The sequence below is a fragment of the Pongo abelii genome, chromosome 6, assembly GCF_028885655.2.
Source record: "Pongo abelii isolate AG06213 chromosome 6, NHGRI_mPonAbe1-v2.0_pri, whole genome shotgun sequence".
Lineage (NCBI taxonomy): Eukaryota > Metazoa > Chordata > Mammalia > Primates > Hominidae > Pongo > Pongo abelii.
Genome location: NC_071991.2, coordinates 17,567,170 through 17,639,258, shown reverse-complemented (window position 1 = coordinate 17,639,258; position 72,089 = coordinate 17,567,170). Strand labels below are relative to the sequence as shown.

The following is a 72,089-nucleotide window of genomic DNA, read 5'->3' as shown; positions in this document are numbered from 1 at the left end:
ACACTGCCTGCCAACAGAGGCTTCACAGTACAGATGTGAAGCAGCCTTGGACATCTGCCAACACAAATGAATGCAAAGGCTCATCATTGGCCCACTTTGCACTACTGCCCCATGTGTTGAACTGAAGCCAGGTCCGATTTTACTTCCACTAGCCTTCCACTAAATATTAAGTGACTGAGATAGAATTTTATTATACGGGCCGATGTGCTACTCTTTTGCCGTGAACTGGCTGTGGAGCAATGTTCTTTTCATAGACCTGAGGTGTGTTATTAGAACTTTTTTGTTTCTCCCAAATGCATTAAAAATGTTTTAGTCAAAATGAAACTCAGTTTCATTCTGGGCCAAGCAGCAGGCAAGCAGTTTAACATCAGCACACATATGACAGTTTAGGTAGTGGTGGCTTTCTGTGAGGAGATGTTAATGCATGAAGTGCCCTGCTCTAAGGGACTGTGTTAGATGATATTTAACTACTGATTCAGTCAGACCCCTAGAATCCAGAGCCCTAGAATCATAGAAGTCACAAGTCTTAGAACTGGACAGTATCTTAGAGACTACCTCATGTAGCCTCTCTTCCAATGAAAAGTTGTTTCCACTATGACCCTAGGAGATGACCACCCAGAACCTGCCGAAATACTTCTGGTGATGGGGAACACTCTTCTTGCAGAGAGGTCTGTTTCATTGCTAAAAACTTCTGGTCCTTAGAAGTTTCTTCCCTTTGTTGAGCCATACAGAGCATTCTCAGACTTCCTTTTCTTTTCTTTTCTTTTTTTTTTTTTGTGGCAGGGTTTCACTCTGTCGCACAGGCTGGAATGCAGTGGCACAGTCTTGGCTCACTGCAGCCTTCGTCTCCCAGGTTCAAGTGATTCTCCTACCACAGCCTTCTGAGTAGCTGGGACTACAGGCATGGGTTAGCATGCCTGGCTAATTTTTGTATTTTTAGTGGAAACAGGGTTTCACCATGCTGGCCAGGCTAGTGTCAAACTCCTAGCCTCAAGTGATCCTCCTGCCTTGGCCTCCCAAAGTGCTGTGATTACAGGTGTAAGCCATCACGCCTGGCCTATATATGTATTTTAAACCTCAATAGGTTCTAGAAAGTAATTCAATACCCCTTCCTAAATAAGCTATCTTAATTTCTGATAAGAAATTCCTTCTGCCTCTCACTTTTACAACAGTGAAACTGTGTTTAAAATACCTTGTCCAAAGTAGCAATTTTTGTTACATTACTGTGTTTGCATTCTTCTTAATTTTGCCTGTGTTATTGAAAGTTTTGGGGTTACTCTTGGGGGAAGGGCCTTTTGAATCAGACTCCAGTGTTCACAGGGACTTTTTTTTTTTTTTAGAAGGAGTCTCATTCTGTCACCCAGGCTGGAGTGCAGTGTCACGATCTTGGCTCACGGCAACCTCTGCCTCCCGGGCTCAAGTGATTCTCCTGACTCAGCCTCCTGACTTAGCCACCACACCCAGTTAATTTTTTTTTTGTATTTTTAGTAGAGACGGGGGTTTCACCATGTTGGCCAGGCTGGTCTCAGACTCCTGACCTCAAATGATCTGCCAGCCTCAGCCTCCCAAAGTGCTGGGATTACAGGCGTGGGCCGCCATGCCCAGTCCACAGGGATTTTTGAGATGGCATGCCCAGCAGTCCTGGTTTGTCATGCAGTCACCTGCCCAGTTTAACCTGTGTCCTGGCGAAAATGTCTCGGTTTTTCTGATAAATTTTATGATCTCTCTTCTTAAAGCTCAATAGCCTCATCTTAGAGAGGCAACAGTTAAGGTCTAGGGGAATTAAATGACTTTCACAAGGTCTCCCACAGCAAGTTGGTGACTGAGCAGGGACTGGAATTTATGACTCCTGCCTGCAATAATGGAAGTGGTTCTCCTGCCTTCTCCATCAGCGTTGGGTTTCTAGGGGACAGCTTGTGAGTTCCTATGAACCAGATTGCGTGAGCATGTTATAAAATCAATCCTAGCCATGACTTCAATGAGACAAGCTAACAGCATGGGTACTGGTGCTCCTTAACCCTGAAAAAACAATGTTAGATGATGCCTCTGTTCTTCTCTTCTCCCTTGTAGTCCCCCTAAGTCAATTTCTTTCACATGAAAGAAACTTTTGTTTTGGCTGGGTGTGGTGGCTCATGCCTGTAATCCCAGCACTTTGGGAGGCCAAGGCGGGTGGATCATCTGAGGTCAGGAGTTCGAGACCAGCCTGGCCAACATGGTGAAACCTTGTCTCTACTAAAACCACAAAAATTAGTTGGGCATGGTGGTGCATGCCTGTAATGCCAGCTACTTGGAAGGCTGAGACAGGAGAATCTCTTGAACCCGGGAGGCGGAGGTTGCAGTGAGCCGAGATTGTGCCATTGCACTCCAACCTAGGCAACAAGATCAAAACTCTGTCTCAAAAAAAAATAAAATAATAAAATAAAGAAACTTTTGTTTTCTTTAAGACAGCGTACAGGGTCTCAGTATATTGCCCAGGCTGGAGTGCAGTGGCCATAGCTCATTGCAGCCTCAGACTCCTGGGTTCAAGTGATCCTTCTGCCTTAGCCTCCTGAGTAGCTGAGACTACAGGCACACATCACTATGTCTGGTTAATTTTATTATTATTATTATTGTTATTTTGTAGAGAGAGGGTCTCCCTATGTTGCCAGGGTTGGTCTCAAACTCTTGGCCTCAAGCAATCCTCCCACCCTGGCCTCCTGAAGTGCTGGGATTACAGGTATGAGCCATCATGCCCAGCAAAAACAATGTTTTATTTTTTATTTTTTGAGACAGGGTCTCGCTGTGTTGCCCAGGCTGGAGTGCAATGGTACAATCTCAGCTCACTGCAACCTCCACCTCCTGGGCTCAAGCCATCCTCCAGCCTTAGCCTCCTGAGTAGCTGGGACTATAGGCTCGCACCATCACACTCTGCCATTTTTTTTTTTTTTTTCATTTTAGAGACACGGTCTGACTATATTGCTCAGGCTGATTTGAAACTCCTTGGCTAAAGCCATCCTCCCACATTGGCCTCTCAAAGTGTTGGGATTTTAGGTGATTTTATTTTACAGACTTTTAACCACTGCGCAATCTCTATTTGAATAGCTTCCAAGTTCTGCAGTACTCACATAACTCATGTCCCAATGTACGTTTTCTAAAAATGTGCCTGAGTATTTTCTTATGCAAAAGTTAGAAAAGGAAACTGGCTAATGATACTAAGCAGAAGAGATGAATGGCAATGGCTGGAATACAAGGTATGAATGACTAAACAATGGGAACTGAACCAAAAGAAAGGTTAGGCTCTGAGACTCAGTGTTCATGGTTCACTGTGGGAGGTCCCTGGTGTGAAGGGAAAATGTCCTGGTGTCAGGGAAAGGGCAGAAGGTCTCATTTCATTAAACAAATTTTTGTCTTCGGAGTAAAACCCTAAAAAGAAATCACTTATTTTTCCTAATAGCTTCTTCCTCCTTGCCCTGACTTGGATTAATAAGTAGTTTGATCTTTGCTATTTGCACACGTACACGCACACACACAGCCCAATGACTGTTGGCAATTCTTGCAACTAACAGGAAAAGCAGGAAACCTCCTTCAACACATCCTTACTTTGTATTTAGCTAGCAATTTGAAGCTGCTTTCCAAGCCTGCAGGAGAATATGGTACTGGAGCGTAAACCAGAGAGTGCTTTCCCTGTTCCCAAGAATGTGTCTATACCTAGGACTGCAGGTGTCCTACAACGTCACAAGCATGGAGACTAAAAGGAAAGAGTGTTGTGTGAGTTTCACAGGCCTCTTTAAATTTTCAAATCCATTCCAATACAAGACTTGTATATATTTAGGGAACTTGGCTATTTACATGATCACTGAAGACTCTAAGATGTTCGGAGACTGGGCACGGTGACTCACACCTGTCATCAAGGCATTTTGGGAGGCCAAAATGGAAGGATCACTTATGCCTAGGAGTTCAAGACCAGCCTGGGCAACAAAGCAAGACCCCGTCTCTATAAAAAATAAAAAAAATTAGCACATGCTTGTAGTCCCAGCTACTCAGGAGATTGAGGTGGGAGGATCCCTTGAGCCAAGGAGTTTGAAGCTGCAGTGAGCTCCAGCCTGAGTGACAGTGAGACCCTATCTTAAAAAAAAAAAAAAAAGAAAGAAAGACAAAAAGACAAATCTTAATGCTTTGTTGGGCATACAGTAAGTGCCTAGTAAGTATGTATTGAGTAAGTAGATACTAAATAACAAATGCTTAATAATAAGAGTGTGGGATGAATCCTCCTTATTTGAAAAAAAAGTTTTAGGCTGGGCGCAGTGACTCACACCTGTAATCCCAGCACTTTGGAAGGCTGAGGCAGGCAGATCACCTGAGGTCAGGAGTTTGAGGTCAGCCTGGCCAACATGGCGAAACCCTGTCTCTATTAAAAATTTAAAAAAATTAGCCTGGCGTGGTGGTGCACACCTATAGTCCCAGCTACTTGGGAGGCTGAGGCAGGAGAATTGCTTGAACCTGGGAGGCAGAGGTTGCAGTGAGCTGAGATCCTGCCACTGCACTCCACCCTGGGAGACAGAGTGAGACTCTGTTTCAAAAAAAAAAAAATTTTTTTTAAGAGACAGGGTCTTGTTCTGTCACCCAGGCTGGAATGCTGTGGGGTGATCATAGCACACTGCAGCCTCGGCCTCTGGGCTTAAGCGATCCTCCCACCTCAGCCTCCTGAGTAGCCGTTACTATAGGTGTGCACCACCACACCCAGCTAGTTTTAAATTTTTCTTGTAGAGATGGGGTCTCACTATGTTTCCCAGGCTGGTCTCCAACTCCTGGGCTCAAACAGTCCTCACACTCCAGCCTCCCAAAGTGCTGGGATTACAAGCATGAGCCACTGCACCCGGCCGCCAACAAGGAAAGTTTTTAGGCTTGCACTGAAATATTAGCACCTCCCTAATGATGGTGAGCAGCACACATGTTGTTCCCTGTACCTCCAGGCTGCCCCAGCGTTGCGAGCTGCAGGACTGCCCTATCTCTGTGCCTCGTCAGGGGGAATCACCGTAGTATTACCCCACATTATTATAAGATGTTATACCTAATGCCTCAGAAGCCAGACAAGATGTTCAGTCAACTTCCCAACAAAATCTTCAAGAGTTAGAGGACTGTCTTCAAGCCTTACTGCTAATATCACTTTTCTTGCTGTTCTGGAAGGAAATGAAGATGACAACTGTCAGAAAGTAACTGTGGGCTATGACTAAAGCTGCTGACTGATAGAGGATAAAGGAAGAATGCAAATATACTACTGCATCAGCTTTTATTTAATCCTAACAGGAGATGTAGGGAAGGTCTGCGTTTCTATGCCTTGGATTAGTGTTCAGTTGGTGTGTTTTTCTGAAGATTAAAAGTGAGTTTGCATGCAGGGGAAGCATACAATGCCACCTAAAAGTCTCCCAGAAAAAGCTTCATAAAGGGATATTTTGTCATATCAGGAAAATAGGAACTTTATACCCATACCTTGAGTTACAAAGGAAAAAGTTACTTTATTCATTGCATTCTCACTTCTATTGCTCACCAGCCACAAATGTTTCTTTGAGAACCTACTATGTGCCACGTGCTTTCCTGGGTAATAGAAAGGTTTCATCAAGGTAGAGGGCACAGCCTCAGGCCTGAAATTCACAGTATAATTGAAGAGAAACGACAAGAACCTAAAAGATAAAAAACAGTCTGAAGCTGGTTGCGGTGCCTCATGCCTGTAATCCCAGCACTTTGGGAGGCCGAGGTCGGTGGATGGCTGAGCTCAGGAGTTCAAGACCAGCCTGGGGCAACATGGCAAAACCCCATCTCTACAAAAAATACAAAAAAATTAGCTAGGCATCGTGGCACACGCCTGTAGTTCTAGTTACTCAGGAGGCTGAAGTGGGAGGATCATTTGAGCCTCGGAGGCGGAGGGTGCAGTGAGCCATGATTGCGCCACTGCACTCCAACCTGGGTGACAGAGTGAAACCCTGTCTCAAAGAAACAAAAAAACAGAGGCCAGACCCAGTGGTTCACACCTGTAATCCCAGCACTTTGGGAGGCCGAGGCGGGTGAACCACTTGAGGTCAGGAGTTTGAGACCAGCCTGGCCAACATAGTGAAACCCCATCTCTACTAAAAATACACAAAATTAGCTGGGCGTGGTGGCACACGCCTGTAATCCCAGCTACTCAGGAGGCTGAGGTAGGAGAATCACTTGAACCCAGGAGGCGGAGGTTGCAGTGAGCCAAGATTGTGCCACTGCGCTCCAGCCTGGGCAACATAGCGAGACTTCGTCTCAAAAAAACCCAAATCAAACCAACAAACAAACCAGTCTAAATGTGCATATGTTATGCAGTAAATGACAATATGGGTCAATAATATTATCACAAAACTTCACATAGAAACCTCTCCTCCTCTCTTAGGATATTTTATTTCTGGGGGAGTGCAGCAAAGGTAGGAGCTTAATTGCATAGAGTAATTTTGATGTTTGCACAGAAACGCATAATGATATTATTGATCCTGAATGCAAACTCCTAGCAGAAACCGTTGTGAAGCCTGCTGGGAGTTTGCACCTGGCAGCCTGGTTTCCCCATTCATCAAGGAGGAAGGGAAAGAACCCCAAAGCACCTACAGCTCCCAGGATGTGGCAGCGACCCAGAGTGCTTACCAAATGGAATGAATGGTTCTAGAAGATCAAGAAAGTTTGAGTGACAGTAGATAGCAGGATCAAATGGGAAGGAGATTGCTCCTCTTGTCTCCAGTCATCAAAGTGCTTCACAAATCATATTAGATGCTGCATTAAAAAAATTATACCATCATGGGAGATTGTCTGTGAATTGGCATGAAGAACAAAAAATTAGTTTACTTTAAGAATCCTGGCCAGGCGCTGTGGCTCACACCTGTAATCCCAGCACTTTGGGAGGCCGAGGCGGGCGGATCATGAGGTCAGGAGATCGAGACTATCCTGACTAACAGTGAAACCCTGTCTCTACTAAAAATACAAAAAATTAGCCGGGCGTGGTGGCGGGCGCCTGTAGTGCCAGCTACTCGGGAGACTGAGGCAGGAGAATGGAGTGAACCTGGGAGGCGGAGCTTGCAGTGAGCCGAGATCGCGCCATTGCACTCCAGCCTGGGTGACAGAGAGAGACTCCATCTCAAAAAAAAAAAAAAAAAAAAAAAGAATCCTATTCAGCCAAGTGAAGTGGCTCATTCCTGTAATCCCAGCACTTTGGGAGGCTAAGGTGGGAGGATGGCTTGAGGCCAGGAGTTCATGACCAGTCTGGACAATACAGCAAGACCCTGTCTCTACAAAAAAATTAAAAGGTTAGCCAAGTGTGGTGGTACGCACCTGTAGTCCCAGCTATTCGGGAGGCAGAGGTTGAAGAATTCCTTGAACCCAGGAGTTCAAGGCTGCAGTGAGCTATGATCTCGCCATTGCACTCCAGCCTGAGTGACAGAGTGAGACCCCTGTCTAAAAAAGTAGTAAAAGTAAAAGTAAAAAAAATTTAAAAAGAATTCTATTCATTGTGAATTTCAGGAGCTGTTATTTAGTCCTCTAAATAATTATTTACATGAAAGCAATGAATACTCTTTTAGTTACTACTATAAAAACAATGTAATATTTTTTAAAAGTTTTGATTGATTTTTAAAGTTTTGATTAAAGTGTTTTTAAAACACTGAAAATAACAACAATATCTCTCAGAAAATAATGAGTTTCTTCCTGTTAGCTGTTGAATTATTTACTCCCATAACCGAATAGTAACAGCACATCAAAGCCAGCAGTGGTAATTAAATGATTTGTGAACATAGGTTAACAAATTAGTGTATCATGATGTGTAATTGTCTAATTAGGATAAAAAAGCTAGTCCTACCTGAAAGACTGACAAGATAACAAAACAAAATGGAATAGGTAAAAAGCATCATGTGATATATTGGGATGTATATAGTAGTGTAATTTCTCTCCTTAAAACTTGAGAGGGCTACAAGCATCTTTCTGATCTTACCTGTCCAAGTTGCCCAGCATGGTGGCTAGCGCCTGTAATCCCAGCACTTTGGGAGGCTGAGGTGGGCAGATCACTTGAGGTCAGGAGTTAGAGACCAGCCTGGCCAACAAGGCGAAACCCCATCTCTACTGAAGATACAAAAATTAACCGGGCATGATGGCACATGCCTGTAGTCCCGGCTACTTGGGAGGCTGAGGCGGGAGAATTGCTTGAACCTGGGAGGCAGAGGTTGCAGTGAGCCGAGATTGTGCCACTGTACTCCAGCCTGGGCAAAAGAGCAAGTCTCCAGACTCCACCTCAAAAACAAAACAAAACAAAAAAGATCTTACCTGTTCAAGTTATACACACTGGCTCAACTAATTCAGTCAAGAGAAGAACAACTAACCAAATAAGTGGGGGCTTGTTATGTTTTCAGGGTGAGTTGGGTGCTGTCTACGTGACCTCTATTAATTAAAATGATTTGTAGTTTTCATAAGACAACCACCAGCATCCCCAGGCCTGTGAAGGCATCTGAGGGAAAATTTCTTTGAATTCCACTTTAGCCCATGTGGGAATTAGATTTACAAACAAAACAAGCTGGCATGGTGGCTCATGCCTCTAATCCCAGCAGTTTGGGAGGCTGAGACGGGAGGACTGCCAGAGCTTAGGAGTTCGAGACCAGCCTGGGCAATATAGTGAGAACTTGACTCTAAAACAACAACAAACAAACAAAACAAAACAAAATTAGGCATGGCATGGTGGCTCACACCTGTAATTGTAGCATTTTGGGAGGCCTAAGAAGATTGCTTGAGCGTAGGAGTTTGGGACTAGCCTGGGCAATATAGCAAGACCCTATCGCTACAAAAATATAAATTATCTGGGCATGGTGGTGTGTGCCTGTGGTCCCAGCTATTTGGGAGGCTGAGGCAGGAGGATCATTTGAGTCCAGGAGTTTGAGGCTGATGTGAACTATGATTGTGCCACTGCACTCCAGCCTGGGTGACACAGTGAGACCCTGTCTCAAAAACAAAACCCAGCCAGGAGCGGTGGCTCACACCTGTAATCCCAGCACTTTGGGAGGCTGAGGCAGGCAGATCACCTGAGGTCAGGAGCTCGAGATCAGCCTGGCCAACATGGTGAAACCCCATCTGTACTAAAAATACAAAAATTAGCTGGTGTGGTGACGTGCGCCTTTAGTCCCAGCTACTCAGGAAGCTGAGGCAGCAGAATTGCTTGGACCCGGGAGGTGGAGGCTGTAGTGAGCTGAGATTGCACCACTGCACTCCAGCATGGGCGACAGAGTGAGACTCCATCTCAAAAAACAAAACAAAACAAAAAACCAAACCAAAAGACTTTCTTGTTGGGAATAATCCCTAGAATTGCAGCTGGAAATTTAAATGATACTTTAAAAAAAACCCTCATAAGCCATAGCTTACGATAATGGGACACTATATTACTCGCTTTGGTCCACTCACCTGGAGAGGATTGTCTCATTAGACGAACTCAAGAACATTTTCCACTCTGACCTCTCTTACGTCCTCTTCTTCCCCACCAGCTCCTCCTCTCAGAATCCTCATTTGAGAACTAATGATGGTATAACAATGTTTGGCCATGGCCAGGCATGGTGGCTCAGTCTGTAATCCCAGCACTTTGGGAGGCCGAGGCAGGTGGATCTCTTGAAGTCAGGAGTTCGAGACCATCCGTGCCAACATGGTGAAAACCCATCTCTACTAAAAATACAAAAATTAGCCAGGCGTGGTGGCGTATGACTGTAGTCCCAGTTACTTGAGAGGCTGAGGCAGGAGAACCTCTTGAACCCTGGAGGCGGAGGTTGCAGTGAGCAGAGATTGTGCCACTGCACTCCAGCCTGGGCAGCAGAGCAAGATCCTGCCTCAAAAAAAAAAAAAAAAAAATTGGCCATCTCTTTTCCTGGTAAGGAAATATTAAAGCAACACGGGACAATTTTTACCTAACCCCTAAACACTATTAATATCATTGGTTCAACTAAGATCAACTTTTCCTCTCTTTTTCTGTGAAAGATAAATTTCTCATTTGAAAGCAACTAAAAGAATAGATACTAAATATTAATTAATTTAGACAAAATTATTCTGGGTGTTATGAGGTAAGGAACATTTAGGATTCTTTATCCTTATTTATTTATGTAGTAGGGTTTTGACAATATCCTGATTATTACTTTCCATGTCATAAGCTGATTTGTACTTAGGTCTTATGTTTGAAAATGCTTATGTTTGGAAACTTTTCACAGATTAACTGAATTAGCTAGAGAATTTGCTAAATCTCTTGGTCTCAACTCAACTGAAAAATCTGCTTGTCACTGAGGAATTTCAGTCTAATCTACAAATTTGTCTGACAGCGTCAATAGGAAAATTTACTTGGGGCAGAGGGATAGAGGTTGAGTCTGCATATCTGAGTGCTTAGAGAGTGATAATGGTTAAATGCAGAGTCCTGCGCCCCACCCCAAGCATTTTGTGTGTGTGTGTGTGTGTGTGTGTGTGTGTGTGTGACAGGTCTTGCTCTGTCACCCAGGTTGGAATGCAGCTATCATGGCTTACTGCAGCCTTGACCTTCTGGGGCTCAAGTGACCCTTCTGCCTCAGCCTCTTGGACTACGGGTTCATGATACCATGCCCAGCTAATTTTTAAATTTCTTATACAGGCTGGGACCAGTGGCTTACACATGTAATCCCAGCACTTTGGGAGGCCAAGGCAGGAGGATCACGAGGTCAGGAGATCGAGACCATCCTGGCTAACATGGTGAAACCCTGTCTCTACTAAAAATACAAAAAATTAGCCAGGCGTGGTGGTGGGCGCCTGTAGTCCCAGCAACTTGGGAGGCTGAGGCAGGAGAATGGCGTGAACCTGGGAGGCAGAGCTTGCAGTGAGCCAAGATCGCACCACTGTGCTCCAGCCTGGGCGACAGAGCAAGACTCCGTCTCAAAATAATAATAATAATAATAATAATAATAATAAATTTCTTATAGAGATGGGGTCTCATCCTATCACCCAGGATGGAGTGCAGTGGCATGATCATGGCTCATTGCAGTCTCTAACTCCTGGCTCAAGTGATGCTCCTACCTCAGCCTCTTGAGTAGTTGGGACTACAGGTGCACACCACCATGCCTGGCTACTTTTTATTAATTTTCGTAGAGATGGGGTCTCACTACGCTGCCCAGGTTGGTCTCAAACTCCTGGCCTTAAGTGATCCTCCTGCTTTGGCCTCCCAAAGCATTGAGATTACAGGTGTGAGTCACCATGTCTGGCCTGCATTCCAAGTATTTTGAATCAATGTCTTACTTTGGGTTCTGCCGAAGCAGAGGCTTAGACAAGGATTTGAGTGCCGGGAGTTTACTTGAGAGATGATCCCAATAGCTCCCTGAAAGGGGTCTGGAGAAGGGAAGTGGGGAAGAAAGGAAGGAAAAGCAATAAAGGCTATATTAATGAGAAGGTTATTTATCACCATGGCCACCTGAGGGTCAGCCCCGAGGGGACCTCCTGAGAGACCGCAAGGCACCTCAGTAGTGTCTCACTGACAAGCAAGGAAGCTGGAGCTCCTGTTTCTCATTGGTTGAAGGTTGCTGTTGGGGGCGTGGACTCCCTGATACTTCTGGCCTGCCTTGTGTATGCACACAGCATGCTTCTGTGACCAGAGAAAATCCCCAGGCAGAAAGACACAGAGATACGAAGGTAGGAATCTTTAGTGTTCAGGGACTAGTCATGGAAGCTCCCCATAAAGGAGGGGTTATGTAGGAGTTTGAGACTAGCCTGGGCAACACTGTGAGGCCTTGTCTGTACAAAAAATTAAGTAAAATAATTAGCCAGGCATGGTGGTGGCGCATCTGTAGTTTCAGCTACTGGGGAGGCTGGAGGTAGGAGGATCACTTGAGCCCAAGAGTTCAAGATCAGCCTGGGCAACACAGTGAGACCCCATCTCTACCAAAAAAAAGAATTAGCTGGGCATGGTTTCATGTACCTGTAGTCCCAGCTACTTGGGAGGCTGAGGTGGGAAGATGGCTTGAGCCCAGAAGTTCAGTGAGCCATGATCGCACCACTGCAATCCAGTGTGCACAAAAAAAATGGACTCTGTCTCAAAAAAAAAAAAAAAATAGAGGAGAAGTTGGAGGGATATGGGTGTGATTCTTACAGCTACAATCAGAATCTCTGGCTGTGGCTGTGGGGCTTGGGAACTTTATATTTTCAATCCCAGATGATTCTGATCTTTACAAAAGCTTAAGAATCACGGCTGTGAAAGGGAATCTGAACAGGTTTCCCCCAAGCTGTGCTACTTTCAGAGAATTTGAAGTCCCCAGAATAGCAAACATCCTTGCAGGATCTAGCCTCTTCCTACGTCTTTGGCTCTATCTCTTGATTCACATTTTTGTCCCCAGACTCTGGCTGTAGCCATCAAATTGCTTGCAATTACCTGAAAACCAGGTGGTTTTACACTTCCACCTCTGCTCAGAATGTTTCAGCTGCAAGTAATGGAAAACTTGACTAACAGTGGCTAAAACAAATAAGGGTTTATTTTTCTGACACAGCCAACACGTCTGGAGACGGGTAGCTGCTAACATTGGTTTTGTGGCTTAATAAGGCCAGGGAGGGAGTTGGATTCTTTTAGATTTTCCTTTGCAGTTGCAAGGGCTGCTGCAGCTCCAGATACCACGTTCGTATTCAAGTCAGGAAGGGGCAGCAATAACTAAGCGAAAACTTTCCCCAAAAAGCCCAGTAGAGTTCCCTTAATGTCTCACTGACCAGAACCATGCCATGTGTCTACCCCTAGCAGCGAGGGAGGTAAGTAAATATTTAGCTGCCAAGCTTTATAGAGGAGGCAGGAAAAGCAGATGAAGGTTGGGAAGTTTGAAATGGTGTTAGATTAGCCCTTCTTCATTTTGCTTGCCTGGGGAGTACCTATTGAACTTTTTTTTTTTTTGAGACGGAGTCTCCCTCTTTCTCCCAGGCTGGAGTGCAGTGGCATGATCTCGGCTCACTGCAAGCTCTGCCTCCTGGGTTCACACCATTCTCCTGCCTCAGCCTCCCAAGTAGCTAGGACTACAGGCGCCTGCCACCATGTCCAGCTTATTTTGTTTTTGTATTTTTAGTAGAGATGAGGTTTCACCGCATTAGCCAGGATGGTCTCGATCTCCTGACCTTGTGATTCACCCCCCCCTTGGACAAGTACTTATTGAACTTTTAAGATTCACTTTCTCTCATATTTTATTTTGAAAACTTTTAAACTTTCAGAAAAATTGAAAGAGTTGTACAGTATATACCTACATACCCACTACCTAAATTCTATTATCAACATTTTACTATATTTGATTTATTTATATATGTATTTATTGATTATTATTGTTATTTTTAGAGACAGAATCTTGCTCTGTCACCCAGGCTGGAGTGCAGTGGCATGATCTCCGCTTACTGCAACCTCTGCCTGCTGGGTTCAAGTGATTCCCATGCCTCAGCCTCCCCAGCAGCTGGAACTACAGGTGCACGCCACCACACCCAGCTAATTTTTGTATTTTTAGTGGAGATGGGGTTTCACCATGTTGGCCAGGCTGGCCTTGAACTCCTGACCTCAGGTGATCTGCCTGCCTCAGCCTCCCAAAGTGCTGGGATTACAGGACTAAGCCACTGCACCTGGCCTAGTGCTCTTTTCTTAAGTAAAATTTGTATACTTTCAGGCAAGGAACTCTGTGGTGACAATACATGCTCAGGTGTTAACTGATCACTGAGATGGTGCCGGTAAGAGTTCCTGGGGTGGTTTACATTTCAACTGGGAAATCCGTATTTGTCATACACCATGGGTGGAGCCTGCCCTGCTCTGCTTCCAGGCAGTTTGCATTTCTCACCAATCCAGGTGCTATTCTTGGTTGCTCATTAAGAGGGAGTTCCATTCCCCCGTTGCCTCTGAATGCCAGGGCTTGTTTTGGTAGAGCTTCATTTCATCCTCATGTTGTTCACTGCATGGAGAAATAAATCCCAAAGTCAAATGCTTCTTAGAAAAGATAGCTCTCTCCAAAAGGAGAAGAGCCATTTCTTGGCTACTCCCTGTAAGACTGGTTTTCCTTTCCCTAAGCACCATACCTCATCCTGTCCATCTTATTTTATTTTATTATTATTTTTTAGAGATAAGGTCTCCCTCTGTTGCCCAGGTTGGAGTGCAGCCTCGAAATCCCAGTCTCAAGTGATCCTCCCGCCTCAGCTTCCTGAGTAGCTGTGACTACAGGTGTGCACCACCACACCTAGCTATTTTTCTAAAAATCTTTTGTAGAGGCCGGGCACAGTGGCTCACGCCTGTAATCCCAGCACTTTGTGTGGCCAAGGCTGGTGGATCACGAGGTCAGGAGATTGAGACCATCCTGGCTAACACGGTGAAACCCCATCTCTACTAAAAATACAAAAAAAAAAAAAAAAAAATTAGCCAGGCGTGGTGGAGGGTTCCTGTAGTCCCAGCTACTCGGGAGACTGAGGCGAGAGAATGGCGTGAACCCGGGAGGCGGAGCTTGCAGTGAGCTAAAATCACGCCATTGCACTCCAGCCTGGGTGACAGAGTGAGACTCTATCTCAAAAAAAAAAAAAAATTTTCCTCGTAAAAAGGACAAGGTCACACTATTATAATTTGGACCTTGGCTCCCAAAGGGACAGTAAAAAGAATGTTTTACAGACAACATTAGCTCACTGACAAAACCTAGGTTGTGCAGAAGAAAACAGCCCTGCAGTCAGGAATGGTGACCTAGCCCTGGCCCAGGACGGCAACCTGAGCCTCAGATCCATGTCCTAGCCCTAGCTTTGCCATTAACACTCTGTTACTTTAGGCAAGTCACTTTCATGCTGTGAGCCTCAGTTTCCCCATCTAGGCAACATCCTGGATTCCATCTAAAATCACTGCCAGTTCTAAAATTGCATGAGCTATTTGAGATTCAGATTCAATTTGAAATGTCAAATTTAGGTTCCACATAAAAAAGACCTCTGCTGGTGGATCAATAAGGATTGCAAAGAGGTCATTTTTTACCTGTGAGTCCTTCATTCATCATTATCTTCCTTAATCACCTTGTGTCTAGTGCCTGCCCTGGGCCGACAGATCTGTCCAACTGCACAGCTCTTGCTCTTCTGGACGGGCAGCAAACCCAGCTCGGTTTGGTGTGGCACAGAGCGAGACGGAAGTATTAATCAACACAGAAGTGGTTGCTGGCAGGAGATCAGAAGGCTTTGTCCAGGTTCGCAGAGTGAGGAGAGAGGCTGCGGACAGAGGCAGGAAGGGTGCAGAGTATGAAAGCATTTGTTTGGGGACGGCAACCGCAGTACGTTCTATGCAGGGACACGGCGACTGGAACACCTTGTCCGTCCTAATGAAGCATGGAGCACCATGTGTTATGTGTAAATGCAGAAGGCTAACTAATGGATTAACTTAGACAGCTTGTCTTTGTGGAGTGGAGGAAGCGGTGGCTGTAAACGGAGGCCGGAGTGCTAGCCAGCTTTGAGAGGAGAAGCCCGCAAGAACAGAAACACTGAGGTCTGGCCAGGCGCGGTGGCTCATGCCTGTAATCCCAGCGCTTTGGGAGGCCGAGGTGGGTGGATTGCTTGAGGCTAGGAGTTCGAGACTAGCCAGGCCAACATGGCAAAACCCATCTCTATTAAAAATACAAAAATTAGCTGGGTGTGGTGGTACACCCCTGTGATCCCATCCACTTGGGAGGCTGAGACATGAGAATAGCTTGAACCTGGGAGGCAGAGGTTGCAGTGAGCAGAGATCACGCCGCTGCATTCCAGCCTGGGCGACAGAGCGAGACCCTGTCTCAACACACACACACACACACACACACACACACACACACACACACGCAAAACACTGAGGTCTCACATAGCTCGCTGAAATGGCTTTTCCCAAACCAAAGCTCAGACACAAAGTTGCTCATTCGTTACACATTATCCATCCATTTCCAGAAGATGGTTCTTTTTTTTTTTTTTTTGACAAGGTCTCACTCTGTTGCCTAGGCTAGAGTGTAGTAGTGCGATCATAGCTCACTGCAGCCTTGGACTCCTGGCCTCATGCAATCCTCTGGCCTCAGCCTCCCCAGTAGCTGAGACTATAGATGTGTACCACCATGCCTAATTTTTATTTTTATTTTTAAAATATTTATTATTACTATTTTTTGAGACGGAGTTACGCCGTCACCCAGGCTGTAATGCAGTGGTGCAATCTCAGCTCACTGCAACCTCCGCCTCCTGGGTTCAAGCAATCTTGTCTCGGTCTCCCGAATAGCTGGGACCACAGGCATGTACCACCATGTCCAGCTAATTTTTGTATTTTTGGTGGAGACGGGGTTTCACTATGTTGCCCAGGCTGGTCTTGAACTCCTGACCTCATGTGATCTGCCTGCTTCGGTCTCCCAAAGTGCTGGGATCACAAGTGTGAGCCACTGTGCCTGCCCTAATTTTTAAGTTTTAAAATTCTTAGTAGAGACGAGGTCTCACTATGTTGCCCAGGCTGGTCTCGAACTCCTGGGCTCAAGTGATCCCCCTGCCTTGGCCTCCCAAGGTGCTGGGATTACAGACATGAGCCACCGCACCCAGCCAGAAGATGGTTCTTAATTAAAGAAGGTATTTTGGATGCCTATCATACCATGCTTTCGGAAACAGCATATCTTCTGCACTGTCTCCTACATGAAGTGACTTTGTAAGGATGATTTCAGAGGCTGGAGTACAAAGGGAAAAGTACTTTTCAAAGCCAAACGCAAAGAATTCAAAGAGGAAGTCAAGCATTAATCTTTATCAGAGCATCTCAACCATTTCTTTACTACTCATTGTTATTAGGCACAAATGTACCTAGTGCCTTATGGAAACCTGATAGACAAACGTTTAGGCGATTAAAAGAGGATAAATCCAGGGGCATTTATGCCTTCTACAAAAGACCTCCTCACTTTACTGAAGATTGCCTTCAGGAGTTTTTTTTTTTAAAATAGCAGCTTCTAGCACTTAAAATGCGATCTGATTTACACACCTCAATTGATTCTATTCTAGTTCAACCTAACTTTAAACATCTTTCTAGAGGCAAGAGAAATGCCTGTGTTTTTTTTTTCTCTCTCTCTCTCTGCATCCCTCTTCCTTTTGTCCCCCTTCCCAAGGTGCCATGCCATCAAATGGGTCTGAGTCTGCTATAGAGACCTATAATGCCAGGGCTGGAAGGGCCCAGAGCTGTGATTCAACCCCAGACCCTGTTTATTTATTTATTTATTTATTTTTATTTAAGGCAACCTCCACCTTCTGGGTTCCAGTGATACTCATGCCACAGTCTCCCAAGTAGCTGGAATTATAGCCATGTGCCACCACGCCTGGCAAGTTTTTGTATTTTTACTAGAGACGGGTTTTCGCCATGTTGGCCAGGCTGGTCTTGAACTCCTGACCGCAAGTGATCCGCCCGCCTCAGCCTCCCAAAGTGTTGGGATTACAGGCCTGAGCCACCTCGCCCGGCTTTTTTTTTTTTTTTTTTTAAATAGAGACAGGGCCTTGCAATATTGCCCAGGCTGGTCTCGAACTCCTGGGCTCAAGCGATGCGCTCACTTTGGCCTCCCAAAGTGTTGGGATTAGAAGTGTGAGCCACTGTGCCAGGCCAGGAATGTGATTTTTGACAATGTAGTTATCCTCTTTGAGTTTCTTCAACTTTATTTATTTATTTTATTATTATTATTTTTGGAGACAGGGTCTCGTTCTGTTGCCCAGGCTGGAGTGCAGTGGCTTGATCTTGGCTCACTGCAACCTCTGCCTCTCAGGTTCAAGTGATTCTCCTGCCTCAGCCTCCCGAGTAGCTGGGATTACAGGAGCCTGCCACCATGCTCGGCTAATTTTTGCATTGTTAGTAGAGACGGGGTTTCACCACGTTGGTTAGGCTAGTCTCAAACTCCTGACCTCAAGTGATCTGCCTGTCTTGGCCTCCCAAAGTGCTGGGAAGACAGGCATGAGCCACTGCGCCTGACCTGGACCCTGTTTTTTTTTTTTTTTTTTTTCTTTTTCTGAGACAGGGTCTCACTCTGTTGCCCACACTGGAGCAAAGTGGTGCAATCATAGCTCACTACAGCCTCAAACTCCCAGGCTCAAGTGATCCTCCCACCTCTTGAGTAGCTAGGACTACAGGTGTGTGCCACTATGCCTGGCTAATTTTTGTGTTTTTTGCAGAGAAAGAGTTTTGCCATGTTGCCCAAGCTGGTCTCAAACTTCTGGGCTCAAGCAATCCTCCCACCTCAGCCTCTCAAAGCACTGGGATTACAGGTGTGAGCCACTGTGCCTGGCTTCGTACAATGGTTTGATGCAATATGTCAATGAAAGCAGCACCACATTCAGTTAAAATTTTACATTTGTTGGCACAAATATTTGATTATTTCCCACAGCAAACAGTAAGAAATCACAGAAGCAAGATTTCATTTGCCTTTTCTTTTCTTTTCTTTCTTTTTTTTTTTTAACGGAATCTTGCTCTGTCACCAGCTGGAATGCAGTGGTGCAATCTCAGCTCACTGCAACCTCCACCTCCTGGGTTCAAGCGATCCTCCTGCCTCAGCCTCTTGAGTAGCTGAGATTACAGGCTCCTGCCACCACACCCGGCTAATTTTGGTATTTTTTCGTAGAGACGGGGTTTCGCCTTGTTGGCCAGGCTGGTCTCAAACTCCTTACCTCAAGTGATCCACCTGCCTCAGCTTCCCAAAGTGCTGGGATTACAGGTGTGAGACACCGTGCCTGGCGTGTTTTCTGGTTTTTTTTTTTTTTTTTTTTTTTTTTAGCGGAGTCTCATGCTGTTACCCAGGCTGGAGTGCAATGGTGCAATCTCAGCTCACTGCAACCTCTGCCTCCCAGGTTCAAGTGACTCTGCTGCTTCAGCCTCCCAAGTAGCTGGGATTACAGGCACGCACCACCACACCTGGCTAATTTTTTCCATCTTTAGTAGAGATGGGGTTTCATCACATTGGCCAGGCTGGTCTCAAACTCCTGGGCTCAAGTGATCCGCCTACCTTGGCCTCCCAAAGTGCTGGGATTACAGGCGTGAGCCACAGCACCCAGCTTTTTTTTTTTTGAGACAAGGTCTTGCTTTCTTGCCCAGGCTAGTGTGCAGTGGTGTGATCATGGCTCACTGCAACCTTTGTCTTCCAGCCTCATGCAATCCTCCCACCACAGCCTCCTGAGTAACTAGAACTATAGGTGTGCACCACTACATCTGGCTAATTTTTAAAATACACCTGCATTTTCTTTTCATTGTACCCCTAGCACTGTGTGGCACCTGTCACATAGTAGGTGTGCTGTAAATACTTGAATACCTTCTTTTAACTGTACCTTGGTTTTCTTGTCTTAAAAATGGGAACACAGTATTACTAGAACCCATCCTGGCTCACAGGGTCTACAACAGAATCAAATCTTCTAAGCAAATATTCTTTGACAAACTCTCCAAATATTAATGTGAATTATTGACACTGATGAAGGAAATGGGTCACCCACATTCATCACGGGAGGAATACACAAAAACCATGTTATCCCATTACCTAAATGAGCCAAAAATGGTCTGATATGATGTTCTGAAAGTTTGAGGTCGTTTAGCCTCAAAACTGAACCTTATCAGACAATGTCTTGTCTCAAATTGATGACAACTCAATTCGTACTCTTCAGGTAGTATATGTGATGGACAGTTTCTCAGCTGATTTCATCTGCAAGATAGGGAACAGCTGGGCCTTGAGAGCGTTCACTTGACTACATAAATACTCACAGTGTAAAGATAGTTTATGTACTTAAACTCTGGATCTCTGTAGATAAATCATAACTCTTGAGATGATACTCATTCTCCTGCCAATCTAAAGATAAACGCGGCCTGCAAGGCTCTTTCTCTCCAATTACATATTATTCAGAAACTCCTGTGGTTCAATTTTCTTACATATGAAGTCGAAAGACTAAAATGGGAATACTATAATATTAGTCAGTTCTCACATTGCTATAAAGAACTACCTGAAGGCCGTGCACAGTGGCTCACACCTGTAATCCCACCACTTTAGGAGGACAAGGTGAGAGGATCATCTGAGGTCAGGAGTTCAAGACCAGCCTGGCCAACGTGGTGAAACCCGGTCTCTACCAAAAATACAAAAATTAACCTGGCGTGGTGGTGGGCACCTGTAATCCCAGCTACTCGGGAGGCTTAAGCAGGAGAATCACTTGAACCCGGGAGGCAGAGGTTGTAGTAAGCTGAAATTGCTCCATGGCACTCCAACCTGGGTGGCAGAGCAAGACTCCATCTCAAAAAAAAAGGCCGGGCGCAGTGGCTCACGCCTGTAATCCCAGCACTTTGGGAGGCCAAGGCGGGCAGATCATGAGGTCAAGAGATCAAGACCATCCTGGCTAACATAGTGAAATCCCATCTGTACTAAAAAAAATACAAAAAATTAGCTGGGCGTGGTGGCAGGTGCCTGTAGTCCCAGCTACTCAGGAGGCTGAGGCAGGAGAATGGTGTGAACCTGGGAGGCGGAGCTTGCAGTGAGCCAAGATGCGCCACTGTACTCCAGCCTAGGTGACAGAGCAAGACTCCGTCTCAAAAAAAAAAAAAAAGAACTACATGAGATTGGGTAATTTATAAAGAAAAGAGACTTAATTGGCTCACAGTTCCACAGGCTGTACAGGAAGCATGGCTGGGGAGGCCCCAGGAAACTTAACAATCATAGTGGAAAATGAAAAGGAAGGAGACAAGTCTTACATGGCAGTGGCAGGAGAGAGAGCAAAGAGGGAGGTGCTATACACTTTTAAACAACCAGATCTCATGAGAACTCACTATCATGAGAACAGTAAGGGGGAAATCGCCCCTGTGATCCAGTCACCTCCTACCAGGCCCCTCGTCCAACATTGAGGATTACAATTCCACATGAGATTTGGGTGGGGACACAAATTCCAACCATATCACCTATCTTGACTACCTCCTTGGGTTGTTGGAAGAATCTAAAATAAAATTAAATAAGTGAAATTATTTTGTGAGTCATAAAGCTCAATACATGGGCAATTCATTCTTGTTAATAGTCATTGTTGTGATTATTATTAATGTTCTACATGCAAGTCATACCTATAAATAGCCATAATAATTAATTAGGTTATGATGTTCATGGCCTGACATCTGCTATGGAATAAGAAACGTCTCTCAGATGACTTGGGGAAAAAAACAACCATCGGGAACCCAGAATGTTTCTAGATTTAGCATTTTGTTTTCTCCAAATGGCCCTTTTCTGTCTTTCTGAAGAATCCTGCTGTATCGCTACAAGGAATGGGGCTTTCTTGATCAAACAATAGCTATGATGGCTGGGTGCGGTGGCTCATGCCTGTAGTCACACCACTTTGGGAGGCTGAGGCGAGTGGATCACCTGAGGTTAGGAGTTTGAGACCATCCTGAGTAACACAGTGAAACCCCATCTCTACTAAAAAAACAAAAATTAGCTGGGCTTGGTGGCGCATGCCTGTAATCCCAGCTACTCAGCAGGCTGAGGCAGGAGAATCACTTAAATGTGGGAGGCAGAGGTTGCAGTGAGCCAAGATCGTGCCACTGCACTCCAGCTTGGGTGACACAGCAAGACTCCTTCTCAAAAAAAAAAAAAAGCTATAATAACTATAATGGCAAGGTGGGGCTTCACACATAATGGCTGGATGCTCTGAGCATTGTTTCAGCTGGTGATCAGAGTGAGGCTCTGACCTTTAGTCACACATTCCATTAAAACGCTAAGCAAATCATATGTTTTAACCACACCTGTCAGGTTTTAGGGACTAGACATCTCTTTAATTATGAAACAGTTTGCACATTTGCTAGGTGCACATGAGGTGCTATTTTATAAATGTTCAATTATTAGAAAATAAAGCACATTGAGAGATAACTCTGGAGCAAAAAAAGGAAAAAAAACCCCACAAAGTTGTTTGGAGAGAAAGACCTAGAGACCCTTTTGGCTAAATTCTGGTGGTTCTAAGCTTTGTGCCTGTTAATGTCTTTTATTGGCCTCAGTGTAAGATATTTCTTCGGGCATATGGACAACTCTGAAATTGCAAAATATGCATGGAAGCACATTCATGGAAATGTAATGTTGTCTTCTCCGAGACCTACGGGGACCTTGAGTGCCAGAGGCTTCCATGAGCTGTGCAGGGTCTCCACGTGCCAGAGAGATGTAAGATAACTGAGCTGTCAAGAGAAAAGTGACCACAGAGGGGGAGCTTGAACTCAAGGGCCAGAAGTAAAGGAAAAGCATAAGAAGCTCACATTTTTAAGTTACTGGAACAACTGTTAATAGATAAACTGTCTTCAAGGATGTGTAATAATAATTAATCGGCAGCAGATCCAAGCTCCCCAGGCAGCTAAACAGAGGGAAGGTGGCATTCTTCATTAAAATGCAACCAGGGTGCTGTAGGTGAGGTATCAGGAGGAACAAGCTGATGTCAAAGGCTTGTTCCTTTCTGAAAGCATCAGCACCATAGCTTGAGGAATTTTAAACAATGGCATTGAATAGCACTAGGCAGGCCGGGCTTGGTGGCTCATGCCTGTAATCCCAGTACTTTGGGAGGCTGAGGTGGGTGGATCACTTGAGGCCAGGAGTTTGATACCATCCTGGCCAACATAGCGAAACCCGTCTCAACTAAAAATACAAAAATTAGCCAGGTGTGGTTACACGTGCCTGTAGTCCCAGTTACTCAGGAAGCTGAGGCAGGAGAATTGCTTGAACCAAGGAGGCAGAAATTCCAGTGAGCTGAGATAGCACCACTGCACTCCAGCCAGGGCGAGAGAGTGAGACTGCTCAAAAAAAAAAAAAAAAGAATAGCATCAGGCTAGTGATATGGTGTGGGTCTGTGTCCCTGCCCAAATCTCATGTCAAATTGTAATCCCCATTGTTGGAGGTGGGACCTGGTGGGAGGTGATTCAATCATAGGGGTGGATTTCCCCTTTGGTGCCAGTCTCATGACAGTGAGTGAGTTCTCATAAGATCTGGTTGTTTAGAAGTGTGTAGCACCTCCCTGCTCCCTCTCTTCCTCCTGCTCTGGCCATGAAAGACATGCTGGTTTTCCCCTTCAACTTTCACCGTGATTGTAAGTTTCCTGAGGCCTCCCCAGCCATGCTTCCTGTACAGCCTTCAGAACCATGAGCCAAATCAAACCTCTTTTCTTTAAATTACCCAGTCTCAGGTAGTTCTTTATAGCAGTGCGAGAACAGACTAATATAGCTAGTTTATTTGAACTAGCCTCCTTTTCAGCTGACTCCTTTTCCCTCTAAAAGCATAACAAGTGGAATGAACTGGAGTCAGTGTGCCTGGGTTTGGAACCAGACCTACTACTTAGTAGCCATGTGACTTTAGACAAATCACTTAATCTCTCTTGGGAAGAAAAAAATTATTGGAAACAGGATCTTGCTATGTTGCCCAGGCTGGTCTCAAACTCCTGGCATCAAGCGATCTACTCACCTCAGCCTCCCAAAGCGCTGGGATTATAGGCATGAAAGAGCCACTGCACCCAGCCTTTTCATAGCTTTTAAAATCTATTTTCAGGGCCCAGTTCAAATTCCATCTCCTGCCAGCACAAATGTATTCACACACTCTTTTTGTCATGTGACAAGCATCTGCAGAGTGTGGTTTATGTGCCAGGCCAAGGGTCCCAGAGAGGTTTACTGAGAGACATAGTCCCTGCCTTCAAAGTGCCTGCCATCTGTGGGAGACACAGATGAGTAATAACCCGCTGGCTAGGATAGCTGTTAACACAGGGTGTCTAAGTGAGCTAAAATACCATAAACTGAGTGGCTTAAAGAACAGATATTTATTTCTCACAGTTCTGAAGCCTGGGAAGTTCACGTTCAAGGTTCTGGCAGGGTTCAGTTTCTGGTGAGGTCCCTCTTCCTGACTTGCAGACAGCTACTCTTCTCTCCTCTCATGGTGGAGAGAAACAGGAAACCTGCTCTCTCATGTCTCTTCTTTTAAGGGCACTAATCCCATCATGGAAGCCCCACCCTCATGACCTCATTAAACCTAATTACCTCCCAAAGGCCCCACCACCAAATACCATCACACTGTGAGGGTCAGGGCTTCAACATGTGAATTTGGGGGTGGGTGGGAAACAAACATTCAGTCCATAACACAGGGCATGATGGGAGTACAGAAGACAGCCACTTATCCAAGTTTTGGAGGCTGTCTCCTGGTCTCTAGTCAGAGACCATAGGATGAGAAAGGATTAGCTGGATGAGGGTGAGGCAGGAGAATAGGGTCTGGAGGCAGGGAACCTAAGGCTGATTCATGCTGACTTCCTACAACTAAATCAAAAGGCAAACCCCAACTTTCCATGACCAAGTAACAAAAGGACCAGAGGCTACTCCCTTTGCAAACCACGGCCCCCTTTCCTGCACGGTAGATGGAAAATTGAAAGTACCTCTGATTGGTTGTAGAAAGTAATAGTTTGCATAGGAGTGTAACTTGGTAACGTCACTTTAGTCTCTGATTGGTTGCTGTCTGCAACCAATCAGACTGATTGCGGGCCACCAAGTGGCCAATGGGAAACCTCTAAGGGGTATTTGGACCCCAGAAGATTCTGTAACCGGAGCTCTTGAGATGCTGCTTGGCCATCTCCCACCTTGTGGAGTGTACTTTTATTGTCAATAAATCTCTGCTTTCATGGCTTCATTCTTTCCTTGCTTTGCTGTGCATTTTGTCTAATTATTTGTTCAAAACACCAAGAACCTGGATAACTTGCAGTCAAGACCCTTTACCAGGCCGGGTGTAGTGTCTCACACCTGTAATCTCAGTACTTTGGGAGGCTGAGGCGGGCGGATTGCCTGAGGCCAGGAGTTAGAGACCAGCCTGGCCAACAATGGCAAAACCCAGTCTCTACTTAAAATTATGAAAATCAGCTGTGCCTGTAATCCCAGCTATTTGGGAGGCTGAGGCAGGAGAATTGCTGGAGCCTAGGAGGTTGAGGATGCAGTAAGCCGAGATCGCGCCATTGCACTCCAGCCTGGGCAGCAAGAGTGCAACTCCATAAAAAAAAAAAAAAAAAAAAAAAAAGGCCCTCTACCAGCAACAAGGGGATGGGGAAGGGAGAATGCATTCCGTGTAGGAGAAGCCTCTTGCAAAGATCCAGGGCCAAAGAAGCAAAGGCAAACTAGGGAACTGCAAGCAGCTGTGTGTTCCTGGCTCACAAGGGCGTGATTAGGGGTGAAGGGGAGAGTGACCGCTGAGGCTGAAGAGAGACTCCAGGAACTATCCAGGGGACTTTGGACTTGACTCTGGAGGCAGTGGCATATCCCTGAAAGATGAGAGCTGATCACAGTTGCAGTTTAGACATTTCTCTCAGGCAGCAAGGAGGAGGATGAATTAGAGGGGGTCCCGTGGAAGTTCTCCCTGAGCACCCCAGTCCACTCAGTCTGTATGTTAATACCTATTGCTCTAGATTCTTTACATCCCAGTTTAGAATTTAATGTTTCTATTTTTGCTCCTCAGGCACTGAATTTTTCTCTCCTACCTGATTATAAGCTTTTTCAGGGTGGGGACCTTGTTTTTCCAAGGGCACAGAGTAAGTTCTCCATAAAATCTCCAGGGGCTGGGCACAGTGGCTCATGATAATCCTAGCACTTTGGGAAGCCAAGGTAGGCAGATTGCTTGACTAGGAGTTCGAGACCAGCCTGCGCAACACAGCGAGACCTCATCTTTACAAAAAACACAAAAATTAGTCTGGCGTGGTGGTGCATGCCTGTAGTCCCAGCTACTCGGGAGGCTGAGGTGGAAGGATTGCTTGAGCCCAGGAGGTTGAGGCTGTCACCACTGCACTCCAGCCTGGGTGACAGATGAGATACCATCTCTAAAAAAAAAAAAAAAAAAGAAAGAAAAAAAGAAAAACTCCAGAGAATAGGATCCTCTTTTGATCTTTTCCATCTGTTGCCATGGCCAGATGCACTATGACACTTTTCTTTCAGTAGGGAATTTTCTTTCTACACTATTATTGTACTTATTTTATTGGACTCTCTTGGGCATGTTCAGAAAATGGTACTGATGTTAAGTGCAAAGGTCATGGAGCTATGCGATGATGGCAGAAAAATGTGAAGCAAGGCTTCTCATCCTTTTAATTTTATTTATGTTTTTCAGACACAAGGTCTTGCTCTGCTGCCCAGGCTGGAGTGCAGTGGCGTGATCATAGCTCACTGAAGCCTTGAACTTTTGGGCTCAAGTGATCCTCCTGCCATAGCCTCCTGGAGGCTTTTCATTCTTTAATGGGCACACAAACACAGAGGGCTCTGTTCAGATGCAGATTCTGATTCAGCAGATCTGGGGTGGAGCCTGAGATTCTGCTTTTCTTTTTCTTTTTCTTTTCTTTTTTGAGATGGAGTGTCACTTAGTCGCCCAGGCTGGAGTGCAGTGGCGTGATCTCAGCTCACTGCAACTTCCGCCTCCCAGGTTCAAGTGATTATCCTGCCTCAGCCTCCTGAGTAGCTGGGACTACAGGCACCTGCCAGCACGTCAGGCTAATTTTTATATTTTTAGTAGAGACAGGGTTTCGCCATGTTGGCCAGGCTGGGCTTGAACTCCTGACGTCAGGTGAACCGCCTGCCTTGGCCTCCCAAAGTGCTGGGATTACAGGCGTGAGCCACCACACCCGGCCAAGATTCTGCTTTTTAAAATAAACTCCCAGGTGATGTAATGCTGGATGCAAATCCACAGACCAGAGTTGTTGGGGAAAGCACCCCAGGCTAAAAATCTGGATGCCTGGGTTCCAGATTGGCTTTGCCAGTAAGTGGCCACAAGACCTGGACTAAGTCATTGAACATCCCTGGGCCCCGGATTTCATCTTTAAATTATTGAGTTTGTCTGGTTGATCTCTAAGCTCTCTTCCCAGCTCTAAAAATTAATCTGTGATTGGGTATGTTACATTTGGCAAAAACATTTTGAGAATCTTGGAGAAAAGAGGTATGTGAATTCAGTCCATTTTAGTTATTAATGTTACTGATAGAGGGGCCATGGCTTGAGTTCCAGTGGATTAAAAAAAATAATCCTTTAATCCTCCTAGCGTAGTCACTCACCACTTGGCATGGCACAATGTAGATTACGGCTTTGAATGAGCTGAGCTAAAACGAAAATCTCGAGTTGGGATCCTGTCACATTTATACTCCATTTGCAGCCATACTCTTGGGGATGCATGTTGAAATAACTGTGCAATGTCAAAACAAGCTTCCATTTACTTTAAAATAAAATTTCAAGCATTTATAGCCAAACCCCAAATTCACTGAAGTAGCTAGGAAAGAACAGGTACAGCTGAGTGTGGATTTTTGAATTTAAATGTCTCTAACTCAGGATTTAGTTGATGTGATCCTTGAAAGTCCCAGTACTGCTACTGTACTTGAATGAAAAGGATGGATAATGAAAAGAGGTATAATCTCATTTGTTACGGAATGCTATTCCTGACAGCTCACTGGAGCCACCATGCTGAAGGCCAATGAAGAGAATGAAGAGGTTAACCATTTATTTCTTCGTTTTCTTTCTTTCTTTTTTTTCTTTTTTCTTTTTTTTTTTTTTGAGACCGAGTCTCACTCTGTCGCCCAGGCTGGAGTGCAGTGGTGTAATCTTGGCTCACTGCAACCTCTGCCTCCCAGGTTCAAGCAATTCTTCTGCCTCGGCCTCCCAAGTAGCTGGGACTACAGGTGTGCACCACTACACACAGCTAATTTTTGTATTTTTAGTAGAGACAGAGTTTCACCATGTTCGTCAGGTGGGTCTCAAACTCCTGACCTAGGTGATCCACCAGTCTCAGCCTCCCAAAGTGCTGGGATTACAGGCGTGAGTCACCACGCCCCGTCCTTTTTCTTTTTTAAATACTGATTATTCAAAGCAGCAGCAGGAGGATCAGAGAACTGCACCACAGTAAAATAAAGGCAGGACTTGCTTTCAAATTCAATCCTTCTTTCGAGAATTAACTAGCTGCTAAGTTGAGGAACAGCAGAGGAGCCTCCTTAGGACTAGTTGATTTCCCTTACTGTGGATAAGGCTGATTGAAGCAAGATGAGAAAATGCAACCCAAGGGTAAATGGTGGGAAAAGGAAAGGGAGACTGCGAGGGCATTGGCTCCAGATATGTACTGGGAAGCCTCAAAAAACTACCTATCTTGGAAACAAATATACACCCTCCACTCAAATCTAGCTTTTAAAATGTTGGTCCCCTTTCTACATTTTTTTTTTTTTTTTTTTGAGACAGTCTCACTCTGTTGCCCAGGCTGGAGTGCAGTGGTGCTCACTGCAGTCTTGAACTCCTGGGCTCAGGTGATCCTCCAGCCTCAGCCTCCCCAGTAGCTAAGACTGCAGGCATGCACCACGATGTCCGGTTAATTTTAAAAAATTCTGGCCAGGTGAGGTGGCTCACACCTGTAATCCCAGCACTTCGGGAGGCTGAAGTGGGCAGATCACCTGAGGTCAGGAGTTTGAGACCAGCCTGGCCAACATTGTGAAACCCTATCTCTACTAAAAATACAAAAATTTGTTGGGTGTGGTAGCACACACCTGTAGTCCCAGCTACTCGGGAGGCTGAGGCAGGAGAATTGCTTGAACCTGGAAGGTAGAGATGGGGTTGCAGTGAGCCGAGATTGCACCACTGCACTCCAGCCTGGGTGACAGAGAGAGACCTTGTCTCAAAAAAGAAAAAAATTTTTTTCTTTTGATGGAGATAGGGTCTTACTCTCTTGCCCAGGCTGGAGTGCAGTGATGTGATGTCAGCTCACTGCAGCCGTGAACTCTTGAGCTCCAGCAATCCTCCAACCTCAGCTTCCTGAGTAGCTGGGACTACAAGTGCATGTCACCATACCTGATTAGTTTTCTTGTATTTTTTCCTAGAGATGAGGTTTCACCATGTTGCCCAGGCTGGTCTTGAACTCCAGACCTCAAGTGATCCTCCTCTCTCAGCCTCCCAAACTTTTGGGATTATAGACATGAGCCACCATGCCCGGCCTAAGCTAATTTTAAACACTTTTTTTTAATAGAGATGGGGTCTCACTATGTTGCCCAGGCTGCTCTTGAACTCCTGGCCTCAAGCCTTCCAAAGTGTTGAGATTACAGGCATGAGCCACCCTGTCCAGCCAGTCCTTTTCAATGAGTGACTTTGAGGCAAAATATGCAATTGGAAAAAAACATAATAAGTAGTGTTCTTTCCCCTCTTGGCCAGGCTTCTCAGCCTGCAGCTATAGCTGAGTATAAGTTGATGTGGCAATAGTTAAATTGGGGAAGGCGGCCTTCCCCAGAGCCTCCCTTGCAGAAGCTCCTAACTGATCTCACTGCCCAGAATCTGCAGGAAGCCGCCTGCCCTATTCTATGTTCAGGAACCCAATGCCAAGAGAGTTAACTGCATTGCTAGAAAGCTTTTGTCTTTGTATTAGTCCATTCTCGCATTGCTATAAAGAACTACCTGAGACTGGGTAATTTATAAAGAAAAGAGGTTGAATTGACTCACAGTTCTGTGGGCTGTACAGGAAGCATGGCTGAGGAGGCCTCGGGAAACTTACAATCATGATGGAAGGCAAAAGGGAAGCAGGTACGTCTTACGTGGCTGGAGCAGGAGGAAGAGAGAAGGAAGGGGGAGGTGCTGCACACTTTTTTTTTTTTTGATGGAGTCTTGCTCTGTTGCCCAGGCTGGAGTGCAGTAGTGCATTCTTGGCTCACTGCAACCTCCCCCTCCTGGGTTCAGCTGATTCTCCTGCCTCAGCCTCCCAAGCAGCTGGGATCACAGGTGCCTGCCACCACACCTGGCTAATTTTTAATATTTGTTTTTTAGTAGAGATGGGGTTTCACCATTTTGGCCAGGTTGGTCTTGAACTCCTGACCTCAAGTGATCTGCCCACTTTGGCCTCCCAAAGTGCTGGGATTACAGCCATGAGCCACTGTGCCCAGCCTGCTGCACACTTTTAAACAACTAGATCTCACGAGAACTCACTCACTATCACGAGAACAGCACAGCAAGGGGGATCTCCGCCTCCATGATCCAATCACCTCCCACTAGGTTCCTCCTCTAACACTGGGGATTACAATTCGATGTGAAATTTGGGCGAGAACACAGATTCAAACCCTATCAGTCTCCAACACCAGGCTACTGGCTTTGCCTGCGTGTGACCCCATTCCTGCTGACTCACATTGACTCCTCTGGGTCATGAAGCCTCTGGGTCCTGCCTGTAATTCCACCTCCAAGAGTTCCCCTCTTCTCATGCAACCTGAGGTCATTTGGATAATGCTTTTGTCTCTTCCTTCAGCACCCTGCTCAGCCAGGAGATGAGCTCAATTCCCTCCTCCTTGCCCTAAGCTGCAAAACTCTTCTTTTTATCCTGCTCCTTCTAGGACCTGGCTCCCCCTCCTCTGACACCCCACTTTTATTCAGCCAGCCCCGTCCTTCTTGGAGTTCAGCTGGTTGTCTTAGTCCATTTTGCATTGCTATAAAGGAATACCTGAGGCTGGGTAATTTACAAAGAAAATGGTTAGGCTTGGAGCTGTGGCTCACGTCTGTAATCCTAACACTTTGGGAGGCTGAGGTGGGTGGATCACTCGAGGTCGGGAGTTGGAGATCAGCCTGGCCAACATGGTGAAACCCTGTCCCTACTAAAAATACAAACTTAGCCAGGCGTGGTGGCACACACCTGTAATCCCAGCTATTCAGGAGTCTGATGCAGGAGAATCGCTTGAACCTGGGAGGCGGAGGTTGCAGTGAGCCAAAATCATGCCACTACACTCCAGCCTGGGCCACAGAGCCAGACCCCTTCTCAGAGAAAAAAAAAAAAAAGAAAGAAAGAAAAAGATTTATTTGGCTCATGGTTCTGCAGGCTGTACGAGAAGCATGGCCCCACTATCTGCTCTGCTTCTGGTGACACCTCAGGAAGCTTATGATGAAGGCAGAAGGCAAAGGGGGAGCCAGCATATCACATGATGAGAAAGAGAGAGAGAGAGAGGAAGTGTGAGGCTCTGTTAAACAACCAGCTCTCATGTGAACTAACAGAATGAGAACTCACTCATTACTACTGTGAGGATGGCACAAAGCCATTCATAAAGGATCTGCCCCCATGACCCAAACACTTCCCACGGGGCCCCACCTCCAACATTGGAAATGGCATTTTAACATGAGATGTGGAAGGGACCAACATCTAAACTATATCACTGGTCAACTGGACTTCATTCATATGTTTTTCTCTAAAACTGCTGCTACAAAAACAAATCCAAAAAATCCAGACATGTTCTGGGGGGCGTTTTTGCAACATTACAGTGAGAAAATGGCTCATCTATGCTTCTTTAATTCCTTCTTAGGTTGTCTTAGCTTCTAGATGTTGAGATATCAAGAGGCAGGAACTGGAGTTAGCAGAGCAAATGGAGCCCCTATACCCCTGTGAGTTCACACACTGCAGCACTTAAGTGAGACAAGTGAGACATGAAGACATTTCATGGAGTGATAACTGTGGGAGAAGCCTCGGACTGGTAGTTGGACCACGTGGGCTCTGCCCTTAACAGCCGTGGACAATCATTGCATCTCTCTGAGCTTCAGTATCTTCATCCACAAAATCACTCTACCATTCAGGGAGTGAATTAAACTGAGATACAGCTAGGCTCACCTGGTCCATGGGTGTTCAGCATATGTTCATTTACTCATTTCCTTTTTCATTTTTGATTTTCCTGAATCAGCAAGGCAGAAGCACTGACCCTTGGCCAGCCTCATGGAAACTTTACTGTTTGTCTTTGTAGACGTTCTGAATACCAAGGATCATTTCATCTTCCTTCCTTCCTTCCTTCCTTCCTTCCTTCCTTCCTTCCTTCCTTCCTTCCTTCCTTCCTTCCTTCCTTCCTTCCTTCCTTCCTTCCTTCCTTCCCTTCCTCCCTCCCTCCCTCCCTCCTTCCTTCCTTCCTTTCGAGGTAGGATCTCACTCTATCACCCAGGCTGGAGTGCAGTGGCACGATCATAGCTTACTGCAGCCTCAACTTCCCAGGCTCAAGCCATCCTCCTGCCTCAGCCTCCCTTGTAGCTGGGACTACTTATTATGTAGTAGCTGGGACTACTTATTATTTAATTATGCCAGGCTAATTAAAAAAAAATTTTTTTTGTAGGGACAGGAGTCTATGTTGTCCAGGCTAGAGTGCAGTGGCACAATCTCGACTCACTGCAACTTCTGCCTCCCAGGTTCAAGTGATTCTCCTGCCTCAGCCTCCCGAGTAGCTGGGATTATAGGCACCCACCACCACGCCTGGCTAATTTTTGTATTTTTAGTAGAGACAGGGTTTCACCATGTTGTCCAGGCTGATCTCGAACTCCTGACCTCAGTTGAACTGCCCGCCTCGGCCTCCCAAAGTGCTGGGATTACAGGCATGAGCCATCGCACCCAACCAGCATTCCCAAATCTATTTATCAAATCTACTACGTGCCAGGCACTGTATTGGGTACTGGTGATACTATAGTAAACAAAAAAGCCAGGGTTTCTGCCCTCTCAGATTCCATGGTCAAATGAAAAATTCCTTAACTCCTTTCAGCCTCAGTTTTCTCATTTTTAAAATGGGATTGATAATAATACTTATCTCAGAGGTTTGTTGTAACAACAAAAAAATAAGGTGACAGCGAAAGGGCTGAGAATAGAGCCGGTCATGCAGTTGATGTCGTATATTGACATGATAGCTTTGGCTGTTGATGACAGCTTGGAACACTGGTGTGACTTTGTTTTCCTAGTACTGGAAACACATCAATCAGGATTAACGATTAGAATTGCTTATGAGAAAAACCCCTATAGATGTGAACATGTTTAGATATTTTAAAATAAACATAGAAAAAAATGGCAAACTCAAAACGATGGGATTGGAGGGTGTGACAGTTAATTTCATGTGTCAACTTGACTGGGCTAAGGGATGCCCAGATAGTTGATAAAACATTATTCCTGGGTTGTCTGTGAGGGTGTTTTCAGAAGAGATTAGCGTTTATTTCTTTGTTTTGTTTGGTTTTGTTTTTGAGACAGGGTCTCCCTCTGTCGCCCAGGCTGGAGTGCAGTAGTGTGATCATGGCTCACTACAGCCTCAACCTCCTGGGCTCAGGTGACCTTCCCACCTCAGCCTCCTGTGTAGCTGGGACTACAAGCACACCACCATGCATGGCTATTTTGTGTGTGTGTGTGTGTGTGTGTGTGTGTGTGTGTGTGTATGTAGTTTTTGTAGAGATAGGGTTTCACCATGTTCTCCAGACTCGTCTTGAACTCCTGAGCTCAAGGGATCCGCCTGCCTTGGCCTTCCAGAGTGCGGGGATTACAAGCATGAGCCACTGCGCCTGACTTATGCATTACCTTTGTAGCAAAAAAAATTAATAAAATTTTAAAAAGTAAAAAAAAAAAGAAAAATTAAACATTAAAAATTCTCTAATGCCACCAGGAAAAGTGCTCAATTTTTTCCTCCTAGGAATGTGGATAAATTCCCCCAAAACAGCCCTTCCGTAATGATTCCATAGCCCCCTTTCCCCACACCCTCTCTTCCACCACTCCACTCCCTGTACTCGGCCCCCATCCCTCCTTTGCCACAGGCAGCACTCACTGAACCCAGTGTAAAGCACTAATGTTGTTAGTTTCCTTCTACAGGCTTCTGCCAGGCCAGAGCTACCCGAGTGAACAATAATCATTATCATCTCTGACAATCTGTGAAGATTAGCTCTAAGGGGAAAAAATTGAAAAATTGCATGTGCAAGTTATATTATGTGTCTTAATTTTAAAGCCATGCTGAAACCACAGAGTGTTGTAGCTTACCACTATTTATCAAAGGCAATTATTAGAAAAGCCAGTTTGTGTGGTACATATTTGTGTCCATAAAAACGCACTACTTACTGACCTGTCTGGTCTCTGAAATCCAGACTGCTTTCTTGCCTGGATATCTTTTTTCTTTTCTTTTCTTTTCTTTTTTTTTTTTTTTTTTTTTTTTTGAGACAGAGTCTCACTGTCACCCAGGCTGGAGTGCAGTGGCATGACCTTGGCTCACTGCAACCACCGCCTCCCGGGTTCAAGCGAATCTCCTGCCTCAGCCTCCCGATTAGCTGGGATTACAGGAGCACGCCACACACCAGCTAATTTTTGTATTTTTAGTAGAGACAGGGTTTCACCATGCTGGCCAGGCTGGTCTGGCATTCCCGACTTCAGGTGGTCCACCAGCCTCGGCCTCCCAAAGTGCTGGGGTTTCAGGTGTAAGCCATCACGCTCAGCCTATAGGCATTTATAATTCCTCAGCATTTATAAGAGGGCATGCAAACTAAGCCCTGTGTTTGATGCTATCATACTTGTATTCTCATCACTGCTGGGATGGATGGAGAGAGACATATTGGTGCAGCTTTTCTGCAGAGCCTCAGAAACATTCGGCGAGGCTGACTCTCCTAGCCTGTGTGACCATGGTTCCCTGGTGCCACAGTGTCACTCACAGTGGGCCATTGGCCAATGGCTACCCAGGTGCCATGACAGTCTCTGTAGCCTTCAAGTTCAAGAAATGAATCTCAGGGGCCTTCTAACTTGCCCTACATCACCGGGGTTATTCATGGCAGGAGAGGAACAGGTGGTTCTAAGACCTTGCTCTTAAATCCTAGTTCACAGAGTACACTGAGCTTGCCTGCTGTGTTCTCTGAGCCCTCGTAACCTCCCTCCAGCCAGTCAGACTGACCTGAATACCAAAAAGTGGTTCCATAACATTAATGATTCATTACATCCTTTTCCTATATCAGATCACTCCCAGCTGATTATCATACAATCAGTCTTATACCCTTTCTTCATCCTTTTTCTTATCAGTTGGAGAAAGGTAAAATGTTTGCAGCAGAAACATACAAGCCCTTGTGGCTGGATGTGAGGCAACCCATGTCAGATTTTAAGGTTTGAGGGTTTTGACACTGATACCTGCCAGCATTAGCCCTGGTCTGACCTCTCTAAACCAGTAATTGTGCTGGTCGGGTTACTTTGAGAGCCACTGATATAGACTACCGTTCCATCACATAGAACCAAATTTAAGTAACTTATGTTTGATTCTTTATCTGGAGGTTGAATTGGAAGGGCTAATTGCTCTTTATTTATTTATTATTATTATTTTTGGAGACAGAATCTCACTTTGTCACACACGTTGGAGTGCAGTGGTGTCATCTCCACTCACCACAACCTCTGCCTCCCAGGTTCATGCAATTCTCCTGCCTCAGCCTCCCGAGTAGTTGGAATTACAGGTACCCGCTACCATGCCCAGCTAATTTTTGTATTTTTAGTAGAGACAGGGTTTCACCATGTTGGCCAGGCTGGTCTCAAACTCCTGACCTCAGGTGATCTGCCCACCTCGGCCTCCCAAAGTGCTAGGATTACAGGCGTGAGCCACCGTGCCCGGTTAACTGCTCTTTAATATATTTAAGCATGATTATCCTGATCAGTAAGAGTGATCGGCATTCTTAGGCTTAGACAAATCTGCCTGGGGGTGTCAAGATCATCTTGTATCTAGGACTTTAATCAATTCTTGGAAACTATTTAGCTTTATGATCATTGTTTGCTAGAGGCTCTTCTAAAGAGGCACATCTCTTACTTGACCAAATCTAGAAATAATAATTACTACTCAGCTATCATGTAGAATTTTCATAATAGACTCAAGTTAAGGGACTTTGACTTTAGAGATTCAAATATGTTCTAAAATGCTTTGACTGAGTAATTATGTCTCTGAAAATAATCTATCCCAAGTAAATAGTCAAGGATACAAAAGAGGCCTGGCATGGTGGCTCATCTCTGTAATCCCAGCAGTTTGGGAGGCCAAGGCGGACAGATCGCTTGAGGTCAGGAGTTTGAGACCAGTCTGGCCAGCACGGTGAAACTCTGTCTCTACCAAAAAATACAAAAATTAGCTGGGCATGGTGGTGTGCACCTGTGGATCCAGCTACTTGGGAGGCTGAGGTGGGAGAATTGCTTGAACCCAGGAGGTGGAAGGAGGTTGCTGAGTGAGCTGAGATCGTGCCACTGAACTCCAGCCTCAGCGACAGTGAGACCTTGTCTCGAAAAAAAAAAAAAAAATCCCTGGGCATGGTGGCTCACGCCTGTAATCCCAGCATTTTGGGAGGCCAAGGCGGGTGGATCACGAGGTCAGGAGATCAAGACCATCCTGGCTAACACAGTGAAACCCTGTCTCTACTAAAAATACAAAAAATTAGCCAGGCGTGGTGGCAGGTGCCTGTAGTCCCAGCTACTCGGGAGGCTGAGGCAGGAGAATGGCATGAACCCAGGAGGCGGAGCTTGCAGTGAGCCGAGATCATGTCACTGCACTCCAGCCTGGGCAACAGAGCAAGACTCTGTCTCAAAAAAAAAAATTACAAAAGAATATGTATGCACAAAGATGTTCATCACAGCATTATTTAACACAGTGAAAAACTAGAAGCAAACTGGCCGGGTGTGGTGGGCTCACATCTATAATCACAGCAGTTTTGGAGGCCATGGCTGGCGGATCTCTTGATGTCAGGAGTTCAAGACCAGCCTGGCAAACATGGTGAAACCCATCTCTACTAAAAATGCAAAAAAATTACCCGGGCATGGTGGCACATACCTGTAATCCTAGCTACTTGCAAGGCTGAGGCATGAGAATCACTTCAACATGGGAGGTGGAGGTTCCAGTGAACAGAGACTGTGCCACTGCACTCCAGCAGGGGTGACAGAGTGAGACTCTGTTTCAAAAAAAAGACAAAAATAGAAGCAAACGAAAAGTAAATTCTGGACTAATGTAAGATGTTAATAATAGGTAAAAAATTGGTGTAGGGCATATAGAAAATCTGAACTGTCTGCCTAATTTTTCTGTAAATCTAAAACTGTTCTAAAATAAGTTTATCAGACTGGGAGCGGTGGCTCACGCTTGTAATCCCAGCACTTTGGGAGGTCAAGGCAGGCAGATCACTTGAGGTCAGGAGTTTGAGACCAGCCTGACCAACATGATGAAACCCCGTCTCTACTAAAAATATAAAATTAGCTGGGTATGGTGGCGGGCACCTGTAATATCAGCTACTCAGGAGGCTGAGACAGGAGAATTGCTTGAATCTGGGAGGTGGAGGTTGCAGTGAGCTGAGATCAGGCCACTGCAGCCTGGGTGACAGAGTGAGACCCTGTCTCAAAAACAAAACAACAAAACAAAAACAAAAACAAAAAAGTTTATCAAAGTAAGGTACAGTATATCCAAATAGATGGACTGTTGCACAGTAACTAAAAATGACATTTATGAAGAGTTTGTAATTATGTAGAAAATCATTAAAACACGTAAAAAAGGAAGGATGCAAAGTTATGCAATTTTCATAACAGTGTGTACTGGAGAAAACTTTCAGAATGGCAGCACAAGGAGCTCTGTGGACCCTCTTCCCAGTAAGACAACCACAACTGGTGAAAATTATGTAAAAAACCACCATCTGAAGTCTCTGGAAATTGTCCTACAGGCATACAATGAATGAATAAATATTTATTTAAGAAAATCTACTAAGTCACAATAACAATAAGACTCTGTGGAATTTGAACCATGGCTTACTTCCTCTCCCACAACTCCCCGACTTTCATCATCCCTAGTTCATTGTGACAGAGGCTTTGCTACTGGTAGGAGGTATTCGAGTTACCGGCAGTGAATATATACGGGTTTGCAGCAAACTCAGTTCTTGCCTCCTCAGAAGAAGGAATTTGGGCCAGGCGTGGTGGCTCATGCCTGTAATCCCAGCACTTTAGGAGGCCGAAGCGGGAGGATCACTTAAGGTCAGGAGTTTGAGACCAGTTTGGCCAACATGGGGTGAAACCCTGACTCTACTAAAAAACTGCAAAAATTAGCCAGGTATGGCGGCGTGTGCCCTGTAGTCCCAGCTACTCGGGAGGACTCGGGAGGCTGAGGCAGAAGAATCACTTGAACCTGGGGGACGCAGGCTGCAGTGAGCTGAGATTGCACCACTTCACTCCACCCTGGGCAACAGAGCGAGACTCAGTCTTGAAAAAAAAAAAAAAAAAAAGAAGAAGGAATTTGACTGAGAGACATAAGGCAGAAAAAGAGATTGAGACAAGTTTCAGAGCAGGAGCGGAAGTTTATTTAAAAGGCTTTAGAAAAGGAAAGAAAGCATGCTTGGAAGAGACCCAAGCAGGCTCTGAGGTCAGATGTGACATTTAACTTAGATCCTAGGACTTTATAAGCTGGCCCACTTCTGGCATCCTGCACCCCCTCCCATGATTCTTCCCTTAGGGTAGGTTGCCTGCATGCACAGTGCCCTCCTTACACTTGGGAAGTGAACATGCGCAGTGTGTTTAGAAAGTTGTATGCATGCCCATCTGAAGCTTTCTTCCCGTTTCCGGTGGAGTGCCCCTATAAGGTCTTACTCCGCCATTTTGTCTCTTAATGCCCATGCCCAGGAAGTTGCTTCTCTTTGGCATCAGCATTCAATTAACACTTTAGTGCAACAAGTGTGAACCATCCGGAGATGGCGTCTTCCTGGCGCTGACTGCCAATTTATTACTTCTAGAGAGGCAATGTGATAATTGCTGAACCATCATCTGACATTCCTAGTGGGTAGGAGAGAGCCCTCTCCACCCTGCTCATGCCTGTCCATCCTAACACAGGGCTCTGTCTCTTCTCAAATCCCAGTTGAGGGCTATTTTATCTTCCCAGGAGGGCAGGCCACCAGCGTTTTTCTTCCCCAACCCTAATTCTGTGTCATAGAAGCTCTAACTCAGGCAAGAGCAACTAGGAGGTCTTGAGGGTGGTCCGTTCTCTTACCCAGTCCCGCTTTTAGGGTAGAAAGTGAACTCTAGGTGTGGGCGGCTGAAAGTATAAGGATCACAATTTCCCCGGACACAGCTCCCGCTTAGAACACAGGTTCCATGTTGGGAGAGGCACACTGGGAAGACCCGAGGCTATTGCTCCTGACTAAAGCCCTGCTCATAAAATAAGGGAATAATACTCACAGAGAAGCAGGCCACTATCTCTACCCCCAGCTCCAGAGCTCTGGTGAAGAATTTTGCCCAGGGAGAGAGGCAGGACACAAGAACAAAGATTCATGAAGCTCTCCCCAATGGAACTGACTTCATTAGGCCTAGAGTGTGGAGAAATTCAAGCCTACACTCTAGAAAACAATGCAGATTTTGGTAGTAAGCAATTAAGAGGAGGCTAGGAGCTCCATGTGAGCAACAAGTTAAATCATAGGACAGCTACATATTTACCGGAGAGAACCAGGGAAAGAGAGCTAAGAATAGCCTTCCTGGTCTCAAAGGAAGTCTCAAAAACTGGCCTCAACAGCTTAGCTACCTCTGCAAGGGTACCTGAATTCAATTGCTCCAGGGCATTGTTATAACAAATGAAAATTGGAGGGCAAATGGTGGACATTAACAGGAGAGTGTGAAACGTACGGAGGCAGATAGCATAAGATAAAAAAAAAAAAAAAAAAGAAAAGGAGGCTCGAAGAGAGTCCAGCTAAAACCATTGTCATCCCAGGGTGACTATTTGTGTGCCCAAGGTTGTAACCTCTGAAGATTAACATTAGGGGCTCCACACTGAGGGAGAAATAGGCTTCACTAAAATAGTTCCCCGGGTCACAAAACAAGATAAACAAGAAACAACGATAAGTCCTAGAGAGGGTGGAGTGAGGGAAATCAGTATCCAGTTATTATAACACAGAACCTAAAATGCCCAGTTTTTAACAAAAAATTGTGATATGCAGAGAAATAGGAAAGTATGACCCATACATAGGAATAATAAAAGCAGGCAACAGAAACTGCTTGTGAGAGAGCCCACATAGCAAATTTAGCAAAGACTTCAAAGAAGCATTATAAATATGTAACTAAAGACTATACTTAAAGAAGTAAAGGAAGATACAATGACAATATCTCATTAAAGAAAGAATACCAAAAGAGGGATAAAATGATAAAAAATGAACCAAATTTAAATTTTGGAACTAGAAAGTATAATAACTGAGATTAAAAAATTCACTATAGGAGCACAATAGTAGTTTTGAACCAGAAGAAGAAAGAATCTATGAACATGAAGATTAATTGAGAGGTTATACAATCCAAATAATAGAGAGAAAAAATGAAGAAAAATGAATAGAGCCTCAAGGAACTGTGGGTACACCATTAAGTATAATAACATATATGTAATGAGAGTAGCAGAAGGAGAGGGGAAAGGAAAGAAGCAGAGAAAAATATTAGAAGAAATAATGGCTAAAAGCTTCTCAAATTTGATGAGAAATATTAATCTCAATGAACACCAAGTATTATAAGTGCAAAGAGATACATACCAGATACATCATAGTAAAAATGTTGAAAGACAAAAACAAAGATAAAATCTTGAAGTAACAACAGAAAAATTACTCATGTTCAAGGGAACCCCAATAAGATTAACAGTTGACTTCTCATTAGAAACCATGGAGCCCAGAAGGCAGTGGGATGACATATACAAAATGCTCAAAGAAAAATAATCCCTATCAACCAAAAATCTCATATCCAGTAAAACCATCTTTCAAAATTAAGGTAAAACAAAAGACATTTGATCTGGGGTGCCTCATGACTGTAATCCCAGCACTTTGGGAGGTCAAGGTGGGTGGATCGCCTGAAGTCAGGAGTTCAAGACCAGCATGGCCAACATGGTGAAACCCTGTATCTACTAAAAATACAAAAATTAACCATGTGTGGTGGCAGGCATCTGTAATCCAGCTACTTGGGTTGCTGAGGCAGGAGAATCACTTGAACCGGGGAGGCGGAGGTTGTAGTGAGCCAAGATCGTGCCATTGCACTCCAGCCTAGGTGACAGAGTGAGACTCTGTCTCAAAAAGAAAAAAAAAAGGCAAGACATTTGCAGAAAAACAAGCAAACAAAAAACCAAGGTAATTCACTGCTAGTAGACCTATTTTACAAGAACTACTAAAGAAAGTTCTTCAGGCTGAAAGCAAGTGACCCCAAACAGTAATTCAAATCCACACAAAAAAAGAAAGAAGAAAAAAAGATCAAGGCAATTATGTTATTATAAAATACACTATAAATGCATATATTTTCTTCCTTCTCTTAATTGATTTAAAAATTAATTGCATAAAACAGTGCATTTATAATTGTATTGTTGAGTTTTTAATATATAAAAATGTGGCTGGCTGCAGAGGCTCATGCCTGTAATCCCAGCACTTTGGGAGGCTGAGGTGGGGAAACTGCTTGAGGCCAGGAGTTTGAGACCAGCCTAGGCAACATAGTGAGACTCTGCCTACAAAAATATTTTTTAAAAATTAGTTATGGTGGTGGGTGCCTGTAGTCCTAACTGCTCCGGAGACTCAGGCAAAAGAATCAGTTGAGCCCAGGAGTTCAAGGTTACAGTGAGCTATGTTTATGCAACTTCACTCCAGCCTGGGCAACAGAGTGAGAGTCTGTCTGTATTTAAAAAAAGTAATACATTTGACAATAACATGACAAAGGAAGCAAATGGGAGCAAAACTGTATAGGAGAAAGAAACTTCACCAGATGGTATCTCAAATTCACAGGAACAAATGAAAAGAAACGTAAATGGCAAATAAGAAGGTTAATGTAACAAACTCTACAATTACTTGCTTTCATTTCTTCTCTTATCTTCATCAACACATAAAATTATATAATATAATAATTATAAAATATATTATTGGCTGGGTGTGGTGGCTCACGCCTGTAGTCCCAGCACTTTGGGAGGCCGAGGCAGGTGGATCACGAGGTCAGGAGATCAAGACCATCCTGGCTGACATGGTGAAACCCTATCTCTACTAAAAATACAAAAAATTAGCTAGGTGCGGTGGCAGGCACCTGTGGTCCCAGCTACTCAGGAGGCTGAGGCAAGAGAATGGCATGAACCCAGGAAGTGGAGGTTGCAGTGAGCTGAGATCTCGCCACTGCACTCCAGCCTGGGTGACAGACTGAGACTCCGTCTCAAAAAAAAAAAAAATATATATATATGTGTGTGTATATATATATGTGTATATATATGTGTATATATGTATATATATGTGTATATATGTATATATGTATATATATATGTGTATATATGTATATATGTATATATGTATATATGTATATATGTGTGTATATGTATATATGTGTGTATATGTATATATGTGTATATATGTATATATGTATATATGTATATATGTGTGTATATGTATATATGTGTATATATGTATATATGTATATATGTATATATGTATATATGCATATATGTATATATGTATATATGCATATATGTATATATGTATATGTGTATATGTGTATATATGTGTATATGTGTATATATATACACGTATATGTATATATGTTATATATATACGTATATATGTATATATATGTGTGTATATATATACATATATGTATATATATGTGTATATATATACATATATGTATATATATGTGTATATATATATATAGTTGGGTTTGTAACATATACAGAAGTAATATGTATATTAATAATAGCTTAAATTAAAGAAGGAATAGTGCTATACAGAACAATGTTTTTTATATTTTACTGGGTTTAAGTAACTATAATCTGAAGCAGGTTCTGATAAATTAAGATATTTATGTTAAGCCATACAGCAACCATAAGAAAATAATAAAAATATACATAGTGAGGGAATCATTAAAATAAATTTAAGTGTTACACTAGAACGTATTGAATTAATGCAAAAAGAAAGCAGTAAAGGAAGAAGCAGAAGAACAAAAAAGACTTAAGACACATAGAGAACAAAAAGCAAAATGGCAGATGTGAATCCAGTTATATCAATAATAATATTAAATGTGAATGGATCAAACAATTGTATCAAAAGATAGAATGTGTTCTGATGGATAAAAAGTAAGATCCAACTACATACTGTCTATAGAACACACACTTTACATTCAAAGATGCAAGTAGGTTGAAAGTAAAAGGATTGAAAAAGATATGCGACTAGCAATGTTAAGAAAACTGGAGTGACTATATCAATATGAGACAAATTAGACTTTCAATAAAAAATATTAGAGATAAAGAGGGACATTTTATAAAAGGGCCAATCCATTAAGATAATTTAGCAATTGTAAACATATGTGCATCTAAAAACAGAGCCTTAAAATACATGAAGAGGAAGTCCAAGAGAACTGAAAAGAGAAATAGACAATTCAAAAATTATCATTGGAGGCTCAGCATGGTGGCTCACACCTGTAATCCCAGCACTTTGGGAGGCCAAGGGAGGTGGATCACCTGAGGTCAGGAGTTCGAGACCAGCCTGGCCAACATGGTGAAACCCTATCTCTACTAAAATACAAAAATTAGCTGGGCGTGATGGTGGGCACCTGTAATCTCAGCTACTCGGGAGGCTGAGGCAGGAGAATCGCTTGAACCTGGGAAGAGGAGGTTGCAATGAGCCGAGATCACGCTACTGCACTCCAGCCTGCTGGGCAACAGAGCGAGACTCCCTCTCAAATAGTAAAAAAGCAAAACAAAACCAAAAACAACAAGAACAACAAAAGTTATCACTGGATGCTTCAATATCCCACCTTTAATAATGAGTAGAAGAACTAGACAGAAGCTCAACAAGGAAACAGAAAACTTTAACAACACTATAAACCAACTAGACTTAACAGATTGCTATAGAACACTCCGCACAACAACAGCAAAATACAAATTTTTCTTCAGTGCATATGAAACATTCTCCGGGATACACCATATACCAGGATGTAAAAAAAAGCCTAAACAAATTTAAAAGGATTGAAATCATGCAAAGTATGTTTGCCAATCACAATGGAGTGAAATTAGATAATACTAGTAACAGAAAGAAATGTTGTAAGTTCAAAAATAGGTGGAAATTAAACAACACACTTCTAAATAACCAATTGAGTCAAAGAAAAATCACAGTGAATATCAGAAATACTTTGAAAGGAATGAAAATGAAGACACAACATACCAAAACTTGTAGGATGCAGCTAAAGCAGTACTTAGAGATACATTCATAGCTGTAAATATTTATATTAAAAAAGAAATACCTTAAATCAATAACCTCACCTTTCATCTTAAGACACCAGAAATTTAAAAGCAAACTAAACCTAAAGGAAGCAGAAGGTAGGAAACAGTAGAGATTAGAGGGGAAATTAATGAGCTAGAGAATAGAACAATAAAAAAAAACAACAAACCCAAAAAAATTGATTGAAAAGATCAACAAAAATGACAAACCTTTACCTAGAATGACCAAAAAATAAAAAAGACTCAAATTACTAAAATCAGGAATAAAAATGTAGATGTCACCACGTATCTTAGATAAATGAAAATGATTATAAGGGAATACTATGAACAGCTGTATGCCAATGAGTTTGATGACTTAGATGAGATGAACTAATTTCTCGAATGACACAAACAGCCAAATTTGACTCAAGAAGAATTAGAAAATCTGAAGAGAACTATAACAAGTAAAAAGACTGATAGAACTATCAGTCTATAGTCTAAAAACTATAACAATTAATTTTCAAACATCCCACAAAGAGAATCTCAGGCCCAGGTAGCTCAACAAAACTAGGAATAGAAGGAAAATTCTGCAACCTGATAAAGATCATCTACAAAAAACCCAAAGCTAATATTGTACTTAATGGGGAAAGTCTGAAAGCTTTCACCCTAAGATCAGGAACGAGACAAGGATGTCTGCTCTCACCACCTGTATTCAGCATTGTACTGGAGGTTCTAGCTAAAGCAACTAGGCAATACAAAGAAAAGACATCCAGATTGGAAAGAGAGAAGTAAAACTATCTCTACTTTTAGATAACATAAATTTGTATATGGAAAAATCTTAAGAAATAGAGCCAGGTGTGGTGGTGCATTTCTGTAGTCCCAGCTATTCAGGAGGTTGAGGCAGGAGGATCACTTGAGCCCAGGAGTTTGAGGCTGTAGTGAACTATGACTGCACTTGTGAATAGCCACTGTACTTCAGCCTAGGCAACATAGTAAGACCAGGTCTCTATTAAAAAAAAGAAAGAAAATCTTAAAACACATGCATACATACACACACACACACACACACACTCATATGATTGGAACAATTTACTTCAGAAAACTTGTAGTGTACAAGATCAATACACAAAACATTGATTCCATTTCTGTATACTAGCAATGAACAATTCAAAAATGAAAGTAAGAAAGCAATTACAGTTACATTAGCATGAAAAAATAGAAATACCTAAGTAAACAGAATGATATCCCTTGTTCCTGGATTGAAGATAATATTGGTAAGGTGGTGACATTCCCAAATTGATCAATAGCTTCAATGCATATCTGTCATATCCAGGCTACCTTTTTGTAGAAATTGTCAAGCTGATCCTATAATTCAAATGAAAATGCAAGGGACCACAATGGCGAAAGCAATGTTGAAAAACAACACACTTGGAGGACTCATGCTTCCTTCTTTCAAAACTTACTAAATAGCTACAGTGTTCAAAGTACTCTGATACTGGCATAAGGATAGACATATAGATCAATGGAATAAAATTTAGAGTCCAGAAATAAACCTTTACATGTATGGTCAATGATTTTTGACAAGATGCCAAGACAATTTAGGAGAAAAAAACAGTCGTTTCAACAAACAGTTGGGACAACTGGATATGTACATGCAAATGAATGAAGTTGGACCCCTTCTTCACACTGTATGCCAAAATTAACTCACAATGGATCATAGACTTAAATGCAAGGCTTAAAACTATACTCTTATAAGAAAATAAAAGAGTAAATTTTCATGACATTGGGCTGGTGCAAAGTTTTTTAGATATGACACCAAAAGTACAAGTAACAACAGAAAAAAATAGATAAACTGAACTTCAAATTTCAAAAATTTTGTGATTTTTTTTTTCCTTTTTTTTAATTTGAAATGGGTTCTGCTATCACCCAGGCTGGAGTCCAGTGGTACAATCACAGCTCACTACAGCCTTGAACTCTTGAGCTCAAGTGATTCTCCTGCCTCAGCCTCTTGAGTTGCTAGGACTACAGATATGTGCCACCATGCTTGACTAATTTTTGTATTTTTTGTAGAGATGGGCTCTCACTTCTTGAACTCCTGGTATCAAGTCATCCTCCTGCCTTGGCATCCCAAAGTGCTGGGGTTATAGGCATGAGTCACTGCACCCAGCCAAAACGTTTATGCTTTAAAGAACACTATTGACTGTATGTGGTGACACATGCCTGTAATCCCAGCACTTTGGGAGGTCAAGGCAGGAGAATCACTTGAGGCCAGGAGTTTGAGACCAGCCTGGGCAACATAGTAAGACCCCATCTCTTAAAAAAATCAGCTGGGCATGGTGGTGCATACCTGTTGTCCCAGCTACTCAGGAGGCTGAGATGGGAGGATGGCTTGAGCCTAGGAGTTTATAGAGGCTGCAGTGATCTATAGTGGCGCCACTGCACTCCAGCCTGAATGACAGGCAGAGATCCTGTCTCTTAAAAAAAAAAAAAAAAAAAAGATGGGGCATTTCCAGCTTCTGGATGTCTGTTATTTGAATTCCAGGCATTTTCTAGCTTCTCTGGTGGCAGCAGTAGCCATAGTAGCATTGACAGCAACAGCACAGAAGCCCCTAGAATAGTGACAAATTCCCTGCAGTGTCATCTGCCTTCTAAGCGGAACTGCCCCAGGAAAATAAAGGGGAAGCTCCTACTGGTTAATAGAACCTCTGGTGCCCATTTATAAGTGTAATTTTGCAACGTCCTTGGTGGCTTGCAAAGTCTCTCCCTAAATTTCCTTTTAACAGTGCACTTTCCCTTTTTCTTAGATGTGTAGGAAAAGGACCAGGCTGCCTGAGAATGCTTTCCAGGTCAGATAGTTGGCTGCCTCTTCCCTTTAGCTAAATAAAGGACACCATCTTCAAAGGACGAGGAGACGAGTCCATCTGGTCTTTCTGATTGCACCGGCCAGGGGAGTTCCAGCCAAGTCCCAAGCTTTAGCTATCTGGACAGTCAGCTCATACCACCCAGAATCTACATCTGGCTGCCAAATGCACCTTGCTCTGGCCACCCACATACACTGGATCCAATGAGCAACCGGCTCAGCATTCTCCTGGCTGAACAAAGAGGGTGCTTGCCACAAGCAGGGCTATTGTTCAACTGGCATTACCATCAAAGGCCCTGGCCAGCTCCCCTTTGTCTGTCAGTTGCTATTCAGAAGGAAAAGAGAAGAAAAGCAAATCAATAGGTTTCTTGGAGAGAATCGTCTGTGGACGTGGGACATTCACTGTAGCACCGAGCTAACGTGATTCTAATAACAACTTGTAAAGCTATTTAACATGGAGAACCTTGCCAACACATATTCCAAAATGTCACGGCGCCTGGTTATAACGGGCAGGCTGTTTCCCAGATTTAGAGAGTTGAGTCATCTCTGCCTGCTTATATGTAACAAGGTCTGTGCAAGGTGTTTGGGGGCTGGTTATTACATGGATGTTAACTTTTCAACCCTATATTGGCATTGAAGACATGTCATCTTGTTTTCAGGCGTACTGCAAGAGCCTTTTCCCAGAAGGTCAGATTTTTTTCACCTGGCCCCATGCCCATCTCATGCCACCAATAGGAATAGGCTCTCGACACCTTCTTATACATCACAACTTTTTTTTTTTTTTTTTTTCTGAATCATTCACCTGCACTGGTTTATGAGGGGTAAGGTGGGCACAGCCCTTCCTGGCAGTTAGGAGCATTCACGTCTTTTTGTTGGGTCAAAATGTTGTTTGTATTATGAAATATTTCTAACATGTAGAAAAAGAACAGATAGTTAATATAATGAATACATGGTTTCCAACCCTGGGCTTAAAACAACAGCAGCAACGGCCAGGTGTGGTGGCTCACACCTGTAATCCCAGCACTTTGAGAGGCTGAGGTGGGCAGATCACCTGAGGTCAGGAGTTTGAGACAAGCCTGATCAACATGGTGAAACCCCATCTCTACTAAAAATACAAAAATTAGCCGGGCATGGTGGCACGTGCCTGTAATCTCAGCTACTTGGGAAGCTGAGGCAGGAGAATTGCTTGAATCTGGAAGGTGGAGGTTGCGCTGAGGCCAGATTGTGCCACTGTACTCCAGCCTGGGCGACAGAGTGAGACTACATCTCAAACAAACAAACACAACAGCAGCAACAAATACTCACAATGGGCTGGGCGTGGTGGCTCACGCCTATAATCCCAGAACTTTGGGAGGCCGAGGTGGGCCGATCACCTGAGGTCAGGAGTTCAAGACCAGCCTGGCCAACATAGCAAGACCCTGTCTCTGTAAAAGAAATAAAAAATACTCCTTACCTCCAGTTACTAACAATGTCCTGTGTGCCCTTTTTGAATGCATTTCTTCCTCCCCATCCCTTAGGGATCACCACTCTGCCCAGTGTCTGTCATGTGTTATACATGTTTGTGTACTTTCCTTCTTTTCTTTCTTTCTTTCTTTCTTTTTTTTTTTTTTTTTTGAAACAGAGTCTCACTCTGTTACTCAGGCTGGAGTGCAATTGTGCCCTCTTGGCTCACTGCAGCCTCCACCTTCCGGGTTCAAGTTATTCTTGAGCCTCAGCCTCCTGAGTACCTGGGATTACAGATGTGCACCACCACGTCCAGCTAATTTTTTAATCTTTCTTGGTAGAGATGGGGTTTTGCCCTGTTGGGCAAGCTGGTCTGGAACTCCAGGCCTCAGGTGATCCACCTGCCTCAGCCTCCCAAAGTGCTGGGATTACAGGCGTGAGCCACTGTGCCCAGCCACGTTTGTGTACTTTTACAATGTGGAGCCACGCACAACCCTCAGTTTATGTTTTAAAATTTCATGTGAATGACATTAGACTATGTAGACTTCTACAAGTAGCAACATCATGGTTTGGGGTTGTCCTGGTTAATGTGTGGAATTATGGTTCGTCTGTTCACACTGATGCATGGTGTTCCCTGGTCTGAATACACCGCAATCCATTTACCCACTCTTTGGTTTCTCACTGTTACAAACATTACTGTGCCGAATACTCTTAGGCAGAAATACTTTACTACTAACATCTTTTTAGGATTGCTGGTGCATGGTGATAACAAAAAGCAGACAGACTTTTGGTCAGTTTCTTATTGTTTTTGAATTTCTAAAGACAATGCACCCTTTATCAATGCTCCCAGTGAGGACCCCGCCCGTCACTGCCCTGAGTTCTCCACTGTCCTCTGAGTCCATCTTTGTGTCTATTTCCTGACCTGCGCCTGATGTCTTCAATGTCTATTTCCTGAGCTCAGCTAGCCTGCCATCCCTGACTCCATGTACCAATTCTCTTTCACGCTGGGCCTTGGCTTTCCTTGCCCCTTTGATTATACAATTTCCAGCTATTCTAGGTGAAAACCTCACACAGTCTTGCCCCAGATCCTGTTCCTCTGGCTTAGATGCTCTTGGCAAGTATCCCCGTTGAATTCCTCAGGCCTTAAGAATGGAGATAAGAAGGGGACATGTATAGAGTTTTCTCTGAATTCCCACCACCCCTCACAGGCACTGGTGCAGAGAAAATGCTCAGTGATTAAATGATGTGCTGAATACAAGGGAGGCATAAAAATGGAATTTGATGAATGTGGTATAGGGCCATGGTTACATAAGATCCTTCTAACAATACAAGTAGATTGATGCTCATCAAATAGAGAATCTTTTATGGAAACACTACATGCATAAGCCGTTATTTAAGAGGGCATAATAAATTTCATGTTTCCTTTCACCTGACTGCATTCCTGAAGAATATTCAATGTTCAACACCCACACTTGCATACACACTCAGAGGCATACGCACCAACACTTCCATTTCCTGAAAAGATTCAGTGATAATCTATTTTAGGCACTGCTAAGCAATTTAAATAGAAGGCTACCAAGTTGTCTTTTTTAGTAAACTTTTATTGAAATATAACAAGCACACAGTGCACAAATCATGAGTATGCAGCTCAATGAATATTCACAAACTCATCTGGTAATCACATCTCAGATTGAGAAACAGAATATACCAGTTCCCCAAAGACCCCTGTATGCTCCATTTCAGTCACTACACACCACCATCCTGAGTCCTAACATTATATATTAGTTTTGCCTGGTTTTGAACTTTAGGCAATTGAAATCATGCCGTCTATACTCTCTTATGTCTGACTACTTTTGCACAACAGTAAATTTGTGAGATGCATCCTACTCATTGAGTGGAGCCTAATTCATTCATTTTCGTTCTTATGTTGTATTCCACACTGTGTGAATGTATGACAATTTGTTCATTTTGATGGGCATTTGGGTTGTTTCCAGTTTTTTTTTCTTTTTTTCTCTTTTCTTTTCTTTTTTTAAAAAAAGAGCCACTGGGCACAGTGGCTCATGCTTGTGTAATCCCAGGACTTTGGGAGGCCAAGGTGAGTGGATCACTTCAGGTCAGGAGTTCGAGCCTGACCAACAGGGTGAAACCCCATCTCTACTAAAAATACAAAATTAGCCAGATGTGGTGGTGCATGCCTGTAATCCCAGCTCCTTAGGAGGCTGAGGCAGGAGAATTGCTTGAACCCGGGAGGTGGAGATTACACTGAGCCAAGATCATGCCATTGTACTCCAGCCTGGGTAATAAGAGCGAAACTCTGTCTCAAAAAAAAAAAAAAAAAAGAAAAAAAAGAGTCAGGTCTTGCTTTTGTCGCCCAGGCTGTAATGCAGTGGCATGATCATGGCTCACTGCAGCCTTGAACTCCTGGGCTCAAGCTTTCCTCCCACCTCAGCTTCCTAAGTAGCTGGGACTGCAGGCACATGCCACCACATTTGGCTAACTTTAAAATATTTTTGTGGACCCATGGTCTTGCCATGTTGTCCAGTCTGATCTTGAACTCCTAGGCTCAAGGGATCCTCCTGCCTTGGCCTCTCAAAGTGCTGGGATTATAGGTGTGAGCCACTGCAGCCAGCCCTTTGCTCACTGTTTACATGTTATTTTTTTCCTAAAGCTCATCTTTTTTCTTCTTCTTTTATTATTCTACCTATACTAGGTCATTCACTTATTTATTTATTTATTTATTTATTTCTGATACGGAGTCTTGCTCTGTTGCCCAGGCTGGAGTGCAGTGGCGCGATCTTGGCTCATTGCAGCCTCCATCTCCCAGGTTCAAGTGATTCTTCTGCCTCAGCCTCCCGAGTAGCTGGGACTACAGGTGCGCACCACCACATCTGGTTAATTTTTCTATTCACGGGGTTTCGCCATGTTGGCCAGGCTTGTCTCGAACTCCTGGCCTCAGGTGATCCACCCTCCTCAGCCTCCTAAAGTGCTGGGATTACAGGCATGAGCCACTGCACCTGGCTGGTCATTCACTTATTCATTCAGCAAACACCAGGTCCCTACCATGCACCAGGGATTGTGCCAGGTGATGAGCAAAATAAACATGGTCTCTGTCCCTGCAGTCTAGTGAGGGGGCAAGCATTTAACAGGTACATCTCACAATTGACTGTAATTACACATAGTAATCATTGCTATGAAGGAAAATAAACAGGTGCCATGAGAGTAGCTTGGGGCTTCATTTGGATGAAAAAGTTTAGGAAAAGCCCCTTTGAGGAAGGAATCTGAGAAGGAAAATTGAGTAGAAGGGAAGGGATCAGTGTTGGGGAAATAAAGAATCAGCATATGTGAAAGCTTGAGGGAGGAAAGCACTTGGAACTAAGAAATAAAAATAAAGACCAGGCTGGTGGTTCAAGCCTGTAATCCCAGCACTTTGGGAGGCCGAGGTGGGCTGATCACCTGAGGTCAGGAGTTCAAGACCAGCCTAGCCAACATGACAAAACCCCGTCTCTGCTAAAAATACAAAAATTAGCCAGGCATGGGGGCGTGCGCCTGTAATCCCAGCTACTCTGGAGGCTGAGGCAGGAAAATTGCTTGATCCCAGGAGGCGAAGTTTGCAGTGAGCCAAGATTGCACCGCTACACTCTAGCCTGGGCAACAGAGCAAGACTCCATCTAAAAACAAAACAAAAAAACCCTAAGACCCCAACCAACTGAATGGACTCCCTCTTTACCAAGGGGGACTCCAGAGAAAACTTAAAAACTGAATTTCCAGACACGCCGGGATAGGAGTTCAGACAAGCTTTGTGATCCTTCTTTGTTTGCTAACTGCCATTAGGCTTTCTTTCCTAAGAATTCAACAGCAACCAGCCCTTTTACAAAACTTGCTCCACTGTTGATTTATACCACAGCTGACCAGTATTCTTTCCTGATAGCAGACCACCTGCCAGGGAGTGGTTCCAGTGAGTTTATGGAGGCTGTATACTGAGTGCCTTTGTGTCCTCTGCCTCACCTTTTGATCTATAGGGCCTGATTGTAATACCTTTATTATTATTATTACATATATATAAAAATATATATATATATATATATATATATATATAGTTTTTTTCCTTGAGACGGAGTCTCGTTCTGTTGCCCAGGCTGGAGTGCAGTGGCGCATCTCTGCTCACTGCAAGCTCCGCCTCCCGGGCTTACACCGTTCTCCTGCCTCAGTCTCCCATGTAGCTGGGACTACAGGCACCTGCCACCATGCCCGACTAATTTTTTGGATTTTTTTAGTAGAGATGGGGTTTCACTGTGTTAGCCAGGATGGTCTCAATCTCCTGACCTCGGCCCACCTCAGCTTCCTAAAGTGCTGGGATTACAGGTGTGAGCTACCACACCCAGGCCTATATATTTTTTTGAGACAGAGTCTCGCTCTGTTGCCTAGTCTGGAATGCAGTGGCATGATCTCTGTTCACTGCAACCTCTGCCTCCTGGGTTCAAGTGATTCTCCTGCCTCAGCCTCCCAAGTAGCTGGGATTACAAGTGCACACCACTGCGGCAGGCTAATTTTGGTATTTTTAGTAGAGGCGAGTTGACCAGGCTGACCAGGCCATGTTGACCAGGCTGGTCTTGAACTCCTGACCTCAAGTGGTCTTCCCATCTTGACCTCCCAAAGTGTGGGCTTACAGCCCTAAGCCACCATGTCCGGCCCTATTATTATTATTTTTTGAGACAGGGTCTCACTCTGTCGCCCAGGTTGGAGTGTAGTGGTGCAATCTTGGCTCACTGCAACTTCCACCTTCTAGGCTCAAGCAATCCATCCCACCTCAGCCTCCTGAGTAGCTAGGACCACAGACTCATGCAACCATGCCCAGTTAATTTTTGTATTTTTGTTAGAGATGGGGTTTCACCATGTTGACCAGGCTGGTCTCGAACTCCTGGGCTCAAATGATCTGCCTGCCTCAGCCTCCCAAAATGCTGGGATTACAGGCGTGAGCAACTGTGCCCAGCTGTAATACCTTTAAATGTTAAGTCTCCATCCCAAAGAGAACATGAGATGTACGTAACATACATGTTAACTTACTGTGCACGTGTGCTGCCATGAATATGCATATCTCCTCCTATAACCTGTTGAATATACATACTTAGCCAACCCATTCAGCATAAATTACTGTCTCATCTTTCCTCCTTTGAGGCTCCATTTCCTGCCTGCAGGTTGTGATACCTCCTTTTAGAAATAAAGCATTTCTGGCCAGGCATGGTGGCTCACACCTGTAATCCCAGCACTTTAGGAGGCCGAGTCAGGTGGATCACCTGAGGTCAGGAGTTCGAGACCAGCCTGGCCAACATGGTGAAACCCCATCTCTACTAAAAATACAAAAAAATTATACGGGAGTGGTGGCAGGCGCCTGTAATCCCAGCTAATTGGGAGGCTGAGGCAGGAGAATCGCTTGAACCTGGGAGGCAGGGGTTTCAGTGAGCTGAGATCTCGCCATTGCACTCCAGCCTGGGCAACAAGAGCAAAACTCTCAAAAAAAAAAAAAAAAAAAAAAAGCTAGTAATTATTTCTATCTAAATATATAGATTTTTGTGACTTTCTTGATTGGCAAACCTTCAGAGACCATGGGAAGGCCGGTGTCAGAGCCAGAGGAGCAAAGTTGCTGACAGCCCAGCAGACACAGCAGACAGAACGCATGCAGCCTTGTAGGCACATTAAGCATTGTGTATTGTATTGCAAGCACAATGGGAAACTATTGGAAAGATATAAAGTAGGGTGTTCACCTGACCTGAGGGGTTTTGTCAGATCTGGCTGACTGTGTGGGGAAAGAATTGGAAAGAAACAAGAGTGGAAGCAGAGAGACCAGGTTGAAGGTTCTTGCAGCAATTCAGAGAAGTGACATTGATGGCTAGGAGCTGGACAGGAGGATGGGGATGGAGCAAAGTGCACAGAGGTGAAAGAAAATTGGGATGGTGGAATGGGCAAGATCTGGTTCTCCATTGGAGGTGGTGGGTGAGAGGGTGAGGGAAGAGGAGTTGGTAGACTATGTCCCAGACTCATGACTTGAGCAATGGAATGGATAGAGAAGCCTTTCTCCTGTTTGGAGGAGGTTGGAGATGGTACAGATTTGTATATGGAGAGGATCACAAGTTTTAAGCACGTAATGTTGTGTCATGCCTCTGAAACATACAGGGGTATGTGTTAGCCCAAGTATTTTAATTCTCAGCAATGTGTTTCCTCCCCAGGACTTTTCACTCATTGAAGATGAGGCCTCCCATTGTTTCACAGAAGAAGAGACATAGCTAGAACAAGGTGCTGATTATTAACCTTGATTTAAAAGTAGGTTAATTTTTTAAAAATCACAAAGAAGACCAGGTGTAGTGGCTGACACCTGTAATCCCAGTACTTTGGAAGGCTGAGGCAGGAGGATAGTTGGAGATCAAGAGTTCAAGACCAGCCTGGAAAACATAACAAAACCTCATTTCCACAAAATAAAATAAAAAGTTGGCCAGGTGTGGTGGTGCACACCTGTAGTCCCAGCTACTCAGGAGGCTGAGGTGAGAGGATGGCTTGAGCCTAGGAGTTTGAGGCTGCAGTGAGCTATGTATGATCCTGCCACTGCACTCCAGCCTGGGTGACAGAGCATTTTTAAAAAATCACAAAGAAGACCAGGTGTGGTCATCAAAAAAATCTTTCTAAAAATTAAATTTTTAATTTTTAAGAAATGAAAATAAAATTTTAATTTAAGAGAAGACATATTCAGAGGAGGATTTGAGGTTAAGAGAAGGTCTTCTAAGGATACAACTGTCTAAAGCATGATGGCTCATGGATGGATAGGTTGAAGATCTAGAAGACAAGTCCCCGAGAAGGCAGGAGGGGATGGGTTCCATTGACATCCTTGGCTGCCGTGGTGGATATGAGAACCAGCTGCTTAGGACCACTGTCAGGAGTGTAATTGACTGATGGTCTCAGCTGCTGTGTTTCTGGATCCACTCCGCATCCTTGCTGAGGCCACGCTTCCCTAAGGCTATTCGCAGTAAATGACTAAGCAATCATGGCATTTACCATGGCAGAGCCATTCTTATGGCAATTTTGGCATGAGGCCTCCCCATAGTCCTAGCCAAGCCTTTCTTGGAGCTGTGCTGCAGTCTAGGAGTCTTCCATCCAATCTTCCTTCCCCTTGTCCTTCACAGGTGCCAGATCTGCCTGGTGGTCTGAAAGCTCTCTCTGCCTTTTCTGCCTCCCTCCTTTTTATCCTTCTCAAGCATATCCCCATGTATATAAATATATATATTTTAGACACAGGGTCTTGATCTGTTTCCCAGGCTCTGGAGTGCATTGGTACAATGATCGCTCACTGCAGCCTTGACCTCCAGTGACCCACCTCAGCCTCCCGAGTAGCTGGGACTACAGGTGCATGCCACAAAGCCTGGCTAATTTTTAAAAATTTTTTGGTAGAGACAGGGTTTCTCTGTGTTGCCCAGGCTGGTCTTGAACTCCTGGGCTCAAGCAATCCTCCCTTCTCAGCCTCCCAAAGTACTGGCATTTTAGGCAAAAGCCACTGCACCCAACCCCTCTCGCATGTCTAATCCTGTCTTTGTGTCTACGCTTCTAGAAGGACCCAGACTGACACAGCTACTGACTCCCAAATCATTCCATGTCTAGGGACTACTCTCTTCTGACCATTAGACTTGTATTTCTAACTTCCTCTTGGATAACTTCAACTGGAATATTGCAGCCAGTGACCCCAGCTTGTTCTCTCATCATTATTCTCTTCCTCATCCACTAAGTATTAATACTTTGCTTACACGTACACTGCTATGCAAGTGATCTTTAAAAATACACATCTGGGCTGGGCGTGGTGGCTCATGCCTGTAATCCTAGCACTTTGGGAGGCCAGGGCAGGTGGATCACTTGAGGTCAAGAGTTCAAGATTGGCCTGGCCAATATGGTGAAACTGCATCTCTACTAAAAATACAAAAATTAGCCGAGCGGGGAGGTGGGCACCTGTAATCCCAGCTACTTGGGAGGCTGAGGCAGAAGAATCGCTTGGACCCAGGAGACAGAGGTTGCAGTGAGCCAAGATTGCACCACTGCTCTCCAACCTGGGTGATAGAGTGAGACTCTGTCTCAAAATAAAATAAAAATGAAAAATAAATAAATAAATAAATAAATAAATAAAAATCACATCTGGTCATTTAATTTTTTTTTTTTTTTTTGGGACAGGGTCTCTGTCCCCAGGCTAGAATACTGCAGTGTGATCACGGCTTACTGCAGCCTAGAACTCCTGGGCTCAAGGAATCCTCCTGTCTCAGCCTCCTACAGTGCTGGGATTCCAAGCATGAGCCACCATGCCTGACCTGGTCATACAGTCTTTTAAATCTGAGTCAGGTGCATTTCTTGCCTGCTTTAAATTGTATAGTCTGCTGGGTGTGGTGGGTCATGTCTGTAAATCCAGCTGTTTGGGAGGATGAGGATCACTTGAGGCTAGGAGGTCAAGGCTGCAGTGAGGAGTGATTGTGCCACTGCACTCCAGTGTGGGTGATGGAGCGAGAAAACACTGTCTCAAAAAAAAAAAAAAAAGGTATAGTGGGTTCCCATCCCAACTAGAATAAAATGGAAGCTCATCGTGGCCTATGAAGCCCTAAGAGAGCTGACTCCTGCTGGACTCATATTTCCTATCACATCCCCCCGTGTTATTTCTCTTTATTTTTTGAGATGGCATCTTGCTCTGTTGCCCAGGCTGGAGTGCAATGGTGTCATCTTGGCTCACTGCAAACTCCACCTTCAGGGTTCAAGTGATTCTCCTGCCCCAGCCTCCCAAGTAGCTGTGATTACAGGCACAGGCCACCATACCCAGCTAATTTTTGTGTTTTTAGTAGAGATGGGGTTTCACCATATTGGCCAGGCTGGTCTTGAACTCCTGACCTCAGGTGATCCTCCCATCTCAGCCTCCCAGGGACAGTCTCACTCTGTTGCCCAGGCTGGAGTGCAATGGCACGATCTCAGCTCATTACAACTTCTGCCTCTCAGATTCAAGCGAGTCTCCTACCTTAGCCTCCTGAGGAGCTGGGACTGCAGGCACCTGCCACCACGCCTGGCTAATTTTTGTATTTTTAGTAGAGATGTTGGCCAGGCTGGTCTCGAACTCCTGACTTCAAGTGATCTGTCCGCCTTGGCCCCGCAAAGTGTTGGGATTACAGGCGTGAGCCACTGTGCCCAGCACCCCCATGTTATTTCTCAATCATGAGTAGCGTGTTCCCCCTTCCATGATTCCTTGGAATACTCTTTCTCTAGACCTTCAGGTGGCAGGCCCTTCACTTCATTCAAGTTTCTGCTCCACTGTCAGCTCCTTTGAGAGGACTTCCCTGATCACTTCCTCTAAAATTGCTCACCCTAGGATTCAAATGATCCTAGGTGGGAGGACCCCTTGAGCCCAGGAGTTTGAGGCTGCAGTGAGCTGTGATTGCCCCCCTGCACTCCAGCCTGGGCAACAGAGCAAGACCTTGTCTCTTATAAAAATAAATAAATAAATAAATAAATAAATAACTCATTCCAACCACACCCATTGTCGTTCTGTAACCCCTTACCCTGTGTCATCGTCTTTTTCTTGGCATTTGTCACTCTTTGAAGTTATATTAGGCTGGTCCAGATGGAGTGAGTTATCTCAATTGATTGTTCACAAGCAGTTACTGATGGAACTCCTGGTTCTGTTCTTTTCCCACTTCTCACTACTGCATTTATCTAGTTAAAAAGAAAGTATATTATTTAATTTGGGCTCAATAAATGTGTAAATTAAAGAATACAGCTCTTTTTTGTTTTTGAGACAGGGTCTTGCTGTGTCACCCCGGAGCAGTGGTGTGATCATGGTTTATTGCAGCCTTGATCTCTGGGGCTCAAGCAATCCGCCTGTCTCAACCTCATGAGTACTAGGGACTACAGGTGTATGCCACCACACTGAACTAATCATTTTATTTTTTCTAGAGATGGGGTCTTGCTATGTTGCCCAGGCTGGTCTTGAACTCCTTGGCTCAAGCCGTCTTCCTGCCTTGGCCTCCTGAAGTGCTGGGATTACAGGCGTGAGCCACTATGCCTAATTTAGGAATACAGTTCTTTAATGTAAAGATTCTAGGCTGGGCATGGTGGCTCACACCTGTAATCCCAGCACTTCGGGAGGCCAAGGCGGGTGGATCACCTGAGGTCAGGAGTTCAAGACCAGCCTGGACAACATGGGGAAAACCCATCTCTACTAAAAATACAAAAATTAGCTGGGTGTGGTGGCATGCGCCTGTAATCCCAGCTACTCAGGAGGCTGAGGCAGGAGAATCACTTGAACCTGGGAGTCAGAAGTTGTGGTGAGCCAAGATCACACCACTGCACTCTAGCCTGGGCAACAGAGCGAGACTCCATCTCAATAAATAAATAAATAAATAATAAAGTAAAAAAAAATAAAGATTCTGATGTCTACCTACCATCTAGGGCAATACTGTCTAATAGAAATATAATGTGGATCACAAATGTAATTTAAAATTTCTAGGAGCACTCTGTTACTTCTTAAGCTTCCTAAGTAGTGAGTGTGAACAGGGTTGAGCAGTTGTGTGAAGAGAAGCAAAACCCTCAGGTGGCTGTAGCTTTTAGTTGTGGCAAAGGTGGTAAGCTCCCCTCACCGGGGTAAAAGCATTCTACTTCATATAAAAAGCACTGAAACAAGAGATATATGACTTGGTTTTAGTCCATTAAGTAGTTCTGTGACCTTGGGCAGATTACGTGGGTCCAGGATGGCAAATCGACTTTATTTTCTTCTATTAATTGATAGTGGCTGCATGGAGGTTGGCTGAGGACAGGATTCTGAGACTTAGTCTGAACTTCTTGGGAAGGGTGCCTTGATCAGTTCGTGATGTCTGTGCTGGGCACCCCAGGAGAATTGGGCAGGCTGTTCCAAGACTCAATTTTCTCCTCATTCAAAACTGGATAAAAATAACAGCTCTCTCAGCCCAACATGGACACTTACGAAGCTCAAATGGAGTAGGCTGAGAAAATGCTTTCAAAGGCCAACACAACACTTAGATATTATTAGAGATTTGCCTTCTCAATTGGGTCAAGGCTAATGTAATGGGTCTGTGTGTGTGTGTGTGTGCGTGCGCACATGTGTGTGCACGTGTGTGTGTGTATTTTCCAACAGCAGAAAAAGAGAAGTACAGGTCAATGTTTCCCTAGCAGCTGGGTCTAGCAAAATGCTCAGTTGTACCGAGCTCAGGATTTTTTTTTTTTTGAGACCGAGTTTTGCTCTTGATGCCCAGGCTGGAGTGCAGTGGCACAATCTCGGCTCACTGCAACCTCCGCTTCCCAGGTTCAAGTGATTCTCCTGCCTCAGTCTCCTGAGTAGCTGGGATTACAGGCATGCGCCACCATGCCCAGCTAATTTTGTATTTTTAGTAGAGATGGGCTTTTATCATGTTAGCCAGGCTGGTCTCGAACTCCTGACTTCAGGTGATCCACCCACCTTGGCCTCCCAAAGTGCTGGGATTACAGGCATGAGCCACCGTGCCTGGCCCAAGCTCAGGATGTTAAAGGCTGTCGGGATAAAGATAACCAGTTGATGAATTTTTAAAAAATCTTCAATTTTTCCCCCTTAGAGTCAATTTACTACATGCATGTATGGACACATTTCATCTCGGTATTTTTGCAAACAATGGCCTCTTTACAAGTCACTTTGAATTTTTAAAAGGCTCAATTTCTGTTGCTTTTGAGGGCTTTGAGAGGGAGAGTGCCATTTTTCCTCTTTTATAGGCCACTTATGGTCTGACCAAATTTACTCCCTCTCTCTACCCAGCCGTCTTTCTCAGCTTTTCCCCTCTCTGCAAAGGCCCAGGCACCTCAGTGAATCTGCTATTATTGATTCAGGAAAAGGCTTTGATTCTGCAAACCACAAGCTGTTACTCATGAAACTATGACAACTTGGTATTAGCTGCAAATCAATGAACTTTTTAAATGCAGTCGAAGCAACAAAACTCGCTTGCTGCTAAACCTTGATAAGCCCACCCTGGAACAGCCAGACCTTTATCTTAACAGCCATGTGATCTTTCCTGCTTTGATAGCCTCTTTGCTGTATTGATAAGGATTACACATCTTATAGGAGCTGTTGCCCTCTCCGGAAGCATTTCTAAAGTGGATGCAGGAAAAAAGGCAGTCTCTTTCTATGGGTGGGCTGTGACTGTTCAGCGTTCTCAGATCAACCTATTCTCAGCTCCCTCCTTTTCAGTCTAGCTGTTCTTTAGAGACAACATAGAAAATGGGAACCTGTCAAGGAAGAGTTTAAGCTGTGATGAAGTGCTTTTGGCATGATTCACCGGGAGGGCATTTAGACCTTCATTCTTCTGAAACATTCTGCAGAACCAGCCCCTGCGCCTTGCTTTGTAAAAGGTGTAGAAGTAGTCTCATCTCTGTTCCTCTCTCTTGGTCCTTAGTCAATAAAATGTCTAAGACTAGGTCACTTAGACATCTTGTGTTTGCCATTATTACTATGACTCTTCATTTATGTGGGCCATCTTCCCTTTCCTTCCCTTCCCTTCTCTTCTCTCCTCTTCTCTTCTTCTTCTTCTTCTTCCTCTTCTTCTTCTTCTTCTTCTTCTTCTTCTTCTTCTTCTTCTTCTTCTTCTTCTTCTTCTTCTTCTTCTTCTTCTTCTTCTTCCTCTTCCTCTTCCTCTTCCTCTTCCTCTTCTTCTTCTTCTTCCTCTTCCTCTTCTTCTTCTTCCATTTTTTTTTTGAGACAGAGCCTTGCTCTGTCACCCAGGCTGGAGTGCAGTGCAGTGCAGTGATTATAACCCACTGCAACCTCGACATCCTGGGCTCAAGCAATCCTCCTGTCTCAGCCCCTCGAGTAGCTAAGACTACAGGTGCATGCCACCAAGCCTGGCTAAGTTTAAATTCATTTTGGTACAGATACGGTCTTGCTATGTTGCCTAGGCTGGTCTCAAACTCCTGGTCTCAAGTGATCCTCCTGCCTTGGCCTCTCAAAGTATTGGGATTACAAGTGTGAGCCACTGCGCCTGGCCTGTGGCCATTTTCAAATGGAGTTTGGCTACAGATGAGTTTGTTATAATTTAGGAGAGCAGGGGTGACAGCTATCCTGGAATACCCTTTGGACAGGTTTATGTACACCAGTGCTGATCTCCTGCTACCCAGACATCATCCACCAACAGCTGGGATGTCCTGAGTGTCCATGGTGACTGCTTGCTAAATTAACCCTCTACTTCCTGCATCTTCAATTTCTCCTTAGTCAAGCATTATCAGAGGGACCAGAGCTTTCAGAAGTTTTATGTCCTCCTTATACTCTTCCTTTTTTTTTTTTTTTTTTGGAGGAGTCTCGCTTTGTCACCCAGGCTGGAGCGCAGTGGCGTGATTTCAGCTCACCGTAACCTCCGCCTCACGGGTTCAAGTGATTCTCCTGCCTCAGCCTCCCAAGTAGCTGGGATTACAGGCATGTACCAGGCACTGGTTGTTCCAGGCTGGTCTCGAACTCCTGACCTCAAGTGATCCACCCGCCTCAGGCTCCCAAAGTGCTGGGATTACAGGCATGAGCCGCTGTTCCCGGCCTACTCTTTCTTTTCTTCTTTGCCTCTTCCTCCTTGCTTTGAATAGCACTTGCATCCCATTTTACATCCTCTGATCTCACTTTTCACTTTTGCCATTGCTGCAGCAACCAGCTCAGTGCAGGTGAAAACTGATAGCCCCCGGCTCAGCTGTCCTGCCTAGCTTTCACTTTCCATCCTGGGCTTCTCTGGGGTCACACCATTGGGGTGCCTCCAGAAGCCTCCTGTCGGGCAGGGTGCAGTGGCTCACACCTGTAATCCCAGCACTTTGGGAGGCCAAGGAGGGCAGACCACTTGAGATCAGATGTTCGAGACCAGCCTGGCCAACATGGCGAAACCCTGTCTCTACTAAAAATACAAAATCCAAAAATCAGCCTGGTGTGGTGGCATGCCTCTGTAGTTCCAGCTACTGAGGAGGCTGAGTTGGGAGGATCGCTTTAACCTGGGAGGTGGAGGTTGCAGTGAGCTGAGATTGTGCCACTGCATTTCAGCCTGGACTCTGTCTCAAAAAAAAAAAAAAGCCTCCTGTCACTCATGCACCTGCCTCTTGAAAGAGAGAAAGAGAGAGTTAACATCCTAGAGTGCAAACTTTGTCTAATGCAGAAGGGGAGAAAGTGGATAAATATTCTCTTTATCCATGAATAATCCTTTTATCCATCTTTCCTGTGGGTGATTCTGAGGTGTATTTTATGTGGCTTCTCACAGATCCTGGAAGAATCAAGCCCCAGTTTCCCATGGCAGTGAGGAGCTCAAAGACTCAGTCTCACATCAGCTTCGCCTCTTTCCCATCTCCCTCCTCCTAGCCCTGCAATTGCCTCCCAAATTAGCTGCTTGCACAAAAGCCCTTGTCTTGGGTTCTGCTTTCCAGGGGGAAATCCAGAACAAAATGGTCTAGAAAGCAGAATTTCAGGATGGATTCTGGAACTGGGCTCACTCTCCGGTCAGAGGGCAGTAAGGACCCCACTCCTGGTGGTAAGTTGAGTGGATAACCCCTGATCTTCTGTAGCACTCCAGTTGCTAGACTCTCCCTGGAAGGACAGTGGCCCAAGAGGCAGATGGAGGGTGAAGCATTGGCTTTGCAGTAGCTATGACATTTGGATAATATGGGGACAATGATAATGACAAGGATTGTAGGGTTGGTGGACTTTTGTTGATTGCCTTAGGAGCTGTGGTGGATTTGTTCTGCGTCACCTGAGCTAAGCTGGAACTACACTTCCCAAAATTCCCTTTTCTGCATAGTCTTGGCCACATGATCTTGTGCAGGCTTTGGGAGGCAGCCATAGTTGTTTTACACTCAGAGGGTGAGCAGGGTACCAGGCGCTGTTGCAGCTCATGAACTTGGTTGCTGATCTGCTTGCTCACCTCGTAGGTATGAAGAAACCTCCTCCTTCTTCACCTTCTCTGACTCCTGGACCAGCCTTTCTCCCTAGCTGAATTTTTTTGTAGCACTGGATGCAGAAGCAACAACTGTACATAGACTGGATAGCCAGCTCTCCAAATTATATAAGGTTGAATTCCTGTAATCAATCCCATATTCTAGATTATTTCTAGTGGTTCTATTTTTCTGATCAAACCCTGACTGATACAGAAGTCCCGAAAATAGAAAATGCAGGCTCAGTTCAGCTAATAGTCAACTCAGACACACTGTGAAATTCGGCAAGGCGGTCTTGAAAGGGATTCGTCTCCCACAGCTGCAGAGCAGACAGTGCTGAAATTCAGGCTCAGGAATCAGTTTTAAGGATAGCAAAGCTATAAGGGAAACAGAAAGCATGACCCCAGGAAGCTTCCTATCCCAAAGGCAGGGCATTGACAGTAAAGAGTAGGACTCTGAGTTCTGGCATTAGGATGTTTGGCTGGACAGGCCTGAGAATCTTGGAACTCATAGATTCTCCTGTAACTCTGGGATGGCAGAGGCAGAATTTCTCCTTTGCTAGGAGACAGCAGCCTTCCCTTGTGTGGAGATCTTCAAAACCTCACAAGATGATTCTTGTCTTTCTCAAGGTCTTGTTGAAGTGGCATTCTTCATCCGAGGTAATACCCCAGGTTCGTTGCCTCATGCCAAGGAAATCAAGGACGCGGACACAAAAGGAATGAGGTTAAGAGCAGAGGTTTAATAGGTGAAAGAGAGAAAAGCTCTCTCTCCTGCAGAGAGAGACAGGCTCCCAAGTGGGTCTTCCGGTTTTGTGGTGAAATGCATGGGGTTTTATAGACGAGCTTGAGGAGGCAGTGTCTGATTTACATAGGGCTCAAGAGATTGGTTGGACCAGGTGTGACATTTACATACTGTGTGAAGAAGCTGGCCACCCCACTCTAATCTTTTATTATGTATATAGATTCTCTACCTGGCTGGTGCCATGTTGCCTGTTCCTTTACTGTACATGTGCTTGACAAAGAAAAAGGAAGTTGCAGCCTCCGTGTTGTTGATACCTGGCTTCCAGGTATCCCTTTTCTATTGGCACAGCATTTACCTATGCAAGTTTCCAGGTTGCTTATCTATGTCTGCAGTTTGATTTTTCAGGCTGCTTTTTGTTAGGAAATGAATGATTTGGGAGTTGCTTTTTTATTAAAAGGGAAACCTTACTGAGGACTCTCTTACCCTCACTAACTGCCTAAATAATTCATTTTTCACTTCTGTATGACTGTTGCTCGTTGCCTTCTGACTGAGAGTTAGAATCAGGTCAGCCCAGTGAGGAAAAACAGTCATGGTGCTGGGAGGAAATAGCACACCCACCACCTCCCATTGCAGGACTTGGCTGATACGAACTGGAGGATACTGGGAGGAAATATGTGGGGAGCAGATACGGAGAAACACGCTGGTGATGGGACCTCAGTATCTTTGAAAAACTCAGAGAAGCTCTAGATGATTTCCTAAGATTTATCTTCCTGTTCACTAATTTTTTCCCCACCAATGTCAAGTCTACTGTCCAACCTATCCTCTCATTTATTTTAATTTCATGGACTGTAGTTTTGATTTGTAAACTTCCACTTGGCTAGGTTTTTTCTTTTTTCTTTTTTCCTTCTTTTTGGAGACAGGGTCTTGCTCTGTCACCCGGGCTGGAGTGCAGTGGTGCAATCATAGCTCACTGCAGCCTTGAGCTCCTGGACTCAAGCCATCCTCCCACTTCGGCTTCCGAGTAGCTGGGACTACAGGTGCATGCCACCATACCTGGCTAATTTAAAAACATTTTTTGTAAAGATGGGATCTCACTATGTTGCCCAGGCTGGTCTCAGTCTTCTGGCCTCAATGATCCTCCTGCATTGGCCTTCCAAAGTGCTGGGACAATTACAGACATCAGTCACCACACCCAGTCAAGATTTTTCAATTTTTTTTCTTTTGTCATAATGCCCAGCCTTATCTAATAGATTCTATTCCTTTGTATTCAAAAATTAAAGCACAGTTATCTTCAGGATTTTTTTTTATGACCCCCTAGATAGATTTCTTGAATGTGTACCTTGTGCAATTTGTTATTTCTTTTGTGTCTCTCATCAGGAGTGGTTTCCTCAAGTGATTTGTAATTTTGTTTCCGTTACCCCTTTAAACTTTCTTAGTTATTCTAGTTCTTCCACTACCCTTGGATGAAGATTTGTGCAGCAGCCCCCATGACTTTTTTTTATACATTTAGGAAATAATAAGTTCTATAATCATTTTACTGCAAAAGCACAGTATCCATTATGCATTTGTCCAGTCCCATGTCATCATCAGCACATCATTTTCCTTCAAAGGCAGAATTTTGACTTCTTCCTGCAGAAGGTTTCCTGGGAAGGGGGTTATATTAGTCCATTCTCACGCTGCTAATAAAGATATACCCGAGAGGCAGGTGGATCACCTGCGGTCAGGAATTCGGGACCAGCCTGACCAACATGGTAAAACCCTGTCTGTACTAAAAATACAAAAATGAGCTGGATGTGGTGGTGCATGCCTGTAACCCCAACTACTTTGGGGGCTGAGGCAGGAGAATCACTTGAATCTGGGAGGCAGAGGTTGCATGCAGTAAACCGAGATTGCACCACTATTGCACCACTGCACTCCAGCCTGGGCAACAGAGTGAGACTCCGTCTAAAAAAAAAAAAAAGACATACCTGAGACTGGGTAATTTATAAAGAAAAAGAGGTTTAATGGACTAACGGTTCCACATGGCTGGGGAGGGCTCACAATGATGGTGGAGGCAAAGGAGAAGCAAAGGCACATCTTACATGGTGGCAGGCAAGAGGGTGTGTGCAGGGGGAATCCCATTGTTAAAACCATCAGATCTCGTGAGACTTATTCACTATCACGAGAACAGCATGGGAAAACCCACCCCCATGATTCAATTACCTCCCACTGGGTCCCTCCCATGACACATGGGGATTATGGGAACTACAATTCAAGATGAGATTTGGGTGGGGACACAGCCAAATCATATCAGGGGTCACGATTGGGTTCTTCCTCTCTCCAGGTTTTTTCTGCCAGCTCAATGAAAATGGTTTCTGATCCCTGTGGGGCTGAGGAAAAGATGAGAGGAGGAGAACATTCCTAACTGATAGGTATTGTCATCAGATGATTTTGTGCTATCTGAGCCTAGCAAGAGTTTACAGTTGACTTGTTTCCTTAGGTGGTGTGATGATTAATTTTATGTGTCAATGTGACTGGGCTAAGGGAAGCCCAGATAGCTGGAAAAACATTATTTCTGGGTTGTCTGTGAGGGTGTTTCCTAAAGAGTTTAGCATTCGAATTGAGAGACTGAGTAAAGTAGATAGATCTACTCTCACCAATGTGAATGGGCATCATTCAATTCACTGAGGGCCAGAATAGGATAAAAAGATGGAAGAAAGGCAAATTCTCTCTCTCTTTTTAAGCAGGGACGTTTATATTTTGCCCTCAGACATTAGCACCCCTGGTTCTCATGCTTTCGAATCTGAGACTTACACCTTTGTTCCCCTCCTACCCCTTGCTTCTCAGGCCTTTGGCTGTAAACTGGGAGTTATACCACTGGCTCCCCTGAGGCTCAGACATTTGGACTTGGACTGAATTAAATCACAATTTTCCTAGTTCTCCAGCTTGCAGATGGTGTATTGTGGTGCTTCTCAGCCTCCATAATCATGTGAGCCAATTCCCATAATAAATCTCCCCTTCTAGATCTACATCTATCCTATTGGTCTGTTTCTCTGGACAACTCTGACTAATACAGTTGTGTTGTGGGTTCTTCTGAGATGTCCTCTCCCTTCTGTCCAATGCTCCCTTCATCTGGGTGACACACATGACTGTGGTTGTCTAATGCTCTTTTCACAGTTCTTAGAATCTGGTGGTTCCTTCAGTTTCTCTCTACCAAGTCCTGTTCACATCCTTCAGCAGACCTTATGTCAATCCTCTCTTGCAGGTGGCCCACATCCAGTCCATGGAAAACCCGCATGCATTCTTTGGCCTAACACATTATGGAGGGCAGGCAGATCTCCAAACAGCTGTCTTTCCTTTGGCTCCTCTATCCACAGCCCACCAGACTGCTTCTCACCCATGAGGTTTCTCAGGTGGGAGTCCATTCTCTCTGCCCTTACCTTGTCTTCCCTTACCTTCCTCTATCTTGTCCTATTGCATGGAGTGGGTCATGGCGCACCAATAACTTTCTCCAGAGAAATCTTCCACCAATACCCATGTCCCCTCCTTGATGTGGGTGAGGGGTTTAAGGTTCGTTTAACTCAATTCTTGACCACCTCCTTTTGAAACTGGCCCAATTTCCCCACAGAACCAATGTTTATGGGTTGTTTGTTTGTTTTTGAGACAGAGTTTCACTCTTGTCATCCAGGCTGGAGTGCAATGGTACGATCTCAGCTCACTGCAACCTCTGCTTCCCCGGTTCAAGTGATTCATCTGTCTCAGCCTCCTGAGTAGCTGGGATTACAGGCATGTGCCACCACACCTGGCTAACTTTTTTTTTTTTTTTTTTGGAGAGAAGGAGTTTCACCATGTTGGCCAGGTTGGTCTCAAACTCCTGACCTCAGGTGATCTGTCCTTCCAAAATGCTGGGATTATAGGCATGAGCCAGTGCGCCTGGCCTGGCCATCTTGATCTTAAAGGTTGAAGCTTAACATTTGTCTTATCCAAGATCCTTTCTCAGGGAACCAACCCTCAGTGGATACCAGATTGTATCAAGGTACTGGAACTCACCAGATCATCACATCCAGATGATGAGATGCCAGATCCCTCATCCATCATAATTGCTTCCTCACCCCTCTCTAATTCCTGTTTTCCTGCACACAGTCACATTCCTTCCCTGCTATATAAACCCACAATTTTAGTTGGTTGAGGAGACGAATTTGAGACTTATTTTCCTTCTCCTGGCTGATGTCACCTGAATAAAACATTGCTTCCCTGGCAATATTCGTTGTCTCAGTGATTGGCTTTCTGTGCAGTGAGCAACAGTACCTAGACCAAATCTCTAGCATTCGGTAACACTTAGAAATTTCTACATAGGGCCAGGCGTGGTGGCTCACACCTGTAATGCCAGCACTTTGGGAGGCCAAGGCGGGTGGATCACCTGAGGTCAGAAGTTCGAAACCAGCCTGGCTGACATGGCAAAACCTCGTCTCTACTAAAAATACAAAAATTAGTTGGGCTTGGTGGCAGGCACCTGTAAGCTACTCAGGAGGCTGAGGCAGGAGAATCATCTCTTGAACCTGGAAGGCGGAGGTTGCAGTGAGCCGAGATAGCGCCATTGCAGACTGGGCAACAAGAGTGAAACTCCATCTCAAAAAAAAAAAAAAAAAAAAAAAGAAGAAATTTCTACATAAAGAGCTGCCTAGCTGCCTTACAACTTACTTTGGAATCCTGTATCTATCAATATAGGATCTCAACCTGTTAAATATACCTATATGTATTTACTGAGAACCCATCTTGAGTGGAAATGGATTGGGTGATCAATCCAATGGTTTGGGTGACCCATTTGCCCTAAGTTTTAGAGGTGTCCCTACTAGATGATTCCATGTTTATCCTTTGGATTTTGTAGGTTCCAGGCTAGTGTGTATATCGAATTCTCAGTACATGGTTCCTGCATCCTATGAGTGGTTGTGAACATGGTGTTTACTCCTGCAAATAGTACTACCTTGGAATTTTGATATATTTCAGGTGACTCTTTTACTACCTGGAACTCTAGACAGATAATCCATCCCTTTAACCAGCTGAGGATGCTTTTAGGGATTCTAATTCTTTTATTCAATTTCTCCACAAGACTTTACTTGATTCTCTTGAAAAACTTTAAGGGCATTAGAGAGGGTGATTTCTGATGCAAACAACAAAAAATTCAACCTAAACTAGCTTAATTATAAAACATAAGAGGGGGATTTATAAGTTTATGTAGAGGTGAGATGGAGCACAGATCCCTGCAGGAAATGAAGAAAAATTTTGAGTTCCTTCAAGGGAATTTCCAGGCACCTAGCTAGCCCTGAGAAGTCAATGCGCAACTTGATAAGCAAAAAAGTAATTGTAGCTTAAAACAATAGCCAAGGAAGTTAAAATCATGAGATGTTTGATCCCCCTATAGAAATAAAGATAACATCTTAACGTATGTCTCTGAGTTGCTTTTCAGAAATCCGGACCCCCATCAAACAGATCCTCTGGAATGCAGACCTCAGATACTGAAGACTGAACCCTGACCGTTATTCTTTGTTCTAAATTTCTTCCTGAGGGGCCTAGAGGAAGTCACACCCATGAGCCAGAGCTAACATTCTTTTCTACTGATCCCAAACTTTTAGGTAAGGTTTTGCTTCCTTAACCAATCGCAAATCAGAAAAATATTTGAATCCACCTATGATCTATGGGCCCCCATTTTGAGATGTCTGCCTGCCTGTTTAGGTCAAACCAATGTGTAGCCTCTGTGTACTGATTTATAACTTTGCCTGTAGCCGCTGCCTCCTAGCCTTTAAAAACCCTTACCTCTAAGCCATTGGGGAGTTCGGGTCTTAAGCATGAGCTGCTTGATTTTCTTTGCTTGGAGCTTGCAAATAAATGCCTTCTGTTCTTCTGCTGCAAACCTTGGTGTGGATGTTGTGGTCATATTGCACTGGGTGAGTGAACCCCAGTTCAATTTGATAACAGAGGTGAGAATTAATTCTGGCTTCAGGGGAGGCTTTTTCTGGACATAAACAATGTGACTCTCAACTCTTTTTCTGACGCGAAGTCTGGCTCTGTTGCCCAGGCTGGAGTGCAGTGGTGTGATCTTGGCTCACTGCAATCTCCGCCTCCCAGGTTCAAGTGATTCTCCTGTATCAGCCTCCTGAGTAGCTGGGATTACAGGCGCCACGACGCCAGCTAACTTTTTTTTTTTTTTTGAGACAGAGTCTCGCTCTGTCACTTAGGTTGGAGTGCAGTGGTGCGATCTCAGCTCACTGCAACCTCTGCCTCCCGGGTTCAAGCGATTCTCCAGCCTCAGCCTCCCAAGTAACTGGGACTACAGGTGAGCACCACTGCGTCTGGCTAATTTTTGTATTTTTAGTAGAGACCAAGTTTCACTATGTCGGCCAGGCTGCTCTCGAACTCCTAACCTCAGGTGATCCACCTGCCTTGGCCTCCCAAAGTGCTGGGATTACAGGCCTGAGCCACCACACCTGGCCTAATTTTCGTATTTTTAGTAGAGACGGGGTTTCACCATGTTGGCCAGGCTGGTCTTGAATGCCTGACCTCAGGTGATCTGTCCGCCTCGGCCTTTCAAAGTGCTGGGATTACAGGCGTGAGCCACCGCACCTGGCCAACTCCCACTCTTACTCCCTCCTCCATGTCTCAGCTCGATTTGTTCCAAGTTGGCTCTGTTCTCAGCAGGGCTTCCTACTCTTTGTCCTAGGTTGACCCTCACCTACTTCCAGGACAGTGGCTCTCAACTGGGGGTGATTTTATATTTCCCCTTAGGGGACATTTGGCAATGTCGGGAAACACTTTTGGTTGTTACAACTCTGGGGAAGGGATATGATGCTGCTAGCATCTGGTGGGTAGAGAACAGGGGTGCTGCTAAACATCCCTTAATGTATGGGACAGCACATCAAAGAATTGTTCAGCCCATAATGTCAGTGCTGCTGAGATTGAGAAACTCTGTCCCAGGTCTGCAAGCTTCCTCTTCCATGTTCAGTAGAGAAGAGAGAATCTATATTCCAGAATTCCCATGAAAAATTCTTGATTAGATCAGTGTGGGCTGGGCACGTTGGCTCATGCCTGTAATCCCAGCACTTTGGGAGGCCAAGGCGGGCAGATCACGAGGTCAGGAGATCGAGACCATCCTGGCTAACACAGTGAAACCCCGTCTCTACTAAAAATACAAAAAGTTAGCTGGGTGTGGTTGCAGGCACCTGTAGTCCCAGCTACTTGGGAGGCTGAGGCAGGAGAATGGCCTGAACCCGGGAGGCGGAGGTTGCAGTGAGCCGAGATTGTGCCATTGCTCTCCAGGCTGGGTGACAGAGCGAGACTGTTTCAAAAAAAAAAAAAAGGTCAGTGTGATAGGTCATGTCCACTTTTTTTTTTTTTTTTTTTTTGAGACAGAGTCTCCTTCTGTCACCCAGGCTGGAGTGCAGTGGCATGATCTCAGCTCACTGAAACCTCCGTCTTCCGGGTTCCTGCCTCAGCCTCCCGAATAGCTGGGATTACAGGCACCTGCTGCCACGCCCGGCTAATTTTTGTATTTTGAGTAGAGACAAGGTTTCACCACATTGGCCACGCTGTTCTCAAACTCCTGACCTCAAGTGACCCCCCTGCCTCAGCCTCCCAGAGTGCTGGGATTATGGGCATGAACCACCACACCTGGCAACAGATCCACTTTTCAAAAGATACTTCCTCTCCTTTGCAACTGCAGTCTCTTTACTGTTTACTTCCCCTTCTTCCCCAGCCTTTTATTATCTTGACAGACTTAGCTTCTTTACTTCAATCCTCCTCTTAATTTTTTCTTTTTTGGCCTCTTTGCCATTAGTGGGTGGAGAAGGGAAGGCATGGAATACACACATTAAATCTTGCTTTTGTTATTTATGCATACATTTATTTTACATGGTTGAAAGCATGTTATATACCCACTCCCCTACCACCCCCCCGCCTACACACATAATATTGAGTGTAATGTTTTTTTCTCTTAATATTGTATAATAAACACTTTCTCATGCTATTAAAAACTATTTGCAGGCCAGGCATGGTGGCTTACTCCTGTAACCCCAGCACTCTGGGAGGCCAAGGAAGGTGGATTGCTTGCGGCCAGTTCAAGATCAGCCAGGGCAACATGGCAAAACCCTGTCTCTAAAAAAAATACAAAAATTAGCTGGGCATGGTGGCACACACCTGTGGTCCCAGCTACTCAGGAGGCTGAGG

General features: G+C 44.5%; 1 pseudogene; it reads right to left on the bottom strand.

The window, feature by feature from the left end:
• Positions 1 to 21,343: 21,343 nt before the first annotated feature.
• LOC134761712 (histone demethylase UTY-like) lies at positions 21,344 to 53,690 on the bottom strand (annotated as a pseudogene).
• Positions 53,691 to 72,089: the final 18,399 nt, after the last annotated feature.